We start from the raw sequence: 63,982 nt of genomic DNA, 5'->3' as shown, positions 1-63,982 counted from the left end.
GACCCCCGGGGACTGTCAAGAGGGGACGGGTGCCCATCTGTCCTCAGCAGGACAGGCCCAGTGGCCTGGATCCCAGAGGGCAGAGGGAGCCAGTTTTTCATGTCAGTGCAGCCGGAGCCTTGCGTGTTCCTGGGGCAGAGCCTCTAATAGGAACCATGGGTATTTTTAGTCTCACGTGTGCAGGCACAGGACACAGTGAGCTGGACGGGAATAGCTAATAAGCCATGGTCCGCATGAAATTGGGAGGATGAGATGAGGGGGAGGGCGGGGAGCCTGGTGGAAACTTTTGCACATGCCTCATTGTCAGAGAACTCTCCATAATTCGCAGAGAAAGATTGAGGTCAGGGTGATTAGCACAGGCCCAGTTAGAGAAACCTGAAAGTGGAGCACATTCACCTCCTGTGGCCTCCTGGTCCCCTCCCCACAGGCCCTGCTCTGTCCTCTGGGTGAGGAGGTTGGGCAGAAGGGGTGCTCTGCTTGTGGGTTGGATATCAAGGCTTCTGGGGTGTGGTGGGGTCCTCAAAAGGACCAGGTTTAAAGGCAATTCATGATGTGATCTTTACAGCCTCAGGAAATAGTTGAGCAGTATCAACGATTATCCTGATTTCACAGATGAGGAAATGGAGGTTCAGAGAGGTGCAGGCACTTGCATCAGGTCACACAGGAAGTGGCAGAACTGGGATTCAAACTCAGTGTCCCAGATCAACATCGACCATTGTTTTCCAAGGTCGACCAATTTTTCTTCCAAATGATGGTCAGTTGTGTCCAAGACTCATTATCCATTTTATTTAACCACAAACATTTTTTCTATGACAACTCAGTGTCAGGAACTCTTTCATTGGAATGAGGCTGTGAGGATGACATAGTTGTTGGTCTCCCAAGCTCTGGACTTAGCGAGGGCCACACAGAAGTGATTCCAAGCTGAACCTCAGCGTGGTCAGTGTGCAAGCTTGCCCGTGGGACAGTGGACTGGAAAGTGAAAGTGGCAGGTTTCCGGCCTTTGATATTGAACATGAGGACAGTCAAAACTCTGCCTAGACAGTCTCCCTTTTGGGTGGTATCTTCTGAGGGTGAGGCTGCAGCAAATGGCCTGGGAGGGGCAAGTGTGTTCTATGCACTTTCTCCAACCCTGTAGCTCTGAGCATTGTGGTGCTTGGGCCTGGGGCAGGGCTCACTATGCGAGGGCTTGGCAAAGCTGGAAATAAGACAGTACCCCACCCTGCTGCTATCAGCCACCCCCTTCCTCTCCTGCCACATCTTTATGGTTTGAGAGCAGAAGAAGACAGAGTTAAAATATCGGTTTGAGATGAAAATATGGAAGCGAGTTCCTTGCACCTCCCTGCCTCAGCCTAGAGCCAACCATGGCACGTGCTTCTACCCATCTGTTCATCTACCCACCAATCCACCCTTTCACATACTCTTTCATATCTCTCCATCCACTCCATCTATCCACACTCTCACCCATTCATCTCACTTAGCTACTTGTTCACTCACCCGGCCTTCTCTGCCTGGACACCTCTCCTCAATCCGTCAAACAACCCTGTCCATCTATTGCTTCCACCTAACATGTGCCATCCACCCGCTCATTCATCTCTTCATCCTTGTCTCCCATCCCCATCAGTTACCAATTCTTTCACTCCATCTGGAACTGACACTCTGTTCCAGGCTTTATGTCTGGTGTTGTGAGGATGAATGAGTCTATCTTTTGAAGTAAACCTAAAAAAAGTATTACAGATCCACTTATGAAGGAAACAGTAGAATTGGAGAGGGCCCTGAGTGGAGAAACAGAAAGCATATGGCTGAGAGAGAAGAGGGGGCTGAAGGAGGATCAGATACTTAGACTCTCCTTTTGGGACAGATATAATAGAAAGAAAGAAGGAGGGAAGGAAGGGAGGATGTATCGGGTACCCACTCTAGCTGGACCTGTGTTAGTTGCTTTTACTAGTCTTAATGATCCCAACACCATTTGAGGTAGTTATCTGCATTGTAGAGATGAGGAACTGGGGCTCAGATAAGGTAGCTACTTAACATTGTAAACATGAGGAGTGGGGCTGGGTTGAACATGCTTTCTAATGCAGAGCATCAGAATGAGAGTTAACAGGTCCAGGACGAGTGAAAAGCATGTTCTTTGACAGCTAACTTTTGGACTGTGTAGCCTGAAGGTGTGTGTGGATAGGCACCGCAAAGTCAATTGGCTCCGAGGGTACCCAGAGTGAAGGAGATTATGAGGGTATGCACCACTATTGGAATTTGATGCCAGGTTGTATCTGTTTGACATGGAATTGGAGCACCCCTTGGTGGCTGTGCAAGATCCAGGAAGATTCCTCCTGGAAGATTCCTGGCCCTGGACTCTTTCTGCCAGGATGCACCAAGCACCTTCAGGCCAGATCTCCAGGCATTTGCACAGCCAGTTCTATGTCCAGTTGCTTTGCTTTTCTGGTCCAAGATGCCCTCCTGGAGGTGGAGGACTTGGGAAGACCCAGTGGAGCCTCAAGAAAAAGCTCAGTGTCACCTCCCATCTGTTAGGGCTTCAGCAGTGTCTCCATGAGTCCCAGCCCCAGGCTCCTCTGGCACCCAGGATGTGTGGTTTTCTGCTGATACATCATTCTTGGCACTTTCTGGATTCACACCCAGTTCTCATTGTTTGATGCCATCAAATTGTTCCCTGACTGTTCTGATGAATCTATAAGGACCACTGATTGACAACCTCTATTTCAAGGTGGAGTATTCCCAGATGGTTAGCAAGGCGGCCCACACAACCAAGGCCACCAGTGACAACTTGGGGTGAAGTGCTCAGCTGGGGTGAGGTAGCCCTGCAGCTTAGCCAACAGATGCCGTCTAGCAGCTGCAGAGCGTGTGGGCTGAGGGACGTGATGGAGGCTGGGTGAGGGTGCCGTATGAATTGCAGACTCTGGAATTGCATAGGTCTCATTCACTGGAGTCCTGCTGCCTCCTACAAACTTGTTGGTCTTCTCATCCCTGAAGTCATTCTGTCTTCTCCTGAGAAGCTATTTGTCTCAGTCTTTGCCTACTCTGTAGAGCAGAGTTTGGGGGAATTGGCATTTAGGTGCCCTGATACTGGTGTGGGCCCAGTGGATCCACCACAGTCATGCAGGGCCCAGAGTGGCTGTGAATGTGTGAGGAGAGCGGTTGCTTTGGGCCTGAGTTACCTCAGCCGTCCTTCCTCTCCAGCTTTCCTCTCGGTGTGGCTGGGCCACCCACCTGCCAGCTCAGCTGTCTCCTTGCTCACCATGTAATCCCTGCCAGGAAAAGAGGAGGGAAACATGAGCTGGGCCCTCTCCCACTGCATCCTGCCATCCTGTCCTCCCTCCCACCAGGAGGGGTGCGGGGAGTGGGCTGGGGACAGGGAAGGGCTGGGCCCAGGCTCAGGGGGCCTCCTGCATGCATGAAAACCACAAAACAAAGGTGTTCCCTCTGGAGCCGTGCACACACATGCACATGGGGACTGCTCTGGTCTCCCCTGGTGACCAGACACTGCTAGGCCTCTCAGACCAGCAGAGCCTCTCCCACCTCCTCTGGGCTATGCCCTCCCCTTTGTGTCCCTGGGCCTGGGGTGGGGTGTTCTCATGTGAGCTCAAGCCCCAGCACTGGCTGGCATGTCAGAGCCTCAGTCTCCTCCTGTGTGGCCCAGTGGCAATCATGCCCACTGCCAGGGTGCAAGACAGAATGAGGCGGTGCGGAGTGTGGCTCCGCACACACCAGCACGTAGTAGTGGCTGTTCACAAGCCATGTCAGGGTGGTCCCTGAACCTGGGACACAGCCACAGAGCTCACCGTCAGGGGAGTCTCTGGTATACTGTACTGGAGGAGCAAGGACAGAAGCAGCCCGGGACAGACACCTTGCTGTGGATCTCAGGAGCATCGGGGGTGGTGTACCTGTGTTTGCCTGTGGGAGCTCTGCTGCCTGGACCTGCCATTCATCTGTGTTTCCTAGAGCATCCTGCTTCCAGCACACAATAGCTGCTCCTTTAAGGCAAGTCCGTGTGTAACAAGGCCACTGTGGGTCTCTACTGGTGCTGTAGGGCCTTGGGGGCATTATGGTCCTTCTCTGGGCCTTGGTTTTCTCAAATGAACAATGGGTGTGCTCATTCCTTCCTGATGAAGCTGTCTGGATTTAGCAGCTGGCTTTCTGCATGGCGTACAGTAAGTCAGGGGTTCTGTGACATCTGCCCCTTCCCCCATCCATTGCAGAGGTTTTCCTCAGGTTGCTTTAAAGTGTGCTCCAGGGAAGTAGGGAGGGGAATGGTGGGAACACAGAATGAGCAACAGGTGAGTGGATAGCCCTGGCTTCTCACCAGACACTGATGCTCTCTGTGGACTGAGGCGTGGCAGGGCCGGCCACAGGTGAGCAGCATAAGGCCACTTCTGCCCCCATTGCCCTGCAGGTCTGGGAGAAATCAGGCAGAAGGCTTTAGGGTACCCCAACCAGCCTGCCTTCTTCTCTTCTCCCTCTCTTCTCCCTCTCACCTCCCTCCATTTCCTGGCATGGGAGGAAACGGGTGAAAGCCTTGACAGTGCTGCTCAGTGAGAGCGGTCAAGGCTGGCCTGTGTCCATGGAGAATGCCCACCTCCCAGTGCTGCCCCAGGAGAAGCTGGGGAAAAGCCTACTGGATGCAAGGCTCACCAAACCATTCCCATGAGGCCACACTTCTGGCCCGTGGAGTGAGTATTTGGCAAGTAAAGCAGGGAGCTTGGCCTCTTTCAGGGTTACCCGAGGCAGGCTCGGCCCAGAGCTGGGCCAGACCCTGGATAGAAGTGGTGACAGCAGCCTGTCTGTGGCAGGACAGTTTGCACTTCCCAGGTGGTCGCTGAAAAGCCACCACTGGAGGAAGAGTCTGTGTGATGACATGGGCCTCTGGCCAAGGTCTGACAGCCATCTGTTCCTGGCCTCCAGCCTGAAGGCCTTCAGAGAGGGAGAAGACAGGCAAAGAAACAGAGAGAGCTAGGGGACAGTGAGAAGCAGAGACAGACACAGGGCCAGAGACAGAAAGACACTGAGAGACAGAGAGGCAAAGAATGACAATGAGACACTCAGACAGAGAGGTACACAGACAGAGGGACAGAGAGAGGAGGAAGGAGCCACAGATAAATCTTCCCTTATATATATGTGTATGTATATATACATATATATAAGGGAAGATAGAAAGAGGTAGACAGGGAGTGAGAGAAATAGAGGGGCAGAGAGAAGAGACAGAGACAGAGACACGGGGAGAGAACTAGAAGGCAGACAGCCAGAGAGACAAAAGAGACAGAAGGAGAGCATAATAAGAACAGAGGTGCGAAGAGGGCAATTAAGCGACAGAGAAATGACAGAGAGAGGTAGGGGACTGAGACAGATAGGGAGACACTAGAGAGAAACAGAGAATCAGAGACCGAGAGAATCAAGGGGAGAGAGAGAGAGAAAGGCAGAGATATTCCTGGAGGTAGATAGAGAGAATAAAGAGAAGCGGGTGAATGCTGGAGCTGCTGGGGTTGTGGGAGTAGATAGACAAAGATGCTTCTGGTCAGGCTCCTGATGGAAGGAGAATTCTCATGAACCAAGGTCCTTTTAGCCTCAGTGCACTCAGTGGGAAAAAGTTACACTTGGCCCTGGCCCCGTTGGTCCAGGGTCCTGATAGTTGTTCTCATGTTAGTAGGCAGTAGAATCACAGGGGGGCATATTCAAGTTCAGGTGCCAGGCCCATTCCCTAAGTCTGATATACTGGTCAAGGGGAGGCCAGGAATGGGCGCTGCCAGCAGGCTCCCCAGGAGATTCTATTGCGTGGTCACAGCAGCGATCACAGTCAGAGGTACTGCAGCAGGAGAAGCCAGGGTGGGTCCCTCTCTCCTGGTCCCTGCTTGCCCCACACTCTGGGCTCCTGGGTGGGCAGGGGTCAGGGCTGGGAGGGCTCTGAGGGAACTTTCTCCCCAGACCTAGAAGTTTCTTACATTTTTTGTTTCATCAGCCAGTGACCCTCAGGAAGAGTTGTGGGTCCTCTGTCTACCCCTGGAAAGGCAGACTGGGAGGCATCTTCCAGGTCATGAGTCAGTCCTAGCCACTCTGTGAAGGTGAGGAAACTCAGTGGCTGGGCCAAGGCAATAAAGGTAACATGACACGTCCATTTATCCAGTCCCTGTGCTGGCCCAGGCTCTGTGCTGAATATTGCTTTACTTTGCTCTCTTAAATAGGGTAGGGGTCATCATGGACTCTACCTCAGGAGTGAAGATCTGGGGCCCAGAGATGATGAACACCATGCCCAAGGTCACAACTGATTTACCTGCTCCTTCTGGTCTCTTACCTCTCTCTGGTGTAAGTTCACCCCAAAAGGCATTAACTTCCCAGCCCTTCCAGGGTGTTACCTGGCTCCTCCTGTCAGAGCCATTGCAGCTCTCACTGTGGTGGGTGTGAGGGAGGCTGTGCCAAGCCAAGCCCTCACCCATGGGAAGGCAGACAGGGAGGGCAGTTTTAGGAGAAAGTGAAGGCTCTACTCTGATCAGATGTAGAATGAATTCGACAACACACCTACATCAGTATATGGTTAAGTGCACATTGTACTTAGAAATGGGCAGACTTGGGTCTGGGAATGCTCGCTGTATTTTCTTACTTTTACTCTATGACCACACCCACAACACTTCTGACCCCAGATGTGTGGGGTTTCTGCACCAAGCAATTCTGACACTAACTGCCTGGGGCTAGTGGAGACCCTGCAGGCTAAGGGCTTGGTCTCACAAAACTGCCAATCAAATGTACAAGGTTCCCCAGGTTGCACACAACTTTCGTTTCACTTGCTTTCAAAAACGGTTCCTACTATCTCCTCCTCAGTTTTGATTATTTGTCAGAGCGGCTCACAGAACCCAGGAAAACAGTTTATTTACTACTGCTGATTTATTACAATGAGTACTTAAAGCACGCAGACAAGCAAGATCTAGAAGGGTCCCAAGCGTGTGAGCTTCTATCTCTGTGGAGCTGGGATGTGTTCACCAACCTGGAAGCTTTCCAAACCCTCTGTTTGGGGATTTTTATAAAGGTTTCCTAACATAGCCATGATTGATTATTAACTCATTTTTCAGCTCTTCTCCCCTCTCTGAAAGTTTTAAGCTTCTAATCATGCTTGGTCTTTTTGGTGACCAGCCCCGATCCAGGAGCCCACCACAGGTCATCTCGTTGGAACAACTGTCCTCCTACCACCCAGGAAATTACAAGGGTTTTAGGAGCTCTCTGGCTGCAACTGGGCTCAAAAACCAAATATTAGCAGACACTGGTGGGACAAATATATATATATATATATATATATATATATATATATATATATATATATATATTTATTATTATTATTTCACAACTTGACCATATGAAAAACTAGTAGAACACCCACAGATCTGCTACATGGATGTATCTTCCTCATGACACATTCTGGAAGGGGACTCTCTGGCTCCAAATGTGGTGGCCAACTTTTGCTCCAACCACTGAGAGAGGACTTACAGGGAGCTCCCCCACATCAGAGCACAGGCCTCTGCCCAGACACTCCTGATGGAAGTGCCAAGAACTGGAAATGTGGATGAGCCTGAGGGCTGCCCTGTGAGGCTGTCCTGGAAAGAGGAGAATGGGGCCTATAAAAATGTGTAAATCCAAGTCTGCACTTTGCAAACTCTTGGGGTGCTCTGCCCTGCTGTTTCTCATGTGACCCTGGCCAGGACATGAGAGGAAGCCATGAAGCCCTTTACCATGGGCAATCCTGTCTGCCCAGCTGTCCAGCTCGGCAGGAGGAGGAAGTCAAGGGTTGAAAAGGCTGTCCAGGTGTGAGCCAGCCAGGAGGGGAGCTGCCAGGTGGCCCTTGACCCCCAGGAGCTGGGCCTGTCCAGAGCAGGAAGTAGAACTAAGAGGTGGCATTATGAGTTCACTGCCTCCTTGACCTTCAAGACAAGCCAAGAACACATCCCAGAGCTGCTTTTAGCAAAGAGGGCTTTCCACGCCTTCTGAATGGCTTTCTGCCTGAGTGGTGTCCAGTTAACTCTCCTGATAAAATAATTTGTTTCTTTTTTTAACTGAACTTAATGGCTCTCTAGGTAGACTGTCACTTACATCTTGTAGATTTCCACTACTCTACTTTTTCTGTGGACTGCTTCCTTCTTAATAAAGCACATCTTTATTTTGTAAATTTTAATTTTTTTTATTAAGGCATAGTTGACATGCAATATATTAGCTTCAGGTGTACAACATAATGATTCAACATTAATACACCTTACGATGTGATCACCACAATAAATAGTAAAGCAGGTCTTATTGCTACATTTCTATCAAGAGGCCAAGGCCATTCTCTCCACTTCCATTTTCAACTCCACCTTCACCACCACCACCACCACCACCACCACCACTACCACCATCACGCCATCTCGCCTTTACCTCCATCTCCACTTCCATTTTCACCTCCACTTCTACCACCATCTACATCTCTCCTCCACCTCCACCTCTACCACCATCACCATCTCACATCCACCTCTACTACCACCACCCCCTCCACCATCACTATTTCCACCACCTCCACTACCTTCACTCTCACCCTCACCTCCAATTTGTCCTCTGTCTCAGAGACACTCTATCTTCAAAGTAGCATGTAATGAAAGGGAGTCAGACTGTGCAATCAGAGGAATACAGACCATGGATTCACAGCAGCGGTCATTAGCCTCCTCTTTGTGAGACTGTTCTTGAGGTTTTGGTCAGACACTGTGTTGGAGAGATGTCCTGGTTTGCCCTCTACCCACTCCTCCAGCCCTGAGCTTGTGGACCACATAATGCAAAGGTCTGGCAGTGCAGTAACGACTGGAGGCTCTGGGGTCAGCTGGTCTGTACGGTATGGCTGTGCCAGGTTGTTACAACTGCTTTCTGATCTGATTGATCAGCTCCTGTGGGGTATGCATCATTAAGTATTTTGCATAACACCAATTCTGACCCAGGATAACTGTGACTCAATTCATGTTACTTACTAATGGGGCTGTTGCTGATTTTGGTCATGATAAAGCTCTTTAGTTATTGTTCCATGGTTTCTGGAGGACTAAGATAACTGGGTAACTGAATCAAAGGTCTTATGTAAAAATAGAACCAGTGCATGTTAAAAGAATGAAAGTTGGGGACTGGTAAATAACTTCTGAGCACAAGAAATGGTTTTCAACCATTACCAACTAGATAACCAAAATCAAATATAGTTTTTGAGGCTCTCTGAGCTATTTCAACAGTCAGTTTTGTAAGTTGTTTGCCTCCAATATGAACATGCTCCTCCCCAAACCACATACAATTGGTAATATCTCATAAAGTTGAAATGTGTATGCCCCATGACCCAGCTCGGATCATGCCAAGGTTGTTTATTACAGCAGAGTTTGTAAAACTTAAACTGGGAAGTATCCCTGGTGGGGATGGTTGTATAAATTGTGGTATGCTCCCACAATGGAATTCTATACAGATGAACTAGATGAACTAGATCTTTATGGAATCATAGAGATAAAACTTTGCAACATAAAACTGAATAAATAAACTAGTGTTGGAAGGATAATATAGTGTGATATCACTTAGATACAGATTTTTAACATCCCAAACAGTATGATGCATTGTCTACAGACATTTCTGTGTGCGGCAAAAGTTTAAAAAATGAAGAGAATGTGCCACTATGTGAGGATAGTGTTACCTCTTCTGTGGAGAGAGAGAACAGGAGACCGATTCATGAATATTATCAATACATCTGTAATAATTTACTTTTTTAAAAAAATTATCTGAAGCAGACATAGAAAAGTGTTCATCTTTGTTCACTTCCAGTGGTGGGCACATGAGTATTTGTTATATTACCAACCTTAGTTTTCTGTGTGTTTGAAATATTTTATCATGAAGATAATAGATGTGAAAAGGAAAAGGAAGACACAAAGTTCTGCATTTGTGAAAGTGTTTAAACAGAGACTGTACAAGTGTCTGCTGGGTGCAGTGGGGTGTTGGGAGGTTGCACCAATGCCTTATAAATCGCTTAAAAGAGTGCGAGAACTTTGCCCTGACTCTTACTGCTTGTGGGACATCACAAGTTGTGGAGTCATTCCTATTTCTCTGAGTCAGTTCCCTGATTTACGAAATGGGGTGCTGCGAGCTGAGGGAGGCTATGTGCATGGTTGCTGGTGGGCAGCATGGAATCATGCATAGTGAGTGCTATGACCAGGACTGGCCAGAGGTGTCCACTGGGAACCCCCAGTGACAGACAGTTTGTCCAATTGAGTAATATTAAACAAGTTTGTAGGGTTGCGTGTTAAACAACTTTTGAAAATGATGTTCCTGTATCTTCAATTAAAAAGGGTGCACTCTTTACATCACTAGAGGTCCAGAAATAAATCCATACATCTATGGTCAATTGACTTTTAACAAGGATGTCAAGATAATTAAATGGGGGAAGAATAGTTTTTTCAACAGATGGTGTTGGAACAACCTGATACCTACATGCATGAGGATACCTGCCTCAAACCATAAAAGAAAATTAACTAAAAATGCATCATATACCTAAATGTAATAGGCAAACTATAGAACTTTTAGGAGAAAACGTATGTATAAATTTTTTTGACTTTGAGTTTAGTGTTTTAGATAAGGCCCCAAAACATGAGCAATCAAAGAAAAAATAGATAAATCAGACTTCCTCAAAATTAAAAATGTTTGGGTTGCCAATGACACCGTCAATAAAGTGAAAAGACACCTCACAAAATGGGAGAAGATATTTTCAAATTACATATCTCATCAGGAACTATATCTAGAATTTATAAAGAATTCTTATGCCTCCATAATAAAAAGATAATGCTTAAATAATAGGCAAAGAATTTAAGCATACATTTCTCTAAAGAAGATACATAATGACTAATAAACACATAAAAATATGATTAGCATCATTAGTCATTAGGGAAATGTAAATCAAAACTACAATGAGATATCACCTGGTACCCACTAGCTTGGCTGTAATAGAAAAGATAGATAATAAGTGTTGATGAGGATTTGGAAAAATTGGAACCCTCATACATTGCTGGTAGGAATTTAAAATGATGCAGTCAATTTGGAAAACAGTTTGGTTGTTCCTCCAAAAGCTAAACATTGAGTTACCATATGACTCAGCAATTCCATTCCTAAGTATATACCCAAGAGAACTGAAAACATGTTCATACAAACATGTATACACAGATGTTCATAATAACACTAGTCATAAAGTGAAAAAAAAAGAACAAGTCAAATGCCCTTTAACTGATAAATGGATAAACAAGCTGTAGTATATCCATATAATGGAATATTATTTAGACATAAAAAGAAATGGAGTACAGATATATACTACAATGTGGGTAAAAAAAATTCTGAAAGAAGCCAGTTACAAAAGGCTACATATTTTATGATTTAATTTACATGCAATGACCAGAATGAGCAAATACATAGGAAAAGAGAACACATTAGTGGTTGCCAGGGGCTGTAGGGGGAAATGGAGTGTAACTGCTAATGGGTACAGGTTATTTCAGTGGGGCATGATGAGAATGTTCTGGAATTAGTGGTGACTAAATAGAGTTAAAATAATTGTTAAGTGTAATTGTACATTTTAAAAGGGTAAATTTTATAAGTAAATTATATCTCAGTTTTTAAAAAGAAGAAAAAAAAAGATGAATTTGTTCAAAAATGGGGTTGACAGAAAGGAATTAGGGACGTGGAGAGGCGGGGAGAGAAACCAGATCCTGCAATACTGCTTGAGCCTTACATCCGGTTGTGCCCGACGGAAGTCAGACTACCTTGGAATGTTTCGTTAGGTGAGCCAACAAATTCCCTGCTTCTTAGATCAGGGTGGATCAGGTTTTCTGACACTTGCCCCCAAAGGAGCCCAGGCTGGCGCATATGCCCTCTGACCTTCTGGGGGTTGCCCTTTTTCTTCCTGTTTCTCCACCTCTGTCTCCATTGGCTCCTGGTTCATGCTTCTTTCATTTAAAAATTAATGCTCCCCTGACTTCATTTCATACCTTTTTCTCCTCCCCACTTCACTCAAATCTCCCAAAGAGTGGTTCACGCCTGCTCTTCTGTTTCCTTACTGCCCCTTTCCCTCTTAACTCTCTGCTTCCGGGTCCCTGCTCCACTCTCCACGGACACTCTACTGACCTCCTGTGGCCAATCCCCGCACGTCCCGGCCCTCGAGGTCCAGGTGCTCCTTGCCTGCCTCTGGGAGGGCTCTGAGCACGCTGGTGGTCCTCTGACAGTGGCTCCCATCTACTCATCCCTGGACAGTGTGCCTCCTCTGAATCTGGGCTGGGCCTTTGCTCTGATTCTGCTCCCTCTCCCTGGGCCGCTGCCTCCATGCTTGAGTTCTCACAGCTGGACCCCTGCCTGTGCTTCAGACTTTCCCTCCTCTCATCTCCTCGTTTAGAAGCACCCTACTGACCAAATCACTGTCTCTTGCTCCCATGTAGTCACCTAGCACATCACTCCATGCGCCCTCATAAGTGTTCCTGGAGTCCTTGCTCTTTTTGATCCTCGTCACGACTGCCCCCTATGCCAGTCAGCTCATGGGTCACTTTGCTGCTAGTGTTCTCCCTTCCACTTCCCCCTCTTGCTGTGCTCTGGTTTAAAAACACAAATCTGGGCGTGCCGCTCCCTGCTCAAACCCACACGGGATCACATCCAAGGCTTTGTTTTGGCAGAGCACACAGACCACCAGGCTCTGACTCCCACTTGCTTCTCAGATGCTTTTTGGGGGGTCATTTCTGCTGTAGGTTGATCACTACAGGAACAATGCTGCCCCATGTCTCTTTGCATGTGGTGCCCTCCTACCTGCTGACCCCCTCCAATGACATTCTTACTTTTCCTTTAAGATTGGGGATACTTTTCTGGACACCTCCATCCCTTGTCTGTCCTCCTCCCACCCTGACTCAGGCCAGGTCATGTGCACTCTCTGGTTTCCACAACTTGTTCGGCTTCTCTCTGTGAGACTATAACAGTGTTTAAATGATTTTCACGCCTATGTATGCACTGTGCTTCTGGAAGGCAGGCTGTGTGTTCCTGAGGCCTAGCAGAGTGCCCAGAACATACCAGCCACTCAATCAATATTTATGAAAGAAAAAGGCAAACCATAATGGTTAATCTTCCCTGGCCATTTACTATGTGCCAGGCATGCTATAAGACCTCTTTGTGTAGCAAGTCATTTAAACCATACCACGACCTTATGGACACCACAATTGTCCTCAGTTTATAAATGAGGATACGGAAGCACAATGTGGCTAAGTAACTTGCCCGAGGTGATGGCGCTGGACTCAAGCCCAGCTCTAGGGGCTGGCCCACAACGCTGTGTTGTTACTACAGTTCTGCCCATACCATCGCTGACTTCCCCTCCACTTGGAACGCCAGTGCCTGATCACTTTCTCCACACTGCTCAGGAATTCCTCCACCTCTGCACAAGCCGTGATCAGCCCACCTGGAGCTCCCTGGCCCAGCAGCGAATGAGCCCTTCACATGTGCTGTTCATCAGGACAAAGCCCGTCACCCCCAGAGCTCGTGCATGTCTCAGCACAGGTTGTCTTGTAGCTTCACAAAGAGAGCTGGTGCATAAAGGTCATTAAGAAATAGCACCATGGGTAGCCATGCCTTTGGAAATGTCATCTTTTGTGGGGGATATGATACTTTATACAAAAGGAAAAAAGGAACATATGTTTTAATAACTTTCACTTAGTCCGTGTAATTACAGTTCACTTAATGCTGCCACCTCTTTGCTTTATCTTCTTCCATCTTCCCTGTTTTCCTATGAAGTGTTCAGAACAGGTTAGTCCCATTTTACTGGAGACATCTGAATGTGAGCAGTAATAAGGAACTTGCCCCTGGCCCCACAGGTCATTACAGCCCAGGTTTTCTTGTTCTAAACTTGCACTCATTCCTTGCTTGATGTAGGCATCCAAACACTATCTGGCCAACAAGCTGACTCACAGGACCATGTCATTCAGCTGGTGGGTGGCAGGAGCTGCCCTGCAATTAGTGTCTCAGCACAGTCCAGGGTTCTGTTCCCACACTGTGCTGGTGAACAGCACTAACCTCCCAGGAGAGTTTCCCACTGGGCTCTTATATCACCAAGATAGTTACAGTCTCTCTTTCTCTCTTTTTTTAAAAAAGATTTTATTTGTAGGAAGGGAGGAAGAAAGAGAGGAAGAGAAACATCAATGTGTGAGAGAAACATTGATCTGTTGCCTCTTGCACCCACCCCAAACGGGGACTGGGCCTGCCACCCAGCCATGTGCCCTGATCAGGAATTGAACCTGAGACCCTTTAGCTTTATGGGATGATGCCCACCCAACTGGGCCTTGCCAGTCAGGGCACATTTTCTCTTTTAAAAACATACATATGATTATGGGGTCTGTGTCATCCCCCTCCCACCATTCATATATTAAGGCCCTCCCTAACCTTTAATAGCTCAGAATGTGACTGTATTTGGAGATAGGGTCTTTAAAGAGGTAGCTAAAATAAATGAAGCATAAGATGGGGCCCTAATCCAATAGGACTTGTGTCCTTATAAGAAGAGAAAGAGACACCAGGGTGCAGACATGCAGAGGAAAGGCCATGTGAGGACACAGCGAGAAGGTGGCCATCTGCAAGCCAGGGAGAGAGGCCTCAGAAGAAATCAACCCTGCCGACAGCTTGATCTAAGACTTCCAGTTTCCAGAATGGTGAGAAAATAAATGTGTGTCATTGAAGCCTCCCAGTCTGTGGTATTTTGTGATGGCAGCCCTAGCAAACTAATAGACACATATATTTTAAGACTCTGTTTAATTCTGTGACCATTTGTTTATGCTCAGTTTTTTGACAGTCATGGGCAAACAGCAGACCCTCCATATCACCCTGCCCAGGCTCTGTAGCTTCAGCTTCACTGGAGAGGACACTCCAGCGTCATCGCAAGATGTCGATTCAACATGGGAGGATCACTCCCGAGTCGGACTGCACAGCCATTCTCGGCGGTGCAGATAGACTCTTAAGAAGCTACACCATCGTCTCTCGAGACGGACGGCTGCCGACGACGACGACGACAGTCATAGTCTTACCAACAACGTTAGGTTTCCCAAAACACTGGCTGTTGAGGGACAGGCTTTGTAACTCCTGTTGAAGTCACCATTTGAGGAGGCTGTGCACCGTGCAGCCTACTCATGAGGTGAGAATTCTGGACAAGCGTGAGCATGTCTAGCATGACCACTTGCTTCCTGAGGGAGCAGAGAAAACAAGTAGACTTTACTGTCTCAGTTTCCTCATCTGCAAGGTGAGCGTGTTGAGACATATAATGTAAGTTCCCTTCCAACAACCCAATGCCGTCATTTCCTGATGGGAGAGGGTGGAAGATTTCTAGCTTAGTGATGCTGTGAGATATTCATGTTTCAGGTGGGGATGGTCCAAAGTCCCACCAGTCTCTTCCTATTGAAAGAATTAAATATGAAAAGGCCCTTTGGTTCCTTTGCAGGACCAGAGCTGGTGCCTCAACGAGGAGCTTGCTCAAAGCAATCTAAAAGAGCTGGAACTGCCGTCTCACAGAAGAGGTGGCAGGAGTTTTACAAGGACTTCTGCGAGCACCTTTGAAACTTTCTGCTATTCAAGTCTGTTTAGATCTTGCTTCTGAAGCCTGATATCTTTCAACTCTGGTAGCTCAATGTTTCCCTCCTACCTTGGCAGCTGAACCTGGAGAAGCTTTGCAGGACAGCGGTACTTGTTAGTGAAGCCACAGGACAGGTGGCTCTTGGGACAGGAGCCTGGGAACATGCAAGGGCGGGGCTTGGGGTGGTATGAGGTTCAAGGATGGGGAGAGCCAGGGGTGGGGAGGGTGGAGAGGTGGACCATCTGCAGGCTCAGTTCCTGTAAGGAGCCCTCCGATTTGGAGGAGAGAGCTGGAAAAGCACATCTTTTGAGGCAGACACCATGAAGAGAGACTTGAGGAAGGGTAGGATTAGGGGTGATAACATGTCACTTTGTTCTGTGGTGCTTTGTGAGCTGTGAGTGAGGGACTGTTACCCTGCACCTTTCAGGAATGACTTGTGAACGTGTGGCCAACAGGAGCACTGGCCAAACACAGACACTGCTGAAGGTCAATTAAGGCAGGAGATCTTAATCTCAAGGTACACGTGGCCCTAGAAGTCCTGTAAAGAGGCTCCATGGAGTCCATAAGCCCCTGGAAATTGCACCCACACTGTGGGAAGTTCTACAGAGATAAGGGCCATAGCTTTCACTAGATGCTATGACCCTCACAATGCTAAGAAGCTCCAATCTGGGGTGAAATATGGTGAGTGTTAAACTAGAACCTGCTTAAGTGTGTTTCAGCGGGGGTACTGCCATGCTGTCATGGCAGGAGGTTGAACCTGGGAAAAGAAGATCAGCATGGAAACTGTTTGGAGTTTATCCATCACTCTGGGGGGAGATGAGTGGATCCAGGGGCTGAGGCCAAATCTGGGCACAGATGCATTTCCCCGAGGAGGAAGGGCATTTGAAACAATGAGGCTGTACCATTTGTGGATGCGGCAGGCATTCCACATGTCTGACCTCAGTCAGTCCTCACAGCAACTCCAAAGGGCAAGTATCATGGCTCCAGAGGAACTGAGGCTCAGAGAAGTTAGAAATCTGCTCAGAGCCACCCATGTAGCAAACGGATCTTGCTAGAATAGCAACCCAGCCCTGTCGCACCCCTCGGCCTGCTCTCATTGTACTCTGCCAGCCATTTGGAGGGCTTATGCCTCCCTTTTGGTGGTCAGTGGGCGGGTCTTCTGGGAGGGAGGTCTCTGGGCAATGCCAGGGACTGGGCTCTAGTCTATCTCATTACACTCAATAAGTGATTTTTCTGAGTCATAAATTGGTTTCACTTAAGAATAGGTTGAAAGAATTAGTTCTTATATCCTAGCACTTCTGAGTGCCTCAGGGAATTGAGTTCTGGGGTCAGCTGATCACTCTAGGTACCTTTTAGCTAAAACGTACATAACAGAGAAATGAGTCAGTAATTGTATTGAGAGCAGTTCACATAAGACACCAAGAAGAGCAAATTCACACTAAATTTCAAATCATCACTAACTAGACATCCTGGGCCTTATAAGGCAATAGAAAAAGCTCCAAAACAAAGTGATTTTGGGGGGTGGGACTTGGAAGTGGGCAGGAATGGCAGGAGGGGGACAGCCTGGGTGAACTGTGCTTTCTGAATCGTTACTTTTACATCTCTAGAACATTATTGTTAACAAGTACTTACTAATTACCTACAGGACATGGAATACTTTAAACCATTTGTTCACCCACCTGTCCACTGGGCATTGAGAAGTCTGATTGGAATGATGATGAAGTTGAGAGTGGACATTTAACCTGCATTTACTACATTCTGGGTACTGTTTGGAGGACTATTCTCGTTCAGCATTCACAACAACACTTGGAAGAAGGTACTGTTATTATCCCCATTTCACAGATGAGGAAACTAAGGCACAGAGATATGAAGTCATGCACCTAAAATGCCCAAGCAGGCAGCGACGGGAGCTGTGGGCAGGTGTCAGACTTGGTATCTGGGTGACAGAAAGTCACTAAAGGGCTTTGATAAGGACAAAGCAACCACAGTTTCATTTTTAAAACTTTCTGAAGATTATTAATTGTTACGCCTTTCCTACCTCTGATGAAAGTGTTGTGGATTCAAAGGCTGACTGAGATAGACTGACCACAGCTACAATTAGGCATCCCTCATTAGAAGGGGTAGGGGGAGCAGAAGTGTTCAGGCACCAGAAATTAGCAGATGACATTTCTGCATCATGAAGGCGGTTCCATGCTTTGCTAAAGCAAAAAGGTTTTTCCTGGCTTTCATCATCTGAAATTTGGTTAAACTTTTTAAAGTTTTATTTTAATTTTTGAATCTACACTCATGAACGAAATAGTTTTGTATCTAATTCTGAGGGTGGAGGTTGCTAAGAGACTATTCATAGAAGTATGCAATTTCAGAGCTGGAAGGTGCCTGGGATATTAGGTCCAATGCCCTCATTTTAGTGATGAGGACACATGTGCATGACTTGTTTAAGGCCAGACAGCAAGAATATGATATACGTTAGGGATAACCTAGGTCTTTTACATAGAACCAACAGCTAAATAATAAGAGAGAAGGGAACTTACTCTTTTCTAACATTGAGATTTGTTGTCAATCCCAAATCCATCAGTTAGAAGTGATAGAAAAATTAAGTGATTAAGAAAAAATAGAGAATATAGCATTTGCTCATATAAATGAAAAGTGCAGGACACTGGCTTTAGACATGGGGCTCAAATGATATAATCAGGACTCAATTTATCTTTCATTCAGCTTTCCTCTTTCCACGTTTATTTCATTTTTAAGCAGGTTCTATTTTGTAAGCCACCAAAATGGCCCCCACAGCTTGAAAATGGCTTATATGTTTATAGGCTTAGCAGATAAAGAACAACTTCCCCCACTTTCTACCACCAACAGTTCCATTTCATTTGCTCAGCTTGACTGGGTTGGGGTCACTTGCCCACACTTAAATTATTGTCAGTGGAGGGATGCAGTGCTCTTGTTGGCTAGACCTGAGCTGCACGCCCACCTTTGGGTCTGGGGTTGGGTCAAACCCACTGCTGACCACACTGCCTCAGGGCAAAACACAGTGCTGTTAACAGATCCAGGAGAAATGAATGTCAGGCAGGCAAAACGGCAGATGTGCGCTACACAGTTCCAGGAGAGCCACAGCTGTAAGACATTGTTCATTCTCATTTGGTTTTGCCACGGAAGGCAAGTAGATTTGACTGAGGCCATAAGAAGGGTTAAGACCATCTTTCAATGGAGAGAAAAGGAAAAAGATCTCTCTTTTGTATATCAGGGGATGGAAGGAAGCCCCTAGCAGATGATAGAAGCTACTTCTAAGGGTTTTGGGTTAAAAGTTACTTAGAGAACCTAGAAGTGTGCCCACATCCTGGATGCATGAGCTCACCAGTTGGCTTGTGACCTTGGGCAGCTGACTGTACGTCCCCTCTGTGCCCACTCCCACATGTGCTCCCACCTGCCCTGAGTAATGAGGGCTAAGCTGTTCTGGGCTGACTGTATGGTTCCAGCTACAGAGAAATCTATCTCCACTTGAACCTCCTCTTTCCCTTGAGGGCTGGGGCTCAGGTGAAGTCCTCCTTTTCATCTTTTCCCATAATTCTCTTGTCAAATAATTCCATGTGGGCAAATGTCTTTATTACTTAAGCACAGGCTCCTTCAAGAAGCCCTTACCTCCTTCCACAATCTCTTTCAACTTTTGCCTCATTATCTCAAGGGAGTCCCTTTCTTTCCATTCATCTCTAAACTTATCTCCTCCAGCACAAGGATGCTTTCCTGCTGAAAATAACTGAAAATTCCCTCTAATTCAACAAAGGAACATGCCAGTCTGCAAAACAGGAAGTCCAGACACAGGGCTGATGTGGTGTGGCACAGTGAAGCCCAGGCTTGGTTTCCCCAGAGTCTCCAGCCTGGTGTTCATCTGTTGCTTCTTTGTTCTCAGCAGGCCTCACTTGTGCTGGCAAGAAAACTCCCAGCAGGCACCTGGCACAACATGCTCTGGGTTCAAATTCAGCAAGAGAGCAAGGAAGCCTCTTCTGCCCACAGGCATGGTTCTTTGGTCCAGCGGGACCAATTTAGGTCTCACATTCTTCCCTCAATCAATGACAGTTGTCAGAGGGACACCAGGGGCTGACTGGATTTCTGAACCCAGTACAGGCAAGAGTTATGTTTATCATGTTGATCTACCAATCAGGACCCTCACTGGAGCTAAGGCTGGTCTAGGAGCCTTGGAGCCATGAGGCTTGAGTGGAGGAAGGAAGGAGGATTGTATGCTGGGTAGACATTGTATGGTGCTTAATTGGACTGTGCATGTTTAATGTGTTGTAATCTAATGTTTTTCATAAAAAGACATAGTATTGCTGACATATTATGGTTTAAATAGACCTTTATGGATTTAAAATTTTAATCTAAACATCATGTCTGAAATTGTTTGTATGGAGAAAATGTAAGACCTCATGCCAAGTATCTTATTTATAAATGCATTTATGCCAATTTAAACTATGTTGAAATGAAGCAATGATCAGAGTAATTAAGAATCTGGGGCCCTGGCTGGGTTGCTCAATTGGCTGAAGCATCATCCCTTACACCAAAATGTTGCAAATGGGATCCCAGTCAGGACACATACCTAGGCTGGGTATTTGCTCCCCAGCCGGGGTGTGTACAAAAGGCAACTGATTACTGTTTCTCCCTCATGTTGAGGTCTCTCTCTCTCTTCTCTCTCTCTCCCTCTTCCTCTCTCTCTAAAGTCAGTAAACATGTCTTCGGGTGAGGACTGAAAAAAGAATTTGGGGAACTGTGGTCACTCAGCCCCTTACAGAGCTGTGGGTGTACCCTGTTGGAACACAGCATGCATGTGTGTGTACATACACAGACACCCTGAATGTCTCTCTAGGGACACTCATCACATCCCTTGCATGAGGATTCTCATCTGCTCCTGTCTTTGCTTGGTGTCCCAGAGTCTGGGCATAGACATGTGGTCTGTGACTTTCAGTGTGTATTGATTAGAGTCTGTGTTTGCAACAAGGAACTTGGAGTTTCTTTAGCCCTTTCTTTAGAATGTTCGGATTTGGGGGCAGAAGAGCTTGGGCAGTAAGAAGCCATAGATGATACCATGTCCTATCTTAGCTGGTACTTTCTACCTTCTTCTGGCTGGAGCCCTGAACTCAGGGGTTTATTTCCCTCTAGTCAGTCCTCCAGGAGAGTTATCAGGACTTCGGGACCAACCAGGAGGGGTGGTAGTGGCAAGCATGTGCTCATAAGACCCATTTCAGGTTCTGACTGAAAGGCTTCAGTGTCCTCACACTTGCAGTGGGGACACTGCTCTGATAATATATTTGGCTGTCACATATTGAGGCTTCCTCTGTGCCAGGCTCTGGGCTACTGATGTACCCTACATTACCTCACCTAAGTCCCCCCAAATAGGTATTATCATCTGTGTTTTATTGATAAGAAAACTGAGGCTCCAAGAGGTTAATTGATTCACTCAAGTTCGAACAATCAGCCTGTGGCGGATCCTGGGGTTCAAGCTCTCGTCTGGCTCTAGTGTCTCTGCTCATATCAGCCACTCTCCCTGCAGTGCTGTAGAGAGGAAGAAATGGGAAAGGCATGGGAAGAGCCTTGTGCAGGGCTGGCACTCACTGGGGATTCAGCGAATTGTGCTGGTTGCTGCTGCTGCTGTTATAAAAAGCAAAGGTCCTGGATGATCCCTGAACTGACAGCAGCCATGCAGAATCCTGAGCTGGCCATGGTCTCCCTGAAAATTTGTTTATTGGCCGTGTCGTAGTCTGAAGAAAGAGTTGACTGTGCTTTCTCAATTTCTCAGGCCCTCAGAAGGTAGGCTCGAGTTACTGAACACATACACCTGTTGTCCCAGGCTGGGGGGGGGGGGGGCTGGAGACTCATGCCACCAACCATGTGTCCGCCCTGGGGTGGGGTCAGCAGTGTCTCTGGCAGGCTGAGGCACTGGCTGGCCAAGTGCCTTCCAGCTGGGGGCAGCAGTGGGATCCGATAGCCAGAGGCTGGACAGGGACAGTGAGGGCTGCTCTGGGCCATCAAGCATTCCCTCATACCATCTTGGACCCCGACTACCCACCTCAGACATAGCACAGGCTCTTCCCTGAGGCAGCCCCCCATCAGCTGCAGGAGAAATGCAAGAAATAGCAGCTGTGAAAACAGTGAATGCTGGTAAATGCTGCTTAGGTACCAGGAACTGGGCTTTGTACTCTCTGTTCACTGTCTCATGTGAGCCTCACAATGCACAGAGTGAAGCACCATCATGGGCATCATTTTAGGGATGGAGAAACGGAGTCTAAGTGAAAGGGGTAACTTGCCTGGCTGCACACAGCAGGCACAGTATGACTTACACTAGATACATCAGCATGGAGGTTCATTTTCTTGACTATGATGTTAATGTGCCTCTCACAAAGCAAAGGACGAGGACAAGGGCACTTTATTCCACATCACTTTAGTAAACTTGGGGGAACAATGACAATCTTGGAAAAAGTGCCAACCATGTGCCAACACCTCGCAGGGGTTCTTTTCATCCCTGAGCCTCACGATAGCTCTGCAAACTATAGCTCAGGGAGGTTAGGTGACTCCAGCCAGGTCACACAGCTCTCAGTGCTCTCACTGAACCAACTATGACCACCCAGGAAACATGTGCTCTGGAGAAATTCTCAAAATTCACCAGAACACACGTTTTCTGATATCCTCCAAGTGTGCCTCCCAAGTCATCAGATTTCCCAAAAGCTGCTCTGGCCCCTCTCAGCACTTTATACAGTCCTCTGGAGAAACTCTAGCTTCCGCTCAGCTGAGCCTGTAGCAGGTCTGGAGAGGTGAACCACAGCCTGAATAAAGATGCTGCGTGTGACTTCCAGCCAAGACTGAGGCGTAGACAGACACGCTGTGTCTCCCTCCACAACTAAGAAGGAATACAACTACCTCAAAACTATAAACAACCAGAGGTTCCAGAAAATCAAACTGCATGGAAGTCCAGTAAACAAAGATATAAAGAAGAAATACTCATCCAGACAGGTAGGAGGGATGCAGCCGGGGTGGAAAGGACACAGTGTGGTGGCAGCAACAGTGGTGGCAGCAGTGACAGGCCAGCAGAAAGTGCAGTCACATGTTTTAAAAAGTCAGGAGAAACACCTGGGGAGCATTCCCAGCTCCTCACTGGACCTCGAAGCCCACAGTCCCAGCACCAGGGAAAATCAAGCCTCATTGCTTCTGACTGTGCAGATCAGTACGGGCTGGGAAAACTGCCGGTCTCAGCAGAGTCAGCTTGTTTAAAGGGCCCCCAAGGTCTTAAAACGTACACAGACACACCCACTCTGGGAATGAGGTGAGGGCAGCAGCTAGAGGGGTGCTAGTCCAGTGCAGAAGTGGCAGAGGTGCCTGGAAAAGGGGCGAGTGCTGGGCAGGTGGCATTGTTCTCGCTCGGACCCCTCCCCGACATACAGCACCACAAAGTGGTGAAACAGGTCGCCCTGTACTGACAAATCTCTAAGGCTCCGCCCATTACAATGTAACAGGAGTGACAGCGCTACCTGGGATGTGGAGGCAAACAAACACAGAGCCTGTCAGAATGAGGAGACAGAGAAGTATGGCCCAAAAGGGGAAATGGATCAAGGTTCTAAGCAATGAGGAGATAGCCAAATGAACAAATGAGGAGATAGACAACCTAACAGATGCAGAGTTCAAAACATTGGAGATAAATATGCTCACAGGCTTGACAGATATGTTTGAGTATGGCAAACACATAAGAGAAGATGTGAAGGCTATGCTAAGTGAAACAAAGGAAAATGCACACAAAATCAATGGTGAAGGGAAGGAAACTGGGGTTCATATCAATGATTTGGAACATAAGGAAGAAACAAACAGTTAATCAGTGCAGAATGAGAAAGTAAGAATTGAAAAAAATGAGAAAAACTTCCCAAATTTTGCAAAGAAGATGGACATATAGGTCCGGGAAGCACGGAGGGTCCTGGGTGAGCTAGACCCAGAGGGGATCACACCAGGACACATGATTGAGATGCCAAAGGTGAAAGATAAAGACAGAGTCCTGGGGGCAGCAAGAGAGAGGTGGAGAGTTGCCTACAGGGGGATGCCTATAGGACTCTCAGCTGATTTTTCAGGGGACACTTTGTAGACAGGAAGGAACTGGCAAGCAGTATTCAATGTGATGAAAAGCAACCTACAGCCAAGATTACTCTATCCAGCAAAGCTATCATTTGGAATGGAAGGGCAGATGAAGTGCTTCCCAGACAAGGTGAAGCTAAAGGAGCTCATCATCACCAAGCCATTATTATATGAAATATCAAAGGGACTTATTTAAGAAAAAGAAGATCAAAACTATGAACACTAGAATGACAACAAACTCATAACTATCAACAAGTGAATCTAAAAAATAAAAACAAAATCTAAACAAGCAAACATAATAGGAACAGAATCAGATGTATGGGGATCATTTGGAGGGTTATCTGCTGGGACGGGGAAGGGGGAGAAATGCGGAAATGGTTCAGGGACTAAGAAGCATAATTGGTTGGTATGAAATAGACAAGAGGATGTTAAGAATAATATATGAAATGGTGAAGCCAAAGAACTTATATGTACAACCCATGGGTATGAACTAAGGAGGGTGGGATTGCTGGAGGAAAGGGGGATACTGGGAAGAGGGGAGCAAAGGGGAAAAAATTGTAACAACATAATTAATAAAATATACTTAAAAAAAAAAGATGATGAGTGTCACCCCAGATGATGAAGAGCTAGGAGATGGTACCAGCTCGCTTCCTGCTGAAGGGGTTTCCTCAGTGTCTGCATCAAGAACAAATCCTGACCCCATGATGCCTGCTGGGCTGATTCCAGCTGGGAAAACTTGGGCATAGTAGCTGCAACTGGGGATCAGGAATGGGGGGCTGTGGGAAGTGTGTAATTCAAATGGGTGCCGTTGCAAGTGACAATACCCCATTCAACCTAATTTAAGTTAAAAAAAAAAAAACTCATTGGAAGAACATGGGGGTAATATACAGACCCTCAAGGAGAGTAGAATAATTAGGCCTCAAGAAAGACAGGAATCCAGGCTGCCTGTGACCTGTGGCAAGATGAGGGCCAGTTTCTGTGCATTACCTAGGATAGACCAGCCACAGCTGTGGACTGCCCTCACTTTATGTGGTTCAAGATTCAAATTACCAACCCATAAATGGTTACAATCAAAAAGACAGACAATACCAAGTGTTGGTGAGAATGTGGAGCAACTGGAACTCTCCTATGTTGCTGGTAGAAATATAAAATAGTATATATCGGTACATTGGAAAACAATTTGGCACTTACTCAAAAAGTTAAACATAAATCTATCATATGACTCAGAAATTCCACTCCTGTATTTACCCTGGAGGCCTGGCAGTGAGTTCTCAGTCCTTGCCCTCTTGGCAGTAAGAGAGAAGCACCCCTCACTGATTGCCACTATGCTGCGCATGTCCTGGAGACCAGTGCTCAGGGCCCAGGGCCCTGGGAGGAAGACAATGACATCTTTTGGGAATCTTGGCAGATGTACTGTGGTCAAGAGGACAGAGCTTCTTGTCTGGGCCCAGATGCTAACCTTCTCCATGGGTCCACTGGCCTCTGGCCCCCACTCCAGAAAACAAATCCTCTGGCTCCTGAGCATGGCCATTGCTTGCTGTGATGAGCTGGGGGCTCTCGATATCTTCTTGAGGTTATTAAGGTTGGGAGTGGATTCCACAAAGAACAAGGCAGGAGCAGTCACCTGTGCACCAAGCCTCCCAAGCCTCAGACCATCCTCCTCACCTGGCTGCAGAAGACCCCGCTCATTTGAGTATATATCCTGCTCAGCAAACAATGTGTTGTTCTCCAAACCCTGCCCCAAGTTAAGTAAAACAGTACCCGGAGTCTCTGAGAAGACTCTTGTTGCTTTCTTCATTCCACCATCAACAAATATTTCCTGAGCACTTGCCTGTGCCCAGACCTGTGCTGGGTGTGTAGGACACATAAATAGATCCGTGGCTGCCCCCCAGGGCTTCCAGGCTGTGACAGGAGGCAGACACACAAGCCATCCATGATGTGTCTTGCTGCTTCTGCAGCAATATTTCTCATTGTACCCTCTTCAAGAACTCACTCTTGAGAGTGGTCTCATTTTACTCTTCTTTTGAGTTTCCAGACCCCATCTCCATTTCTTTCAGTGGAACTCCACTGAATTCCGGTACACTGCAATGTAGACACTAAATAATTTTTTTCTTTCTTATCATGTATGACAGTTAGTACTTCCCTGTGATTGTTGATCACAGGTAGAGAAGCAAGCACTCACTGGGTGTGTGCACATGTGTGTGTCTGTGCATTGTCAGGAGTCCTACCACATTGTGGAGAGGAAGACAATGAAATAAAGTACATGACAATGATGTGAAGGGGAACCGTTTAGCAGGTTCTTACAAGGAGGAGTTAGTCCAACTCCTGACCAGAAAGCACAAGGCTCTGAAACCCCAAGAAGTTCCAGGGTCAGCTGGTCAGGATGTGCCTGAGCTGTGGGGGGTGGGACGTGGCAGATGGGAGACGAGCACTCTGCTCCAGGTGCCATTGCAAAGTCGAAAGCCACTAATGGAAATAATCACCGGGGCATGATTTTTCATGCCCTGATTCCAATCACAGACCTGTCATCCAAGAAGAATATTGAAGGGGAAATTCCATTTTCTCTTAAACCAAATGTTCCCCACAGAAGCTAAGGGCTTGTGGAAACAACCCCGATTGGAAAGGCTTGAGCATACATTGTTCTGGCTTCTCAAGTGAGAGGTGGCAAAGCTCTTCATTTGTCAAGAGATGAGTTTACTGAGGGAGGGGAGCCTGCCCGCACTTGCTGGTGACCTTCTTTGCTTTCTTGGGCCAGGTATTCGACTCACAGGAGGAAGTTGGGTCCATGTATACAGGCTGACTTGGATCTTGGCAGGTGAGGTCACCGAAGCAGGGCCCTGTGGAGTCCCCTCCTTTCTACTTCTTCAGCTGATCCACGCACAGGAAATTCATTAAAAGACAGAGAAACAAAGTACGTGGCAGGCCTGATGGCCTGAGCACTGGACGCTGAGTAAGTTGGCCTGGTCTGACACATGCACTATTGGCTTCTGCGTTTTAGGTTTTAGTTATTTTCTACTGAATTCCAAGCATGGAATAAGACTTATCTCTCTTCTCTCCCTCACCCATCACTCAGACAGTTCCCAATAACATTCCAATTTAGTTATATCACACGTTGAATTAAATCGGTAGTCTATGTGCAGTTGCTCTTGGTGTAGGATGGGGAGGGGTGTGGGGATCTCACTGTCTCTTACCCTGGTCTTCAGCCCATTCTCTTGTTCAGCCCTCACCCACACAACCCATAGCCTTCAGCGTGGTCTTTCTTCTAAAAGTTCCAGATCTCGCAGTAGGAACCAGCTCCCTCGCTGGCTTCCCTCCCTTCAGACAAGCATCCTCCACTTTTGGCTGGTCTGCCAACACAGTTGTCCCTTGTCCATCGGCTTTCTGTATTACATTTTCCACTCTGTCTTGTCTGCTGTCCTCTGCCTCTGGTTCTTTCTGTCTTTATGTGTTGCTTCTGCTTTTACCTATCTTTTTTTTTGGTCATTTTGTTGGGAGTTTGGGGAAGATGTGTGTGTTCAATCCACCAGGCCAACTGGAAGCTAAAGCAATGCATTTGTGTTCAGCATACAGTGCTCAAAATGTTTTTTTTTTTCTTTTCTAAATTTTTTTTTCTTGAATGATTAAGTGAAATCCTATGGATATTAGATTGTCATGTGTAAAGATTGATATATGATCAATGCTGATCTAGAGCATAATATAATATTTTAAAAATTATTGATACATCCATCAACGTTTATTAAAAAATATGACTTGAACACTATGTGCTCAACCCTACTTCAGGTGTTTGGCATAAAGGGAATGAAACAGACAAGATCTATCCTCACAGAGACCCATCCATGTTGGGAGCAGAGGTCAGATGGTGAACAATTACCATACTAAATAGGTAAATTATAGAATGTACTAAGAGCTGATGAGACCTATGAAAAAATGTAAAGTAAAGCTGGGTAAGGAGATCCAGAGTGCCAGCGTGGGGGCAGTTTTCCTTACTCAACAGAGTAGAAAGACAGGGCTTTGGAGGAGGTGGCATTTGAGCAGAGACCTCTAGGAAGAGAGGGTGAAGCCATGAGCTGTCTGGGGAAGAGTATTCTCTACAGAGGGAAGCACTGACACAGATCCCAGGGCGGGAGCCTATCTTAGAAGTGTGTTTCAGTTGAATGCAGAGATAACTATGACTAAAAGTGTTCTAAGCCCAAGCCTGCCCATGGGGAGATGCTTTTACATGGCCTCTTTCCTCTGGAGCCAGGACTAGCTTATGCCTGCTATTTGTAGGAGTCTGCTCCCAGTGCACCTCACCAACGAGCCAATCTGCTGTCATGGCCCCTGTGTGCTTTATTTGGACTGGCTAGGCAAGCTGAGACTTGTTCATGGGCTGGAATCTTCTGCAAATAGTAGATCCCAGAATGGAAGGGCCATGGCTTGCTGAAGGGGTGGGGTCTGGCAGGAGTTTCTAAGTTCTCCTAGAAGGAGACAGTTCAGGGTCCATCAGAGCCACAGAAGCAGAGCAGAAGCAGCTGGTTCTCCTTTAACATCCTAGGTCTTCTACCCAGCGTCCAAGAATCAGGGGTCCCACACAATGTCCCTAGAATCTGCCTTACTTTCAGAGCCCTTTATATTTAGTATTTTAGCAAGCATACCTGCAGCCCTGGACCAGCAAACAAAAATAACCTGCCAGAGGCCGGGGCTTCCCCATCCCTTCTGGGTCCACTGTGAGGTCTAAATGTGTATGACCTCAGTGCACCCAGGTTTTATTTACAGAGTTGCTCCACTTTTTTTTCACCTTGGTGAGTGCCTGATCAGGTTCCAACTTTTTCCCTGGGACCTGAGTCCCAGAGTAGGTGGTGACTCCTCACCTGTACCTGGGCCTGACCTGTACCTGACCTGTTCCAATGGGTGCTCACACAAACCACACGTGGGTGGTCGTCACATCCCTAGAGGGTATAAATTAATGATGCTCATTGAGATGAACTGGAGTTGATGGCTGCTCAACCTGCCTCTCACCATGGGCTGGAGCACAGCTGAGGATTCTCTGTGATGCTGCTGGTGAGCTCTTGTCCTCCTGGCCCATGGAAAGGGCTGTCCTCAAGAGGGCTGTTAGGGTCTGTCTGTTCTACAAACTTTTCTTGGGTTCAAGGTTTTGTACTGTGTGGAATAAGATTTCCTTCCCCCTAGGGCCATGCCAAAATGTGAGCATGTATCTAAGGAGGGAGGGACAACCACTGATTCAAGGATAGCAGACAAGCAGCACCTACAATACCTTTGTCCCCAGAGGGCTCAGGATAGACATCCTGAATTGATCCTGGCACTCTTATTTGCTGAGCTAAGCTCTAGCCACAGCCATTCTCACATGACCTCTCTCAGTAGCCCTACTGATCAACGAGGGCTGGCAGCAGAAATGATATCTATTTGCCATCCTTGCATTAATCTTTTTATCATAGATTAATTTGTCCAATTGGTCAGAGATTTCTAACAACAATAAAGATTTGCCTGGCAGAGCTCAGTGTCCCCAGGGAATAGGCCACAAAAACAGGGCTTTCATGATCTTCATGGGTCATTGAGAGAATGATGAAGAAACTTGGAAATTTAGAAGCCTGGTTGAATGATTGGTCATGGAGAACTCCGCCAGTCAGGCCCTCTGGGCTTGGCATGTTCCTCAGATTTTTCTGTTCTGCAGATTCTAGCTGGATGAAAATTTTATGCCTTTTAACCCATCACAGCACGAACACAGTTCTGGCATATATCTCCCATTCGCACCTCTTATTCCCAAACTATCATATTTTATATTAAATATTTGTATCTCTTGAAATTTCAGGGCATTGCTCTGAGATGGTGGCAGTGGTGGGGACACATGTCCTCCTGCCCTCTTCTGTTCCCAAATGCTAAGGTTTAAGAGTGTTGGACCTTGACCAGGCAGGGTAATCCAGGGTAGGCCGGCAGACAGCTGTGCATTTGTGTGTGTGTGCATGTGTGTCCATGTGTCTTGGGAGTCAGCAGACCAGAGGCTTTCAGCCATGTCAGCATGTGTCTGAAAGATCAGTACGAGGAGGGGGGCAGACTAATTTCATGAGGGATTGAGGAGCCTCCTGGGAAGAGGGTCAGGCAAGAGGTAGACTGAGGGAAAAAACCTCCGTCTTGTTTTTAAAGTATATTTTATTGATTATACTGTTACAGTTGTCCCAATTTTTCCTCCTTTGCCCCACCCTGGTCCCCCTTTCCGTCTAACGATCCCCGCTTATTTCATGTCCATGGGTTGTGTGTTTAAGTTCTTTGGCTTCTCCCTTTCCTATATTATTCTTAACATCCCCCTATTTTGTTCCTACCAATTACGCTTCTTAATCTCTGCACCATTTCCCCCACTCTCCCCCCTTCCCCCTCACAGATGATAACCCTCTCAATGATCTTCATACCTATGATCCTGTTCCTGTTCTGGTTGTTTGCTTAGTTTTTTTGTGTTTTAGATTTAGTTGTTGATAGTTATGAGTTTGTTGTCATTTTATTGTTCATAGCTTTGATATTTTTCTTTTTCTTAAGTAAGTCTCTTTAACATTTCATATATTAAGGGCTTGGTAATGATGAATTCTTTTAGCTTTAACTTGTCTGGGAAACACTTTATCTGCCATTCCATTCTAAATGATAGCTTTGCTGAATAAAGTAATATAGGTTGTATGTCCTTGCCCTTCATCAGTTTGTATACTTCTTGCCAGTCCCTTCTTGCCTGCAAAGTTTCTTTTGAGAAATCAGCTTATAGTCTTACGGGAACTCCTTTGTAACTCTTTGCTTTTCTCCTGATGCTTTTAAGATTTTCTCTTTACCTTTAACCTTTGGCATTTTAATTATGATGTGTCTTGATGTGGTCCTCTTTGGGTCCAACTTGTTTGAGACTCTCTGTGCTTCCTGGACTTGCATGTCTATTTCCTTTGCCAAGTTACAGAAGTTTTCTTTTATTATTTTTTTCAAATAAGTTGTCAAGTTCTTGCTTTTCCTCTGCTCCTTCTGGGGTCTGATTATAATTATGATTCAGATGTTGGTATGTTTAAATTTGTCCCACAGATTCCTAAGCCTTTCCTCATTTTTTTCCATTCTTGTTTCTTTTTTCTGTTCTGGTTTAATGTTCTTCCTTTTGTTCCAAATCATTGATTTGAATCTGGCTTCCTTCCATTCACTGTATATTTTTCTTTATTTCACTATGTGTAAACTTCATTTATTTCTTTATTCTTTTTCTGTACTCAGTGAGTTCTCCGAGCAACCTTATCACCAGTGTTTTGAACTCTACATCTGATAGGTTGGCTATCTCCATTTTGTTTAGTTCTTTTTTCTGGGGTTTTCTTCTGCTCTTTCATTTGGGCCATATTTCTTAAACTCCTCAATTTGGTAACCTCCTTGTGTTTGTTTCTGTATATTAGGTAGAGTTGCTTTTACTCCCTGTCTTAGTAGTGTGGTCTATGTAGCAAAAGTACTTATAAATTGTGTGGCGTGGAAACTTAGGTAATTGCCAGGGTGGCGCAACCCACTTCACTGCCTTGTGGCTCTGTGTGGAGTGGGGGGCTTGGAGAGGGGAAAATGATGCTGCCTGGCTTCTGGTCATCTGTCTGGCACTTGCCCCATTCCCAGTCACTTCACCCACTTTCTGTATGTGATTGGTGCCCTTCCAGCTGCTGCCCTGGTATTTGCGTACATTCTAGACTACATGGGCCCTTTAAGTGATGAAAATCCTGCAATTTCTTTGGCTGTCTCAGCCTGCACTGGTTTTTACAGCCAGAGGTAATGGGAGTTTATCTTCCCAGTGCTGGAACCCTGGGATGTGTGGTCTGGCCTATGACTGGGATTGCTCACTCCTAAGTATGCCTCCTAATTTTTATCTACCACATGTGAACGTGGAACCTTCCGTTTGGCCACCACTGCTGCTGTCACTTCTACATGCCACCCCACCTCTCCACCCCATCTCTGTGACTGCCCCTCATACCTACCTGGATGAATGTGTCTTCTTTAAATCCTTGGTTGTTGGACTTCCATATAGCTTGATTTTCTGGCTCTTATTTGTTTTTGAGATCTGGCTGTAATTCTTCCTATGGTTGTGCAGGAAGGAAAGCATGTCTGCCTACACCTCCATCTTGACTGGATGTCAAAATCTCTGTCTTTAGAGGGACTGCCACTTGGATTTATCCCCAGCTCAATGTTCCACGGACACATATAAGACCCAGAATAGAAATGAAAGGAGATTTTTCAGTAGAGTCCTCGAAAGACTTTGGGTGCAGGAGCAACCTTTCTTTGGGCACCAGGTGAGCCTCCCATTGAATGGGAGGTGGGGCAAGGGGAACGTTCTCGCTCTTCAGGCACAGAGCACAGTGTAGCCTCAGCCTTTGGGACCCAGAAGCTACAGCCTCATTTTGGTGGCCTTAGGAGTCCAGAGCTTTCTTGATGTGGTGGAGGAGGTGGTACATGGTGAGGGTGGCTGCACCATGGGCACTGGGGTGTTCTGGGCCCCCCACTTAACGTGGCAAGGGGTTGGAGATCAGCATTAAGCAATGTCACAGTTCTTTATCTGGGATTTCCTCATTTAATGGTCAGTCATCCAGTGATGAATTGTACTCTTTTCAGCTCCAGGTGTTTACTCTTCTCCTGATTTATAGATAGAATTGGAGTGATTCTGGGACTGCCTGTTCTGTATAGGATGAACCTTTCTGTATGTTTGCACATTCAGGGATGGGGTAATGCCAGAAGGGCTATGCAGCCAGGCTAAGGAAATGGCTTTTTCTCTCTGGAGCAGGGTGGGAAACAGAACCCCAGAAGGACTTGGCTACTTAAGGGGGTCCTGGTACTATATGCTACAGGGAGCTTTATAGGGAGGGGTAGATGAAAGCTTACAATCGATGTTCTGCAAATTTCCTCTTTACAAAAATGCCTCTTGACCCTCTGATTATACTAGAGCCCTTTGTTCAAGATTTCTCTTCCCGTGACTAAATAAAATCCCAGCAATTTATCATCATCCTTATATTTAATTAAATTGCTGTCCCCTATTTAATACCTTCAATTAAGCTCCTAAATCCAGATCTTATTTATAGATTTAAATTTTACATTGTAGTTTCTTGCAAAGGCTTTGTCATGAGAGCTTTCTTTTTTATTACTATTAATCCCCTATAATAAATAACATCAACTTCAATAATGCTACACTAGATGCTTTTCCCTGATTCCTGTCTTCTTCCACATTTATTATGGACTCCATTTATGTTGCTTTAAATCAGTTTCACTCTGGCTGGTAATACTCTCATTTACTGACTGATCAATTTGAATTTGTCTTATAAGGCTCCCTTAATTACTCTGTCCAATTCTCTTGCAGTGTCTGGAACTAGTGACTAGTACATCCCTTAGAATTCCTCTACCCTCTGTTGGCTGTATATTTTCATGGGAATGGTGTCTTCAAATTAGGGTTGGTGAGCCCTCAGATGCTCATAATGTCAGGTGTTTTCAGCCTTTTTCTCAGCAAGGAGCAAGTGGCCAAGTCGCTTGGTGGCTGAGCACTTCTGGACACTGTATTTCTCTAGATCTAGCCCCTTCTTTGATGGGTCCCCTAAAAACCTTCCAGATTAGGGGATAAAACCTTTGTGGGAAAGTGTTGATCTCTGAGCAGAGACACTTGGGGACTCACGTGGTTTCTTTTATGCATAGCTGAGATTTCCAGGGTAGGTCCAGTCTTCCATACATGGAGACCTTGTCCTTGATACAGCATGGACACAAACATGAACCTCCCCTCTGATAGGCCAGAGGTTCAGAGGACATCTGAGCTTTAGTCAATTTCCTTTTTTTCCCCTTAAACTGAAATCCCCTCCTGGCACTGTCTTCGGAGTCATTGCAATAGCTTTCCAACCTCCACTGCCCCCATCATTTGAAGAGGCAGTTATTCTGTGGTCACTTAACACCATTTTGGCTAGTTGGTTACTTACAGGGAGAACATGAGGCTGGGTACCTAAATCTTCCTGGCAACACTCAGAAGAGGGGTGCACACGAGAATTTGGGATGTGGGTTAGGTGGGTACCATGTTCCAAAGGTACTTTAACAGACTGTAGGGCTGCCTAGGCTGCCAAATCTGTGTTTCCTACCGTGGCCACAAAAATTTGGAAACATGATGAGATTTAGACTAGTGCTGGACTATTGTCTGGAGCAAAACAGGAGTTCATCCAATATGAGCCCTCTTCCAGGATATGAGAATAGGATAGTGAAAGGCAAATCATTTGGTAGCTGAGTAGGAAGATTCTGACCTGTGGCCAATGGCCAGCCATGTGAGTAATGGTAGAGCGCTGAGTGAGGCTGTTGAACTCTGGCTGCTCACATCCCAGAGCCATCTGACTGTGGAAACTCAGTTGGTTTCCAGCTCTTTGAGGACTGCTGGATGGTAGTAATTTCTGTCCCAGATGCCCCCAAACACTGCCATATCTTTCCAATGTCAGCCCCACTCTGTATACACACACACTCCCCACCCTCTCTTTTTCAATTAGCTCAAATTATCTTACTTTCTTACAAAATAAAACATCTCACCTTGAATAATAGGTGATTTGATAAAGAGTAAAAAGATGATAATGCTCTACTGAATCCTCATTCTAACATGTCTTTCGACAGAGTGTCTTTAACTAAGGCAAAGACCTAAGGCCAAGGCCAGTGACAGAGAGTGATAGAGTCGATTTAAGAGAGAAGACAAAAGGAAATAAGTGTGTTCACCACATGGCCTAAAAAATTCTATGCAATATGAATTGGGAACAGAAGGAAGTGCCTGAGAGCAAGGCTGAAGATAACAGAGAATCACTTTCCTTAGAAGAGAGGTGATCACCTAAGATTTGACTCCCATCTTTTACTCCCTACTGGGCAGGCATGATGGTGGTCATTCAGTCTTTGCTTGGGTATCTCCACAGTTGGAGAGTCCTCTCCCTTCTTTCCTTCCAAAGGACACTTTTTAAAATTTGCAGACAGTTTGTGGAAATCTGTTGTTTTCCTGACAAACTTCTGTTCTCCCTTCTTCTGAAAAGAGCTGCCAGGCTATTCCCTTCCATCTCAAACTTGTGGTTTGGGCAAGGCTGACCCCACCTGTCAGCTTCAGTGTTGGCACGTGATCCAAGCCTGGAAAATCATCATGTTTCACACTATGGCCATAAAATTGGTTCGGGAATGGGCATGTGACCTAAGCTGTCCAATGAAAGTTAGCCCTGGGAGTTTTAATGGGACTCTTGGGAAAGAGATGCATTTGTTCTCCTGGTTGTTAAACAAATAGGATCTAAGCTTGGTGCTACTAGTGACCAACTTGCCACAACTGAAAGAATATACCTGAAGATGAAGCTAACATAGAGACAAACAGTGTGGAGAGGGGGAGTGCCTGAAACCTACCTCTGGACTTTTATGTTATGTGAAAGATAAACTCCACATTTGGCTTATGCCAATTTGTGATGGGTTTCTGAGTTCTGAATGATACAAGAAGTTCTTAATTAGAACTTTATTGCTTTTTCATTTATTGGAGTGACATTTCTACAACCTTCCTTTCTTAATCCTTGTTCTGCTGTCTGGGTCACATAGAAAATATTCGTTTCGTCCTTCATAGAATAGCGCTTATTTAAAGACATTATAGCTTGTCTGAATCTTACTTCTGGGCTATAAAACTCACCAATCATTTTATCTATTCTCCTTGTGACAAGGTTTCTGATCCCCTCACCATGCAGGTTACCTTCTTCTAGATAAACTACGGCTTTCCAAAGTTCTTCTTAAATGTGGCTCTCACATCTGGACCTGTAATTCCAGAAGTGGTCTAATGAGACTGAAGTTCACAAAGCTATCCTTTTCTTACTGGGATGGACCTTCTACTTTTATTAATTCAGTATCAGATTCCATTCAGAGTTTCAGTGGCTGAGGTGACCTCTTGATATAGCATGGTTATGGTTGATGGCTTTATAACACTTTTGACTAATTTTTACAATAGTTGATAAAAAGCCAGGCCTAATCCATTCTCCACTTAACTACTAGTTATGAATTCTGCTGTCCCACAAACATGAATCACAGCTGCTCCCATTTAGTAGCTGTCTAACCCTGAGAAAGCTGTTTAAGGACCTTAGGGCATATTGCTCTTCTAAGTTTGGTACAGGCAGCTTATTAGAAATGCCAAATCTTAAGCTTCATCCCAGACCTACAAATCAGAATCTACAATTTAATAAATCCCCAAGTGAACTGCATGCACATTAAAATATAGGAAGCACTTTTCTAGGGTATAGCTTTTTTTTCCACCTGTGTGGTAAATGTTTTTTCAAAATTGCTTTATAAAGATATGTTACATATTACATATTTCACCCTTTTAAGTATATACAATTCAATGTTTTTTTAGTATAGTCATGAAGTTGAACACCCCTTACCACATCTAATTTCAGACAGTTTTTATCTCCCTTAATAAAAAAATCCCATACCTATTAACAGTCCATTTCCATTCCCCTTCTACCCCTAACTGCTGTCCCAAAGCAATTGCTAATCTACTTTCTCTCCATGTATTTGCCCATTCTTAACATTTCATATAGATGAAATTATACAATATATGGTTTTTTGTGTCTGGCTTCTTTCACTTAGCATGTTTTCAAGGTTTGTCATGTTTTAGCATGCATCAGTACTTCATTCCTTTCTATTGCCAAATAACATTCCATTGTATGGATGTGCCACATTTACTTTATCCATTCATCAGTTGACCAACATTTGGGTTGTTCCCAATATTTAGCCATTATAAATAATATTGCTATAAACATTTGTATATAAATCATTGTGAGGATGTATGTTTTGTTTCCCTTGGGTATACACTTAGAAGTGGAATTACTGTGTTCTGTGGTAACTAACTCTACATTTACATTTTGAGGAACTGCCAAACTGTTTTCCAAAATGCCTGCATCATTTTATATTTACACCAGCAGTGTATGAGGGATCCAACTTCTTCAATTTCTCAGAAACACAAGTTATCGCTCTTTTAAAATGATAACTTCTTAGTGGATGTGAAGTGGTATTTTATTATAGTTTTGATTTGCATTTCTCTAATGACTAATGATATTGAGCATTTTTTCATGTACCTGTTGGCCATTATACTATATCTTCTGTAAAGAAATGTTTATTCAAATCCTTTGTCTGTGTTTAAATTGGGTTGTCTTTTTACTATGGAGTTCTAAGAATTCTTTATTTATTATAAACACAAGTACCAAATCATACATATGAAATAAAAGTATTTTCTCTCATCTGTGGGCTCTCTTTTTATTTTTCTGAACAATGTTTTTCCAAACAATCAAAAAAATTTTTTGCTGAATTTATTATATTTTTTTGTTGCTCATTCTTTTGGTTTCATATCTAAGAATCCATTGCCAAATATTAGGTTGTGAAGGTTTGCTCTTACAACTTATTTTAAGAATTAGATTGATTTAACTCATACAGGTAAGTCTGTGATGCATTTTGAATTAATTTGGCTGTGGAGAAATGCAACTTCATTCTTCTGCATGTGGATATTCAGTTTTCTCAGCGCCATTTGTTGAAAAAACTATTCTTTCCCCATGGAATGGGCCCAGTATTCTTGTTAAAAATCAATTGGTTATAAATATAAGAGTTTATCTGAGGACTCTAAATATCATTGTATTGATACATATGTCTGTCTTATGCTGGTACCACACAATATTGACTACTATAGTATTGTAGTAAGTATTGAAATTGAGGGGATTAATAAAAAGTACTAATTTGATATTCTTACTTAGTATAGGGCTCTTCTAGATCTCTTAAATTACTACATGAATTTTAAGATCAGCTCTTCAACTTCTGCAAAAATAAGCAGCTGGGATTTTGATAGGAATTGTATTGAGTCTGTAGATTAATTTGGAGAATATTACTGTCTTAACAATGTTAAGTCTTCCAAGCAATTAAAAATGATATATCTTTCCATTTATTTAAATCTTTCTTAATTTCTCTCAATTCAAGTCTTACATTTCTTTGGTTAAATTTATGCCTCAGTATTTATTCTTTTTGATGTTATTGTAAATAGAATTTTCTTAATTTTGACTTTAAGTAGTTCAATTTTGAGTTGCTAGTATATAAACATAGTTATTTTTGTATATTGGTATTTTCTCCTCGACACATTGCTGAATTTGCTTATTAGTTCTAGTAGTACTTTAGTGGATTCTTTAGCATTTCTTTAAACAAGATCATGTCATCTGAAAATAGAATTTTACTTCTTTCTTTCTAATCCTGATGCTTTTTATTTCTTTCTTTTACCTAATTGTCTTGACTGGAACTTTCAGTATATGTTAAATAGAAGTTTGGTGTGTGTGTGTGTTTAATATGGAAGGGTATTGGTTTTTGTCAAATACTTTTCCTGAAATAATCTTATTGTTTCTGTCTTTTAGTCCATTAATGTGTGTATTTGTGTATTACATTAATTGATTTTTGAAGGTTAAACCAACTTTACATTCTTGGGACAAACTCTATTTGTTCATGGCATGTAATTATTTTTATATGTTGCTGGGCTTTGTTTGCTAGTATTTTGTTGAGGGTTTTTACATCTATAGTCTTAAAAGATATTGTCTTGTAGGCTTTTTTTTTCTTGTGATATCTTTGTCAGATGTCGACTTTCTAAAATGGGTTGAAGACTATCTCTTCCTTTTCTATTTTTCCTAAAAGTTTTTCAAGAATTGGTATTAATTTTGTGAATGTTTGGTCGAATTTACCAGTGATTCCTTCTGGGCCTGGACTGGTAGTCTTTATGGAAAGTTTTAAACATATTAATTTGAGTTTTTTACTTGTTATAGGCTTATTCAGGTTTCCTATTTCTTCTGGAACAGTCTTAGTAATTTATGTCTTTCTAGGAATGTGTCCATTTCACCTAAGCTATCTAATTTGTTGATTACAGTTGTTTATAGTATTCCTTTACAATCCTTTTTATTCATGCAAGGTCAGTAGTGATGTCCTCTGATCCCTTATTTTAATGACTTAAGTTTTCTCTCCTTTTATCTTGATCGGCCTAGCTAAAGGTTTGTCAATACTGCTGGTCTTTTTAAAGAATCAGCTTTGGTTTTATTGATTTTTCTCTATTTTTCTACCCTCTGTTTTATTACTTACCATACTATTTTTTTATTTCTTTCCTTCTGCTTGAGTTAGATGTAGTTTTTTCTTCTTTTTCTAGGTTATAGTTTTTTAACCTGAAAAACGAGCATATTTGCTTCAAAATACTGTTTTAGGATTAAATAAAATGTGTGCCTAGCATCCAATAGATGTTCAATAAATGTTAGTTTCCTTTTTAATTTATTCGTCCTTGTTGTTTTGGGCCCATAAATCCAGCCTGTTGATACCAATTTGAATTTTGATATTGTCATCAAAGGGTATTAGTCACGCTACTCAGCTGTGTAACATTTGCAAACTTGATAAAACATGATTCCAATACCTGCATCCAAGATGTAGACGAAAACAGTGGAGCAGGGCAGAAGCTGATGGTATGCCACTGCAAACCTCTTCCAGATGGACATCAATCCTTTCGTCAATGTTCTTTGGGCACAGTGGTTCAGCCATAAATCTAGCCAGCTGTCCACATTTGCCCCTGCCAAATGCCCTGCTAAATCTCTGTTGTCTGTGGCACTCCCCAATTCTCTCATCTCTACAGTGGGCTGCTGGCCTCACCCATCTGTCATCTGTGCTTTCTCCTAGGTATAGTAGATTGAATTATTGGTCCCAATTTCCCAACCCCCCCTTCCTGAATTCACACCTTTGCCATAGTCTTATGAATGGAGTAGAGTTTATATCCTTTACTTTGATTTTGACTGTATGATTTGCTTTAGTCAGTGGCATGTAAATGAAAGCTTAAATCGATCACCTGGTGCAAGGGGCATGAGAAATGTGTGGAATAAATCTAGACCCACAATCCTACAGCATGAAGCAGAGCCTCTGTAGCTAACCCAGAGACCCCTGAGAATAAATGATAGTTGTTTCAAGCCAAAGGGTGTTGGGATGAATGGTTACACAACACTGGAGCAATACCTGACCAATACACTAGGCAAGACCCATTAGAAGGCTGCACATATGGTTTTTAACCATGTGTGAGAAGGGATGGTAGAGCCACCTTAAAGCTGAGACTCTGCTCTGAACTAGTGAAAAGAACTTTGGGCCCAGGATAGTTTAGGAGGAGTCTAATCATGGCCCCGGCAACCTTGGGCAGTTCTCACTTATCATCTGCACAGTAGTCTTCTGCCATTTTTTGCAGGTGAGGCATATATGGTGGGCCATGGCCATATGTAAGAAGAATTTCCTCTACAAGATCCAGATTTTGATAAAACTCTAAAAGATCATTTTCAGGAAGTCACTTCAATAGTTGACAAGCATAACGAGTAGTGGTACTGCAGTAAAGGGTTGTGGCTTGGATCCTGGGGGCTGTGGGTGATGTGAAAGTCAAGCATCTCTACGGGTTATTAATTTCTCTCTCTTCTATTCAGGAACGTGGAGCAATGAGATTGATATTATCCACCTGAGGACGATTCACTTGGGAGCGAGTGAAGCTTCCACATCAGGTCCCTCACTTTTCAGAACCGTTACAAGAATCTTGGGAGGGGTCTTCACAGTGTGTGTATATGGTTCCAGATTTTTGTAAAATTTACAAAGGTGAGGGGTTTGAGATGCATTTGTGCAACCACCGTCCCTGTCTGTTCTCTCTTCCACTCTGTCAAACTTCTCTTTGTGTCAGGTGGCACTGAAGTGGCCAAGGGCTTCTCTGGTTAAGAGGGTCTGAGTTGGGATACATGTAGTTTGGGTACAGTGGGATGTATTTCTGTGGTCTGCATTGTACTCAAGGGTAAGTCTTTGTTGGCCACGCTGGTACAGGAATTATTTCTGAGAATGTTTATTCTGTGAACTCTCTCAGCATCATGACATGAATGTACCTATGGCACTAGCTCCTGAAGTATGTAATGCAGAATAAACAAGGCTTGAAATGTGCCAAAAACCTGTGGTAGAATAATCTTTCAATTATTAGGCATATAAAATTGTAAGCAATGGATACAGTTTTCCCCAATGCCTAACAACAATTCCTTTATGCAATGACAAACAGAAGTTCCTTTATACAAGAATATACTTGATTAGGCAAAACATGCAATTATCATTGTACTATGTGTCATTTTTTCCTTTTTCAATGGGGATGGCATAAAATAGAATTGATTAGAATCCCTATGCTTCTTTTCTTTTAGTATTTTCATTATTGATATTCATCATCAAGTTTGTAATTTGCTATCATTCCCTTTCTCATTCTAAATAAATATTTATTATGCATTTAACTTTCTATCTGTAGTTTTGTATATTTTTCTTAAAATTGTATAAGTTTTTCCCCCAGAAAACCTGCTTCTGGCCCTACCTGCCGGAGATCACACCCCAAATGCCTACAAAGGGCTAGGACCACCTTCAACCAAAGAAGCGGTGTGCCCACTCAGGGGCTCCCAGTGTCACTCAGATAGAGAGCCCTGCTCTCTGCTGAAGGTGCAGGACCACTCAGCTCCCACCTGTGCTGGGTTTTTAAGAGAAGCTGATCATATGAATTTTTACATGAATTCTCCCAAATCTTGAAGGTTAACACATACCTACTGTGTGGGCCGCCCTTTTGCGTCCTCTTGAGATAATTTTGCCCTACTGTAATTTACTTTTTAAAAGGTAAACAATTCATAAGCACCAGAGCTTTATTGTTGAAAAGAGTGTCTTGCCATGGGCCTCATGGTGACCCCAGTAGGTCAGAACATGGCAACAGGGACCAAGGCTAGGGAGTCTCCAGGGTCCTGCAGGCTTTGATGCACTGGTGTTTTCTCCAGCAGGACTGCCACCTGGCATCAGTGCTAATGAGGAAATACCTTGAACTGTGGTGGGTAGCCAGGATGCTCTTCTGGGCTGGGCAGACCAGGGGGCTCCTAGCAGCAAGGGTAGTGGAGGCCACAGCCACAGAGTCAGGCCTGTGTCCTCTGTGGCCCTGAAGGATAGGTGTCCGTGGAAGGGCAGGGGGGATTGCAAAATGTGACAATGTCCGTTGATTATTTTAAACCACGTGGAGGAAAAATATATTATAAATAGCAAGGGCCATAACAGATTCAAAGGGTAAGTGTATTGATAGCTTTTCCTCTTCCTAAGATTTCTGATGTTTCAAAACAAGATTATTTCAGGAGTACATCTATTTTAATTCAAGAGATTCTTCTTTAAACACGTTTCATGGTGAGAGAGCCTGTCTCCTCCTGTTCTGCCCTAACTTTTTCCACGGAAAGGCCAAGCTCTGGTTTCACACACCTCATGCCGGCCTCGAGCCTTTGAAAACCTTTCTGGGTGCCACCGGGCCACTGTGCATGTTAGCAAAGGCCTGGCTTTGGGTTGGGCTTGACATTTTAATCCCCAGAATCCACCTTGTTTACCACTTGACAGCAGCAGGTTTCATTTTGAACAAGGTGCTTTGTAATTTCCAGATCCCAAAGCAGGACATGACAACATAGACACACACACACATACATAGAGCAAAAATGTTCCCTGAGATTAGGGGCTGGCTGAGCTGCCACTCACTCACTGTCCCCGCAGCACACCAGGCCAGGAGATGCTAAAGGTCTGGAACAGGGCAAAAGCTTGACCCGAATGCAAGTGCTGGTCAATAAAGGGCATTTGGACTTTTCTGGAGCAGACTCGGGATCCTGTCCATGGCCAGTCCTGGGCCTTGACAAGCTTGTATTTCTTCATTCCCACAACATAACTTTCCTGATTCATAGCCCCGGCCTCCAGCGCCAGATGCTGAAGTCAGGCAGGCAGCTCGGATTCCGGCAGCTCCTGTTGCTCTCACCAGGATTAGCACAGGGGATGGACGGCTGGAGCACGAGGGTGCGTGGCCTTCTCCTCTTCCAGCCTGGCTGCAGTTATGTCTTTGCAAGCACTTATTTTTAAAAAACTCCTTTTGCTGCCCTGCAGACATGGCTTCTCTATGATCTTTCTCTCCCCCTTCTGCCTTCTCCACCCTGCACCCCCATGGTCCTCACAGTTGAGGCAGCTTGCTGGGGTTCTGATTTCTACAGAGAGTTGAAATTGGATGAAATGGTTTCAACAGAGAATATGAAGCTACTGCCACCATTTGGGGGTTCTACTTAAAAGTGAAGCCCACTCTGCAAAAAGGACAGCAATGGGATCCATTGCTTCCAACAGGGCAAAGATAGCTCCTTTTAATAGGGAGGGGTGGAGAGGGGAGAGGAACAAACCCATTTCCCCCCCTCTCAATATGAGCTACTGTTTAATGAAGATGAATTCTAATTTGACAGTGTTAACACTGTTGAATTATGAATTTGATTAAGGCGGGCAATCAGTTAACAAAACACAGCCTGGACACCAGTTGTTTATGTGCTCAGCAAATGTAAATTGATGATTCTCTCCTCCTGCATATCTTGGTGACTTTGACAAGGCCTTGGCCTTTCATTTGTCCTAAGTGCATTGGCTACAATATTTCACCAATACATGCAAGTGGGCTGAAGAAGGACAAAGGCCACATTTTACTGTGAACCAAATAGAGGATAGGCTTCTGAAATGGTATAAATACATTTCTTATTGTGGAGTCAATCCATGTACATCTTCAAAAGAAATACTCATATGGGAGCTTAAACATTCTATGGATATTTATAGATAAAATGTCTAGGATTTGCCTCAAATCCTCCAGAAAATGTTTGCATATGTGTGTTAGGGAAGAAACAGATAAACAGATAAAACAGGATTGTCAAAGTGTTCAGAACTGTTGAAGTTGGGTGATGAAAACATGGGGGTTCATTATTGTCTCTACTCTTGTGTCTGTTGGCAATTTTCCACAATGTAAGCATCCCTAAACCTGTATAAAAATTCTCTGAATACAATAAGGTAAGCTATGAAGCAAGAGAAAAGCAGAGATATAAAAATTAAAAGGGAAGATAAAGAAGAAAAACATAAAGACCCAAACAGGTAGATGGATTCAGTGTAAGAACAGACAACTGATTAAAAAAAAAAATCACGTCTAATACAATTTGAAAACCTTCAACCTCACTAATACAGTTAAAGAAATTTAAATGAAAGCAATAGAATGCCATTTCTCTTCCCAAGAAACAAGACAAGGTTTAAGAAGTAGAGCTCCTAGTTCCCCAGTGCCTGGTCTTCCACAAGCAGCTGCTCAGAGTGCATATTGGGACAACTTTTTGGAAGCCAAATTAGCAATGTGATTTCAACAACCTTAAATTTTTCCTATCCATTCAGCCAATAATTCCACTTCTAGGAATTGTGCCTGAGGAAACACGTGAAGGTGTGTGTGGTGATTTGTGATTTATGTATCATACATGAATAACTGCTAGCATTATACAGAAGAGTAAAAACAACTGGAAATGACCCAAACACCCAATGATAAATGACAGCTTAGGTAAATTTTGGATAATTAATTTGTGCATTTATTCAACAGATATTTATCACAATCCCTCTATAAGCTACACACAGGGGACACAAAGATAAATAAGACACAGTTCCTATCTTCAGGTGGTTGATAGGGTCGTGAGGACATGGACAAGGAAACAGTGACAAAGGCCACTTATATAATGGAGTATACTGCAGATATTAAACACACAAGTTGTAAGGAGTGACTTCACTTTAAAGGTAAATGCAGGATAAAAAATTGTATATACTGACCTATGTAAAAATAAGAAGATTGATAAACAGTACACAAAATCTAACATACTTCTGAGTGCTGGGATGATTATTTTTTTTCCTTAGGCTTTTCTCCCGCTTGCAAGATATCCTCTAATCAAAGCATATAATTTTAGAATTATAAAAAATAAACATAAAGGAAGGGTGCTACATTTAATGAACATCTATTTTTAAAAACATTTTTATTGCATTTATTGGGGTTACAATTGGCTAATAAAATTATACAGGTTTCAAGTGTATAGTTCTATAATACATCACCTGTATATATTGTATGGAAGGTTCACCACCCAAAGTCAGGTCTCCTTTGTCACTATTTATTCCCCCCTTTGCCTCTCCTACCTGCCCATCTCTCTTTTCCTCTGGTGATCACCGTACCGTTGTCTTGGTCTGAGGGTTTTTTCTTTTCTTTTCTTTTTGCTTAATCCCTTCACCAATTTCACCCACCCTCACAACCCCTCACCTTACCCCTCTGACAGCTGTCGGTCTGTTCTCTGTAACTATGAGTGTTTCTATTTTGTTTGTTAGTTTATTATGTTAATTATATTTCACGTATAAGAGAAATCATATGGCATTTGTCTTTCTCTGACTGGCTTTGCTGACACTTTGATTTCAGGCTTCTAGCCCCCAGAAAAAAACTCTGTTGCTTGAAGACACCCAGTTTGTGGTGCTTTCTATGGCAGCACTCAATTGCAGGGGACAAGACAAACACTTTGGCAGGGGACATTGAGCAAGGGGCCTATGGAGAGTGTGTGTCTCTGTGTGCATGTGCATATGAGTGTGTGCACACAAGAAGATAGGTGCTTGTGAGTGTGTGCTTACAAATGTGTATATGTATGTTCCATTGTGTTATGTTTGCAATTTTAACTTGATTCCATTTTCTACTTAATTTAAATAATGGGGGCTTAGGGCATGGTCTTCAACTTGCACCCTCTCACTTCTCACCCCTGAATGCTCCTCTGTCTGACCTGTCAGCTCCCTTTTCTGCCTTCCACTTGCTCAGCTCTCGTCAGCTCCTGGGCCCCTTCCCTCTGCCATCTTCCTCTCTCTTGCAGCTCTATCTGCTTCTTCTCCTCTGGCTCTTTTCCTGCAAACACAGAGCTGTGAGAGGGTCTGGTGCATTGGGTGAATTGCAGCAAGTCCAGAATGGCAGGAATGTGGGACTAGGTGGGTGAGAGTCACCAGCAGATGCAACCAAGAGGTAGATGTGACCAAGATGGTGTACTTCCTCACCAGGCAGCAGGGAGACAGCAGGGCCACTGAGCAGAGAAAACAGTGGCACAATTGTTTCAGGAAACTGTCCCTGGCAGCAGAGTGAATGACTGGAGGCTGAGATCTCCCTGTGGAAACCCAGGTAAGAGGCGGGATTCAGGACAGGCTATGAAAACAGAGGTAAAGGGGATGCTGGAACTGTTGGAGTCAGGATTCTCTACATTATAAGCACTGGGTACTACTGAGCTTACTTCACTGAGCCACCAGGGTGAACCTGAGTCTTCATGTTCCACCTGGAATGTCATAGGATGCAACAGTGTGCAATGGGATGCCAGCTAAGACATCAGATCAGTCCTCTTCCCCTGCTCATGTCAGACACACAGCTGCGTCCCCATTACAATGAGGACCTCCCTAAGTCTCCCTTCCTCCCGATACACGTCCATAGAAAGTTCCAGCCATAGCACAACGAGTTGTCTTTTCCCAGCGTCCAAGAATTTCCGAGATAGGGCCTTTCAATTTACAACTTCGGCCCCCGTAGCACCTATCCCCATTTGACTCCCCCAAACAACAATCATACAATATGTGATCTTTTGTGTCTGGCTTCTTTCACTTAGCATGTTTTCAAGGTTTGTCATGTTTTAGTATGTATCAGTACTTCATTCCTTTTTATTGCCAAATAATATTCTATTGTATGGGTGTGCCACATTTAGGGTAGGAGGCAGAGCCTGGAAGTCATGGTACCTTTTGCAGAACTTTATGTGGACTACCCTGAACTACCTAATCTATCCCTGGGTGTCCCCATCACCCCTCATTACCCAGTTGTAATGACTTTCACTGGGCTCCAGATCCCACTGGGAAATAACAAGAACCCTGTCCACAGCTGAGATTCAGTTATATATACACTGTATAGCTTGATGGTGGGTTAGGAAGAGGAACAGAGGGAATGTATTACATAGATTTATACCAAGTTGTCAAGAAAGACACAGGGTCTTGAGGAATAAAAGCCTGGGTTAATACAGAGGGGTTTGTCACAGTGGTCAGACTTGGCCTCAGGTCCCAATGAGAAGGGAGCTTTAGGCTATACTTAAACACACCTGGGTGTAGTCCCATAGGGACACCCTTAGATTCTCAGAGGAGGTGGTTATAAGATCCAGCTGAAAGAATTGTGTCTTCAGGAACTGAAGCTATTCTGCTAGAGAAATGGGTGGAAAATTGAAAGGAATCATTCCACAAGGGCCCAGCATCTCTGCAGCAGGTCCTTCCTCCTTGCCCAGAGCAGGGCATTAAGGAGGAAGGGGGTGAGTGATTAGCTCCAGCCATGGAGTTGTCCATGAACAGTGTGGTGGGAAGGTGCTCAGGGCACCAAAGGACAGAGAGCTGGGAAAGGTGGTGACAATGGTCCAGGTATGAGAGGAAGATGCAGGAAGGAGGCTCCTAGTTCTCTGGTGGGAATGATGGAATGTGGGGAACATGGCTGAAGGCTCAGAGAAAAACTCGGCGTGTGGCCTAGTGAGCTGGATATGTTCCTCCCACGGCAACTGGCTCTGCTCTGGATGGGAGCGTGACGCATGTGGAATTTACAAATGTGTTTCTGATTCTGTGGGCCTGCTGACAAAACTCTTAACCCCAACTGGAAACTGGATCCAAATTTTAGACAAAGATGATTTGTCAAAAAGCAGAGAGATAGGGATCTTACTAGAAAGCTCTTGATTACGTATCCACTCTTTAATGAGTTTCTGCATGTGTTTTTCTAATCTAGATTCTTTCCCATTACGTAAACAGAATACCAGTCCCCTTGCCTTTTCTTAAAAAAAAGAAACAGCTTTATTGAAGCATAAGGACATACAATAAAACGACAAAGTACACAATTTGGTAAGTTTTGATGTGTGTATATACCTGTGACATCACCTCTACAGTTAAGAATGTGAACACATCCATCACCCTAAACTGTTTCCTTATGGCCCTTGGTAACCTGTCCCTCTGTTCCCTAGCCCCCAACCCTTGCTTCCTATGCTGCCTGGACACTTTCTCAGGGCATTAAACTGGGGCAATCGTAGGACTCACCTCACTTGTTCTCTGTTTCTCAAGGATAATTCTTCTTTTTGCCCAATGCCCAATGCCCTGCACACCATTGCTGCATATATTTTTGTCTGGACTTGTAGTCAGGTCAGGAGGTAAATCTGGTCTCTGTTACTACATCTTGAATGGAGAAGGAATTCCTGCCCACTCATCTTGAATGATTCTCTGCAACTTTATCAGAAAACAGTGCACTCTCTCCTTCAGTTCAGAAAGTCTTAGTGTTATGGTCGATTGTCTTGAATATGCATCATGTGAGAGTTACTTTCTTTTTCTTTCTTTTTTTTTTAAACCCTCACCTGAGGACACAGTTATTGATTTCAGAGAGGGGAAGGGAGGGAGAAAGAGAGGGAGAGAAATATTAATGTGAGAGAGAAACATCTATAAGTCACCTCCTGTACGAACGACTACTGGGGATTGAATCCGAAATCCAGACTTGAGCGCTGACTGGGAATTGAACCTGCGACTTTTTGGTGTATGGGACAACACTCCAACCAATGGAGCCACACTGGCTAGGGCAAGAGTTACTTTCACCCATCCAGCCATTCAACAAATATTTTTAAGGATGCCCCCTGTGCAGAGCTCCCTTTTTGACATTGGAATGTGGTGATGAGCAAGACAGACATTGTCCCGGCCCTCAGGAAATCCCTAGCAAGTGGGGAACATAGACAATTAAACAGACGATCCCAGTTTGGAGAAACAGGGCCACATGAAAGGCAGTCACGACATTCTGTGGGTGTGTGGTCAGACTGGAGCTGATGCTTTTAGGGCCCCATTTCACATCCCCTCAGCCCACTTCTGGCTTCAGCTGCAGCTGTGGTGGCACATGACCTCATCCCACCTTGGACCTCCCACCTCTCTGTTTCTCTGCCTCAGGCTCTCTTAAGCTTCAGAACTCCACACAGCTGCAAACAAGAGTCCCTCAGAATTATAGTCTGGGAGAAGGAGTGGGGGGTTAATGGCCATGTCATCCCTTAGTCAATGGGAGATGGGAGGTGTGATAAAGGACCCCACTCTTGCCCTTTGGATAGACAGTTTTAGGGAGACATTCTGCATGCTTCTCAGAGGTCCCTGCAGGATGGAGCCCTCACTACCTACAGCAATAGTTGCAGTGGAGTTTTCTCTTTCCTAGCTTGGTCTTCCCAAATCTTCCCTTCTACTCTCTGGGATCTCTTCCTAAATAAATTATCCGCATCCAAGGAGTTGTCTCGGGCTCTGCTTTCAGGGGGACTCAAATAAAGACCCAAACTTACTTAAATTTAGTACAACGATCCCATTTTACAGATGAGAAAATTGAGTCTTGGAGCTTTTCCTGAGATCACAGGTCTGGAAAGTTGGAGCCAGGGTGCAAACACAGGTCATTGAACTCTAAATCTGTTCTTTCCACCCTCTCTGTACACCCCCAGAAGTTACAGACGTATCTGGGAGCTGCAGGGAGTTTGTCATGCATCGTCCAGGCTCCCAACAACCTGTCTGTGGTAATAGTAAAGCCAATAGCAAAATGAAACAACTACGCCTGTGTGTCAGTGTGTGTCCAGGATCACGTGATGACTCACGGGATGATTCTTAAGTCACGGCTTTGAATCAGGAGACACATATGTGCAGGGTGCTGGGATTCACAAATGCAAACACATGGGCCTGCCCTCCAGGAGTTTATAGTCTAGGGAGAGAATGAACAATGGACTGACATTAAGTGCAGTAGGGATGCAGTCAGATGGGGCTCAAGGGGGCATCCCCAGAGGGATGACTAGTGCGCTCTGACTGGGGAGGGAAGGGCATCCAGTGTGAGAGAATGTGACACAGAGGCCTGGAGCAGCCCCTGCCCAGGGCCCCATTGGCAGGTGGGAAGAGTTGGTGCATGGTGTGTTGAGAGGGGGTTGGTGGGATGGGGTAGGGAGGAGGAGATAGGACTCAGAAGAGAGGCAGAAAGTAGGTCCCAGAGGTTCTGCCAAGGAATCTGAGCCTGGCGGTGGGAGCCACTGCAGGCTTTTAAGTAGGTCATTGGCTTTCAACTTTAGCAGGCATCACAATCAATTGGAGAGTTTGTTAAAACACAAATTGTTGGGCCCGTCCCTGGTGTTGCTGAATCAGTAGGTCTGGGATGTGTCCTCAAACTTTGCATTTTTCACCAGTTCCCAGGGGCTGCTGATGCTGGTGGTCTGGGAGCTGCCCTTGAGGACCACTGAAGCAGGGATGTGATGTGAGCAGAGTTTCTCTGATGGACCAGAGGGGCCCTAGCTGGGACAGAGAGGTGGGAGAGAAGGCTGCCACAGTGATTCCAGGGACAGCTGAAAGGGCCTGAACCAGGAGTGTGGAGGTGGAGACAGGAAAATGGGAAGGAGGGTCCATAGGACTTCAGTGGTTTGGGGAAAGAATAATAAAAATATCCAAGTGGATCTTATCACCATTTCAGAATCTCTGGGCCAGGAGTCAGTGTGTCCAACCAGGGGAACTGTAGAGAGAGGCAGACAGGCCCTCCCTTCCTTTCTTCCTTCTACCTCCTTCCCTTCCAGTTAGAAGAGCAGCAGAAATTGTTCAGAGAAAAGAAAAATACCACAAGGAAGATAAAGTGGGAAGATAAAATGAAATGAGAGGCAAGCAAAGAATCACTTACCCACTGGAACCCAGAGACCAGGAGAGCTAGGCAGACAGAGGTGGAGCGAGGACAGACAGACAGACAGACCCAAGCTTTCAGCCCTGGACCTCAGGTGTCCTGTGGTAGGTCCAGTCTTCCAATGGTTAATTATGCCCTCGCTACCAGCCATTGTGGACCTTGAACTTGGCATTGGAGGGAAGGGGCACTTGTAAACAAGGGCTCCACTCAGCCCGGTAACTGTTTACTATCTCACCTGCTTTATCTGTGTAGCTGCCTTCCCCAGATCCTGTAGCTTACCATGCTCTAGACTGGTCACGTTAGTATCCGTGGCTGGCATTTTCAGTGTGAACTCTTCACTGATGCTTCAAGTACGAGTGTTTATGCAAGACCAGGCCAGGCATCTACTAAACCTGTATGGCGTGATGGGGAAGGGACTCTGGCTCTGGTCTTGGCCTGCTGCTTTGGCTGGAGTCCTTCCTTCCCTGCTAATAAACGTCCTGGGCCCTGCAGGCTCCTTACGGAGGACTGGCCCCACAGAGTTCACCCTCCTGTTTCTGACCCTGTGAACTTCCAAAGCATGGCTACCCCCAAGAGCCCTGAGGCCAGGGCAGGAAGTCCCTGGACCTTCTCCTTGAGCAGCTTGTGGATGCAGTGGAGTTGCTTCCAGCTTTGAGGATCGGGTATCCACAAGGCTGCTCTGAGCCTCTGGGTTGTTGGGGTCAGGCCTCAGCGCTGGTGCCTCTACACCAGACAGGGAAGGCCCTATTTCCCAGGGACCCCTTCCCTACACTGACGGGACTGCAGCCTCTCCATGGGGGTGATTGGAGGCCAGCTCATTTGAGGAAGGGTCTAGAGGAGCAAGGGGCTTTCCGTAAGCCAGCTGTGCATCCTCCGGCCCTATCTTCCCCGCTCAGCGTGGACACTGCCGACTTCTCTTACCTGAAAGTGCTGGGTATTTCTACTCTGACAGAGAAAGGCGTCTATGGCCAAGTCCAACAGGTTCTCCAGAGAAAACCTGACAGGCTTCTTTTAAAAACTTAGGGTGAAATTCACATAATATAAAATTAACCATTTAAAAGTAAACAATTTCATGATATTTAGTACATTCACAACATTGTGCAACCACCACCTCTATCGAGTTCCAAAACATTTCCATCACTTCAGATAATGCCTGGCACCCACTAAGCAGTTATTCCCCATTCCCCTTTCTCTCCAGCTCCTGGCAACCACCCATATGTTCCCTCTTTCTGAGATTTGTCTGCTCTGGACATTGCATGTAAATAGAATCATACAACATGTTACCTTCTGTGTCTGGCGTTTGTCACTTATCATAACTTTCAGGTTCATCCACATAATAGCATGTATCAGTGCTTCACTCCTTGTTATGGCTGAGTAGTTTTCCACCGTATGGATACATCCTATTTCATTCATGCAGTCATCCACTGATGGACATTTGGGTCTCTGCTGCCTTTTGGCTATGGTTATTATGCTGCTACAAATATTTATGTAGGAAAGTTTGTTGGAGTACCCATTTTCAATAATTTTGGGGGTATATACCTATGACTTGGAATGGCTTCTATAGGAACGAGTTGTATGATAATTTGATGTTTATGTTTCTGAGGAACCTTACTTTTAGTTCAGGTGGTTTCATGCCTCAGCTTGACCCTGCCAGAGTTCCCAGGACTCTGTGACCAGCCAGATGGCTCCCAGGTTGTAGCTCAGGCAACTGAATCAATGCGTGAATAGTGATGCTGTCCCTATGGGGGCCACATGTAGGGGCTAGGAGATGCATTCCATTGGGACCTGTTGGATTTCAAGTGTCTGTTGCCTAGACACAGGGACATGACTAGGGGGAGGCCTAGGTGTGCTCACCTGCAAGCACAGGGAAAGGTGTGGGCTGGAGACTGAAGTGGGACTCATCAGTGGCTGAGGTCATCGTATGTGTCTACACTGACGGAGCAACTGTCATTTTCCTGGGCACTGCTCCAAGCACTTCCGCTATCAAACCATCCTAACAGCCCCATCAGGTTCTATGAAAGCCCTCATCTTCCATCTCAGGAAGAAAGTGCTGGGCTCCTTCAACATGTCTTAAGGCCTGCAAGCACAGAGTTCATTGATTTTCACATTGCTTTGCTTTGGGCTGAAATCCCGGAAGACTGAGCTCCTTGAGGCAGGGACTGGCCTTTCCTCCTGCTCCCCTGGGCCTGGCTCAGAGTCTAGCATGCTTGCCCAGTGGGGCCTAAGGGTGAATGGACTTTCTGAGTTAGGGCTTTAGAGTAAGAAGAGAGAAGAGGGACAAAAGTGGCATCTGGGGAACCCCGACATTTAAGGGCAGGTAGAAAAAGAGTAATCAATAAAAGAGACCAAAAAAATACTCAGAGAGATAGGAAGGAATTTGAACTCACAAGGGGAGATTTTTATTTAACTTAATTTAAATTTTTATTTTTAATACTCACCCAAGGATATGTTTATTGATTAGGAGGAGGGAGAGAGAGAGAGAGAGAGAGAGAGAGAGAGAGAGAGAGAGAGAGAGAGAGAGAAAGAGAGAGAGAGAGAGAGATTGACTGTGGGAGAGAAACATCTATTGCTTGCCTCCCATACACACCCCAGGGGAGCGAACCTGCAACCTAGGCATGTGCCCTGACCAGGGATCAAACCAACAAACTTTTGGTGTAGGGGAGAATGCTCCAACCAGCTGAGCTACCTGGCCAGGGCAAGGGAAGATATTTGAAGTGAGTCAACCCAGCCCAAGAACACCTTGCATGTGGACATTTGGGTGTAAGTTTCTAAGGCGGGGTGACATCAGATGTGACCATCACTGAACCAGCCCAGTGCCTGGGGTGAGTGTCCAACATATGTGGGCCATGAGCCTGTGACATGACGGTCATTCCCCCATCAAGGAGAGTGAAGTATGATGGAGGGACATAATGATGGGAAGTAGCCAGCTCTTCTCCTGGCCAAGTACTGAGGGACGACAGATGACTAAGTACACAGACAGCACATTCCTTTATCCCCTTTGGAAAGAATTAATTACAATCATAGAAAGAAGAGAGAGAGAATTTCAGCCACACTCCCTCACAGATTGGGCGAAGCCAGGTCAGGACAGAGGTGCAGCCTCCCAGGTCCGGTAATCATAGGAAGAAAAGCCCCTTCTCCTAGGAGAAAATGGCATGAGGCCTCATTAATGCAATTAAAATGCAGGGCTGACTAGTGAAGGTCCTTGGTGATTGTCTGTGCCACAGGGGACTCAGCTGTTTAAAGCACTCTGTCTCCTCCTCCTCGTCCTGTCCCAGCTTGTGGGTGACCTGTGCTGTCCCCCTCCCACCCACCCCCACTGGCTTCACGGCTGCCCAGGCACGATGTGGGTCTGGTGGCCAGTGGCCTGGAAGAAACTCAACTGTTGGGAGGGAAGGGCCTTTGGGGAGTCCAGGCACGAAATGGGCACAGAGGTCATAGGCACACAGGCTGTGTGTTTCCATCCTTTGTTCTCTGTCTTCAGCTGTGGGGGTCTGTGCACGTGTGATCCGGCCAGTGGTCTGCTCTGTCTATCACTAGGTCTCTGGCTGGCTGTCTCTGTATGGTCTTTCTAAACTGATCTCTATATACAGGCCCTCTCTGCCTGTTCCCTTTGCATCTGTCACTGCTCTATTTACAGTTTCATTTATCTATATTTATCCCAGCTCTTTCCCCTCATTGTCTCCCCGCGGTCAATGCCTCCTTCTACGGGGACTTGTCATGAACTCCTGGGTCTTTCAGGCAAGCAGCACACAGGCTGAAACTCCATCTCTCTGACCATCCACAGGCTACAGGTCTTTGGACACTGGCTAAGGACCCCCATCGACACTGGAGTTGGAAAACTGGCCTATAGGCATTGATAGCTTCCTGGGCCATGGTCTGTCACTTAGAGAGTAAGCCATTATCTCCTGATTTCCTGAGGCCCCACTAAGTGCTATTGTCCTGGGTGTCCACACTAATGGCCAGGCAGAGATCTCAGGCCAGGGCATTGCAGGCCAGTTTCTCATACTATCCTCATAATGAACCCAGTAGGTAGATGGTTCTGATACATGCATTTTTACAAATGAGAAAGCAAAGGCTCAGAGAGGTGGAGTGACTGACTTGAGGACACAGATCTTGACAGCAACAGAATGCTCTTGGCCCAGCATCCACACTCTAGACCATTTTGCAATACTGCCTCAGGGCACCGTCATGTGGGCCACAAACATGTCTAAGCCACACACTGATGTGTATGTGCATTTCACTGTGAGTAACTACAAGGTGTGTATGTGCACGTGTGTGGGAATTTTGTACGTGTGCTGCTCCTGTGTTTTAAGATCTGGTTCCTCTTTTTAGGGAACCTCTTAAGACAACATAAAATGCTCCTTTTAGTCTTTACAGAAAATGTGACAAATTGTGTTTCTGAGCTCAAAGGACTTGCCAGGTGCAAGGCCTCACCCTCCAGGGCTGGAGTACACTCCTGCCTGCCTTGGTGTCCTATACACCCGGGCCTGGGGATGGGGGCTGGGCCAGGAAGGCAAGGCTGTGTCCTAGCCTCAAGGACTCCCCGAGGCCTTGTCCTTCAGGGCCCTGAGGCTGTGTCTGGCTGGGGTCGTGACAGCCAAAGGAGCAGCAGGGCCCATGCTGAGAGACCCTGAGATGTCCATTTTGCCCATCAGGAATCTATTCAGAAGGCCAGAGTTTCCTTCCAGGGCTGTGGCAGATGACATAGCTCATCTTGTCAACAGAAGGGTTGCCCCAGCACAAGGAGGGTCTCCTCCTGCTTCCTAATCCCATCCCCTTTTCCCTGTAGAGGTTCATATTGACATGGGCACTGGCCCGGGGCTCAGGATGTTTAGCCCAGGAAGTGTCAAACCGTATTTTGAGACCCTAAGTCTCTCCAAGAGTCGCTTCAGTGACTGCTCTGGCGGGGGATGGAGAGGGTCTGTGATTACAAGATACTCAGAGGGTGGGAGTCAGTTTACCCTCCTCTGACCAAGGCAGCCCTGATTTTATGTGTTCTGCAAATTGGGCTTTCTTCCAAAAGCTTAGTGAGGCCAGCACCCTGGCTCGTGTCACATTTTCATTTTGTCTTCTTAAAAAGGGCTCCAGCACCACCCCTTCCCCACCCCTGACTCTCAGCTAGGGACAGGGAAGATTTCGGTCCCTCAAAACCCTCCTGCCTCATGGGTCTGAGAGAAGCAGACCACAAGGGGGCTGGAAAGAACATTCAGGGGCTGCATGGGCACCCCTGACGTGCTTCTATGATCGTGCTGCACCCTGGGCTCCCTTTTCACCACGGGCGTCTCAGCCAGGACCCTTGGGGTCTCTTGGGCAACCAGGTATGACACAGAGGAAGGGTGCTGGGCAGTGTGGCCTCTGAGAGCTGAGTTGTGGAGAACGCAGCAGGTACAAAGGGGGAGGGGAGAGGAGCCCCTCCTCCGCCACTGTCTGGGAACTCTTTCCAGAGCCCTGATCCCTGAGTTCTGGAGACCTTGGTGCTCCCACAGGCGAGGGAGCCCTGCCCCCGCCCTGAGCTGCCCTCTAGTGGACAGTCTTTGAATGTCGACCGAGCCCTCAAGTGGTTAATTGCATCTCTCAGCTGCCAGAGGGCTTCTCCAGGGGCTCCCTCTGGAGACAAGGAGTGGGGTGCACCATATAGTATGCACAGAGCCACTTTGCTTAAGGCTAGAATCAGGGATGCTCCAAGTTAGGAAGAACACCCCTTCCTTTTTCAGTCTCCCATGTCGGCTGCTTGGCTGGGACCTTTCCCCACAGCAGAGCTTCCCCCAGCGCCTGTCAAGGTGCCTCTTCAGTGGCTGTGGCTGAATTACAGCTTCTTGCGCCTCACTCCCTCAGCCTGGCTCCCTCTGGGGAAAAGATCCCTAGAGGAACCCCAGCTATGGTACCTTCCTCGCACAGCTGGGCCACCTGTTGCTACGAAGTTGCACGTGGAATGCTCACTTGGCCCTCTGAGTGTTTGTTGCCAGAAAGAGATGTGAGGACTGGACTGGCGCCTCACATGTCCAAAAACACAATGTTCAGATAAACAGTGCTGGGCAATGCGGCCCCTGAGAGCTGAGTTGTGGAGAATGCAGCAGGTACAAAAGGGGAGGGGAGAAGAGCCCCTCATCCTCCACTATCTGGGAACTCCTTCCAGAGCCCTGATCCCTGAGTTCTGGAGGCCCTGGGAGCTCCCACAGGTGAGAGAGCTGGTGCAATGGCACAGAGTAGGGTTCACACTTTGCCTCTGAGGGATGCTACAGGGGGTGTTGCCCTGGTTTGGAGAAAGGCTTGAGCATGTGTTTGATAGGGTGACCTGAGACCCTTCCAGGGAGTAGGAGGATCTTAGGGTCCTCCTGGGAAGCTAGAGTCAGCAGGGCTGGAGGCAGGATGGGCAGAGAAGCTCCTGATGATCACTGAGCCCTTTGTGTAGGGCACCTGGCCAGCCCAAGGGAAGGCTTCCTCCATTCAGTATCTGCAAGACAATTTCGACTGTTCCTGGTCTGGCTGACATCTCATAACAGTACTTTCTAACTTCCACATTCCAGCCTTCCGGAGCTCAGGTGAAGATCAGAGGAGAAGATGGTCCGTGGCTCTATAAAGAGGGCATTCCCAAGGGTACCATCCATGGACAGCTGGGAAGTTCTCATCGTGGCACTGAACACTTGGCAGCATCCAGAGTGTCCTTATCAAGAGTCTGAGGCAAGTCAAATCCTACTGTGTGCAGGGATGGAAGGTTGTGTGTTTGGTAGATTTCAGGGACCAGTGTGGTGTAGGGTCTGGACACCAGTCCTGTCCTGACAGCTGGAGGTCCATTAAACCTGGAAAAGAGGAAACCAGGGAAAGATAGCATCTGTCACAGCTGAAGACCTATTCTGCACACTGTCCTTTCAGCCAAGAAGGGAGATGAAGGCTGATAGGAGAAATGTTTGGAAAAATTTTAATAATTTTATTGGGCATCATTGGTCAATAACAGTACATAAGTTTCAGGTGTACAATCTTATAATACATCATCTGTGTATTCTATTGTGTGCTCACCATCCAGAGTCTAGTCTCTTTCTGTCACCATATAGTTGACCCCTTTTACCCTCTTCTCCTCTGGTATCTACCATACTACTGTCTATGTCTGAGTTTGTTAGTTTTGTTTGTTCATTTTTTGCTATTTTATATCATACATATGAGTGAAATCAGGTAGTTCTTGTGTGTCTTTCCATCTGACTTATTTTACTTAGCATGATACTCTCAAGATCTATCCATGTTGTCACAATGGTAGTATTTCATCTTTTTTATGGCTCAATAATATTCCATTGTATTTATGTATGACATCTTCTTTATCCAATCACCTGTTGAAGGACACTTCAGTTGTTTCCATGTCTTGGCTATTGTGAACAATGCTACAATGAACATAGGGGTACATATATCTTTACAAATAAGTGTTTTCTAATTTTTTGGGTAGGTACCCAGAAGTGAAATTTCTAGGTTTTATGGTAATTCTATTTTTAAGTTTTTGAGGAACCTCCATATAATTTTCCATAGAGACTGCACCAATTTACATTTCCACCATCAATGTACAAGGGTTCCCTCTTCTCCACATCCTCTCCAGTACTTGTTATTTCTTATCTTGTTGATAATAGCCATTCTAGCAGATGTAAGGTGACATCTCATTGAGCATTTGACTTTTGATTTGCATTTCCCTTATATCTAGTGAGGTTGAGCATTTTTTAATAAATCGGTTGGACATCTGTGTGTCCTCTTGGGAAAAGTGTCTGTTTAGGTCCTCTACCCATTTTTTAACTGGATTTAGTTTGTTGTTGTGGTTGAGTTGTATGAGTTCTTTATATCTTTTGGATGTTAGCCCCTTATCAGCAGTATGGTTTGCAAATATATTTTCCAATTTGGTTGGTTGACTAATTGATTGGTTGATGGTTTCTTTTGCTGTGCAGAAGCTTTTTAGTTTGATATAGTCCCATTTGTTTATTTTTGCTTTTACTTCCCTTGCATTTGGGGTCAAGTTCACAAAATGGGAGAAACTTCAATCTGGGCCCAGAGTGTACTTAACAGCAGGGAGAATCTTGTAGCAAGACAAGAACTGGGACCCAGTGGGCCTCAGTGCCTGTCCAGCTCCCAGGCTTTGAGCCTTTAAACATAGGCCACTCTATTCCCTTGGAGACATCATTCAAACAGAGGCCTTTCCTTTTTCATCTTTTGGATGGAGGACTGGCTTCTTATCCATGGCTGGTGATTATTCTGGGACCAGGAGAACCTATAGACCTACAGGATGCAGAATATCACACATAGGCCAGAACTGGCCTCCCAGGAAGCAGCTGGATTTGTGGCTGAGCATTTCACTACCCAGGACAGAATCAGGGTTTTGTTAAAGAAGAGAAGGACAAGGGATAATGAATAGGTAACCAGCAGTGTTTGCTACTTAGTCCAAATCTCTGTTTCACAGATAAGCAAACTGAAAGCTGTGATGAGTTACACGGCCAGTGGTAGACTTTGGTCTAGAACTCAGAGCTCTGCACTCCCATGACCAGGTTGTCTAGTAATACCTTGCTTTAACAATAGTTATTAAACCTGCACAGGATGGGGTGACTGGCAGAATACTGGGGGAGGCGTGTGGAGAAAGAGGAGTCAAGAATTATTCCAAAATTTTCAGTCCTAAAGAGAGAGAAAATGTAAAAAATTAGGGGAGAAATGAGCAATGATTAAGTTTGACTCAGATACGTGTGTGTGTGTGTGTGTGTGTGTGTGTGTGTGTGTGTGTTTTGTGTGTAGTGGACTGTGGGAGACTGGATAGAAGGTAGAAGAGGTGTAGCTGGGAGGAAGGAGGGCCATCATGGTGGTAGATAGTTCCTGAGACAAGGACGAAAACCTTCTGTGGTCACCTGTGTCATTAGGGTCAAGCAGCTGAGGAGATGGTGCAGGGGGTGAGCCTGAAGGAAGGATGGCTCTGGAGGGGAGCTGAAGGCAGTTGGCGGGCACACAGGAGTGGATGCCAAGGACATGAAGAAGATCCCTTGGGAGAGAAGGGAAGGAGAGAAATAGAAAGGTGATGTGAGTGGTAGGAAGGTCAGGAAAGAACCAATTTTCAAGGCTGAGGGTAACTGTGTAGAATTTTAGGCTTTGATGAAGGAGTCAGAGAAAGGGGGTGCTTGGGGTGCAGAAGTGAGCTGAGAACTGAGGAGGAAGAGGAGGGGCCAGGAGCAGGTTCTGGTGCTGAGTGACAGGACAGGGTTGATGTGGGCGCTTTAGCCCTGGGCCCAGGTGAGGGGCCAGGAGAGCAGGAGTGGATGAGTGCCGGGGTCCAGGGTGAGCCTGGGTGTGAGCATGTGTAGTTCCCCATGTGTGTGCATGTTTGTGACTGTGAACATGCTGGGGATAAGCCAAGAGGAGGGGTGGGTGTGCAGTGAAAGTCTGTAGAGACGGGATAACAAAGAGGAAAACACTTAAAAGCAAAACTTCACCCCTGATCATGGCTGTTATGATAATTATTGACCTCTTATGGGCTGCTTATGGTAAAAACATGTAACACAAGTGTCAACTGGGGTTTACTTGTCCCTTGCAGAACTGGGTGAGATGGGCCCAAACCTACAGGGAGGCAATGACACTTCCTGCATGGAAAGGTGCAGGGCCAGGAGCCCAGAGCCAGGGCTGTGGCTGGCTGCATTGCACCTCTGACATCATGGCTGGGGGAGGCTTGACTCTCTGTGTGCCTCAGTCTCCTCATCTGTAAGGGGCTGTGCAGGTAACCCTGCCAGGCTATTTCCAGCTGAAGAGTCTGGCTTCTTCTGGCTCCCATCTGCATGGAGCAGCTCCATGGAGGATTTTGTCCGCTCCGCCCCAGCCCCAGTTCTCAGTCACTGGGCCCATTTCAGTCTGGCTCTGACCCAGCTTATTCCAATGCTACCAGCCCTTGGTCCCCTCAACATAGCCTTGTAGGGGCCTCCTTCCCTCACAGGCCACCCTGGCTTCCCTGTTGTGTGCAAAGCTCCTCGAACCAGCCTGGGACCACTCTCTCAGCATTATTTCCTTTTAATCTTTGTCTCTTGCATCCAAACCTGGGACTCCCCAGGGTATATATTATGGTGACATGCAAGGAATCTCCCACTCCTCTGGGGGCTCAGCTTCAGCTGTAGGGCTGAGCTGGATGTTCTGGGGTCCTCCCAGCCAACAGACCACCCCTGGGTGTGCCTCCCCACAGGATGGATTCCCATTATTAAGGAGCAGGGAATTCTACTCTTCAGTAATTCATGTATCCAACAGTTCCTTTCATAGTGAGTTGAATAATGATCCCCCCCAAAAAGAGGGGGCCCTAATTCCTACCACCTGTGAATGTGACTTTATTTGAAAAAAAGAGTTTTTCTAGTTGTAATCAAATTAAGGTTCTTGAGATGAGATGATCCTGGATTAACCAGGTGGACCCTAAGTCCAAGGACAAAACTCCTTATAAGAAACAGAAAAGGAAAAGACATGGGAAGAAGAGGGAAGGGCCATGTGAAGATGACATCAGTGATTGGAGTGAGGCTGCCACAAGCCAAGGAATACTGGCAGCCACCAGAAGCTGGAAGAGGTGGGAAACAGATCCTCCCCTAGGACTTCGAGAAGGAATGGAGCCCTGCTGACACCTTACTTTTAGAATTCTGACTTCCAGAACCATAAGGTAATAAATTTGTGTTATTTTAAGGGACTAAGTTTGTGGTCTTTTTCTTTTTTCTTTTAGATAGGGAAAGGGAGAGAGAAAGAAAGAGAAATATGTATCAGTTGCGTCCTGCATGCACCCTGACTGGGAATGAACTCACAACCCAGGCATGTGTTCTGACCAGTAATCAAACCCACAGCCTTTTGGTTTGCAGGATGATACCAAACCCATAGCTACACCAGCCAGGGCATGTGATCATTTTTTACCGCAACAACAGGGAATAAATATCGTCGTCGTCGGCAGCCGTCCGTCTCGAGAGACGATGGTGTAGCTTCTTAAGAGTCCATCTGCACCGCCGAGAATGGCTGTGCAGTCCGACTCGGGAGTGACATGGTATCTGTCTCCTCCCGTGTTGAATCGACATCTTGCGATGACGCTGAAGCTACAGAGCCTGGGCAGGGTAATATGGAGGGTCTGCTGTTGCCCATGCAGCAGACCCCCCCTCTCTTCGCAGCTGAAGGGTCCAAGCGAAAGACGGAGTCAATACAGCTTGGCTTCAGGTGCGCCGCAGGAGTTGCCGGTGTTGACCACAACATCAAACCGCCTTAGGGACTCCGGCTCCAGATTTTCTGTCGGGGTTTACTCCCTTAGCCTTTCCCCTGAAGAGGTATGCCGCAAGGCAGCGGAGGTTTTTTGGAGTCAGAGTTTTCCTTTAGTCTCTGACTAAATGGGCCTTTCTCCCCTGTTATAAGAGCAGCTCTTTACGGCTGGAGCTCATGACTTCTTAAGAATCTGGGCCTTACTTGCCAGCTCATTAGTGTTTTTGCACAAACTGGCAGAGAACATACTTCTGCCTTGGGCAACATTATCCACTGGATTTTCCTGGCAAGGGAAACCTCCCACTCCCCTCGTGCTGCCTCCGTGAGACCATCCAGCCTCCCCACAACAGAAATTAATCCAAATGAGCAGGAAACAGGCAGGCCCTGACTCTGACTTAACAACACTGGATTTTAAAACTGAAAACCAGTGAAGCCTGACTCATGGGACTGTGGTATGGAAAGATCCCTGGTTGAAGTGTTGTTAGGATGAGGGGAGGGGAAACCAAGTCACTTTCCCAATGTCTGGGTTTTTATGTAAGGAGCAGGGTCACTGGCAGTGATGTGTAAGGATGAAAGACTACTGGGACAAGCAGCCCTAAAAGAGGAAATATGGCCACCATTATGGCATGCACTACTATTGATAACAATGAGGACAGTAACTGTAATGATAAGATAAGACTAACAAGTATTTACAATGTACCAGGCAGTTAGCACATACTTTTTAAAAAAAAATAATTTTCTTTTTTTTTTTATTTTATTTTTTTATTTTTAGAGAGGGGGGAAAGGAGAAAGAGAGGGAGAGAAACATCACTCTGTGGTTGCCTCTCACTTGCACCCCCAACTGGGAACCTGACGTGTAACCTAGTAATGTGCCCTGACTGGGAATCGAACCAGCGACACTTGGCTCGCAGGCCGACGCTCAATCCACTGAGCCACAGCAGCCAGGGCAGCACATACTTTTTAATTTTTGCAATAACCTACAAGGTGTTTGCCTTTATTATCCCTGTTTTTCAGTTTTCAGTTGGAAAACTGGAGCACAGGGAGGTCAAGTAATTGCTAAAACAATTAGAACCCATGATTAGTCTGACTCTAGGGAATGTGCTATTGCATCAAATATAAAAATATTAATTTGTCTCTTCACAGATCGCAAAGTGCGTTCCCATTTGTGGTTTCATATTGGTGCCCAGGGCAGCAGGCTGGAATCCTTACTTCCATTCTTCAGATGAGGAAGCTGAGGTCAAGAGATTGGTTCAAAGAGAAATTTACATTGCTGTCCCTGTTCACTGTCAGGTATATCTGCAGAGCACAGCCCCAACCCGGTGGCATGGGGGAGTAAGTATGATAATTAACAGCGTTAGCATTTATTGGACAATTACTACATGCCTACTAGGAAAGGCCTTTATACATCATCATGTGCTCATTTCATCTCACAAAAATGCTATTATAGATGTCACACATCTATAATAGTCAGTGGCCAAGCCAAAGCTAGACACTTTCATGTGCCCTTTTCGTGGTATGAGAGGTGCTCCGATTTCAGTGCAAATAGCTTCCTCACGGCTACTTGCAGACCTCAACCGGGGCGGGGCCGTCCTGGGGCCTCCCTGGGTCCAGGTTCTTTCTGCAAGGTAGCAAGGGCGTCTGTGTGCTCCGTGCCTCTGTGCCCAGAGAGTGCTTTCTAAATCACTCCACCGAATTCTGTGCCAGGGCTTTTTCAGGTATTTGGATTTTCATTCTCTGAATGACTAAACCTGTTGCTCAAAAGGCTGTTATAAAGGGGAAAAAAAGGGTTGAGGGTGTTTTTTTTCCTTTTTTTCCTTAAGTGATAAACTTTAAGGCAAAAGTACTTGTGCGTGAGGAAGAGCCTGGACCAGCGTCAGTTGGGCTGGAGTGATTCTTCCGCACATCCGCTGTTCTCTCTGTTTAAAGGCTCAGATGCCCCGCCCGCTGCGCCCTCAAGGCTCCCTTGGCCGCCCATCAAGCTCTGCCCATTTGTCTTCCCAACACAGCCCCATAATGACATCTTCAGGGCTTTTAATTTTCATAACTATGAATGTGGAAAGTGAAGGAGGCTGGGAGAGGCCCTGGTGTGGGGAGTCCATTGCAGCAGGGGCGGGGGTGGGAGGGGGGCGGCCAGGACTTGGCCTCCCTCCCTCCTGGGCACCCCTTTGAGTTATTCTACCCTGGGCTGAGCCTTTAGAGAGGGTGGCTCTGAGCAGTATCCCATGGATTCACATTAAAGCTGAATCAAGAAAATATTTATTTTGTCTGAAATGGCAAGGGGGAAACCAATGTTTTGGCCAAGATGGTCCCCCGCAATGCACTGCCCGCCCTCTGAGCCTGGAGGGGGTGAATGCTCCGGGGCAGGGATCTGCCAGGCTTCTGGGAGTTTGCCCACTCGGGCCTGATATTAGTGCTTCAGATTGCCTGGGAGATTCAGGACAGAATCTGCC

At 45.7% G+C, this 63,982-nt stretch overlaps 1 long non-coding RNA gene across 1 annotated transcript; it reads left to right on the top strand.

Moving 5' to 3' along the window:
• The first annotated feature begins 16,188 nt into the window (after positions 1-16,188).
• LOC150005078 (uncharacterized) lies at positions 16,189-40,649 on the top strand. The gene is made up of 3 exons (XR_016512313.1): positions 16,189-16,291; positions 17,256-17,426; positions 40,186-40,649. It is a non-coding gene; the product is annotated as an uncharacterized LOC150005078 (long non-coding RNA).
• The last annotated feature ends 23,333 nt before the right edge of the window (positions 40,650-63,982 follow it).

Source organism: Furipterus horrens, unplaced genomic scaffold, assembly GCF_987537825.1.
Source record: "Furipterus horrens unplaced genomic scaffold, mFurHor1.1.pri manual_scaffold_7, whole genome shotgun sequence".
Taxonomy (NCBI): Eukaryota; Metazoa; Chordata; class Mammalia; order Chiroptera; family Furipteridae; genus Furipterus; species Furipterus horrens.
This window is presented reverse-complemented; position numbering and strand designations above follow the sequence as displayed.